The sequence below is a fragment of the Pteropus vampyrus genome, unplaced genomic scaffold, assembly GCF_000151845.1.
Source record: "Pteropus vampyrus isolate Shadow unplaced genomic scaffold, Pvam_2.0 Scaffold461, whole genome shotgun sequence".
NCBI lineage: Eukaryota > Metazoa > Chordata > Mammalia > Chiroptera > Pteropodidae > Pteropus > Pteropus vampyrus.
The window spans coordinates 202,094-274,182 of NW_011889242.1; the positions used below are offsets into that span (position 1 = coordinate 202,094).

Consider the following 72,089-nt stretch of genomic DNA (forward strand, 5'->3'; position numbering starts at 1 on the left):
TTTTTAGTTTTTAACACTTGAAAGTCAATACATTTCACATAAAACTCCAGATTTTGTCTTTTCTTAAAAATTAAAAAAATTGGCAATATGCTGGGCCCACATTCTCAGTGGTTATCATCAGCTAAAGATGAAAAATAGCGGACTCTGAGGAGAAACATCACTGTTCCCATCTTCCCCTATTGTGTCCCCAACTTTTCCTATTGGTCTGGCCTGCTCATTTAAGTTACCATCTAGTCTCTAACAGGCATTTGTGTTTGCACCCCTGTCATTTTACAAATGACTAAATAATAACTGCCATAAATATAAGAAGTACATATAAAATGTTACAATGGAATCGTTAATTATTAGTCTAAAAGTTGAACAAGTAATTAAGTACTGTCAATATGATTAGAGATATGTGCAAGGCATAATGGAGAGCATAGGTCTAGAGAGGGGCTTCTGTTCTTATAGAGTCACTGAAGCATCTGACCTGTTTCTTTATAATATATGTTAGACTGTGTGAGAGTGCACATCACTTAGTATTCTAAATGAATCTTGACAAACAGGTGAGTGTTTCACACAAAGCAAAGTCAAAGAAAGCCTTAAAACAGAAAATAACCAAATATCAGAATTTGAGGTTCTATGTGAGCATGAGAGGCAGGTTGGGGAGAGATTGATGTGGTCTGCTTAGGACTGTGGAGTATAGACTGAGCCAGAGATGGGATGGCAGCATTGTAAGACAGTGAAGGTGGCAGCCGATGTTGGAGGCCAGAAGTGCTCAGACCGAACCCCATGCTCAACTGTTAGGCAATGTCCTGGAAGCGAAAAAGGAAGTTTTGAAGATTTCTGAGTGAGAAGTGACAGAATGAAAGAGGCATTTTAGGGAGGTTTTAAGGATGATTCTCTCCCTTGAGGTTGTTATGTAAATAGGTTAGAGGGAAAGACTAGAGAAATAGGGAAACTAATGAACTGGTAGCATTCGTCCAGTTACTAACTGGATGAATTTAAAAAACGTTTGCAAACTGACATTGTTGAAATAATTTAGGTCAAAGCGTAGTAATGGAAATTAAAATGAACAGAGAGGCAAGTTGAGAGAGCAAAGCAAAGCTATCCAAGTTCAATTAAATCTAAAGGATGAAGTACAATACTGAGAAAACAGCCAAGGAAACTAAGAAATACCGAGGTAGGGATGAGAGAGCAATCTAAAAGATTTGTAAATCGACTGGATAATAAAAAGAGCCCATGTCACTGCAAGATTATCAATCTCCCTATACTTCAGGAAGTATCAAGCATGTTTAGGTCCCATTAACACAGCAACTCTATACAGTGGTTTTTTGTTTGTTTTTTAATGGATAAACATCCTTACGGTTAAACAAGCAAAGGATGTAATTAAGTAAACAATCTGCTTAGGCACACAGTACGAAGTTGTAGAACTGGGCTTGTCAGACTCAGTTACTGTCCCACAGAAATGTTGCCGATCGTTAAGCCTTTCTTTTTTTGCAACAACATTGCGAGTGCCTGTAAATGGAGTCGTTTAACAGACCAGGTGGGGCTAATCATCGTCCCTCCTGGGGAGGCCAGATGCCTGTCCTTCCCACACCAACGCTGAGCCACCTTTCTCTTCCTGGAGCTGAGTCCTGGGCACCATACAGGAAACCCAAACACAGATTAGGGGTCCAGGCCCCTGGCCGCGAAAGCTCGGCAGTAGGCCCGGAGCCTGCAGGCAAGTGATACTCTGTCACTGCCGCGCCCCACGACACCCTCTGTTGCGGATCCCTGAGGCTCATGTTCCCGAGAATTCCACCCAGGGACAAGTGGCCAACGTTCCTTAGTCCTTTACCGGAGGAGATAGCCCAGGACCAAAGACCAGGCATTCACTTGGCCTGCACAAGTCCGGGACGAGCCCCGCCCCCAAGCCCGCCCCTTCCGCTTTTGCCGGGGTGGGGTCTGTGCGGCCGCCGGGAGCTGCTCCGACGCGGCCACGTTGTCTCAGGGCTCTTCCGCGCGCGAGTCCCACCGGGCCCCCAGGGTCGCGTAGCCGCTGTTCTTAGTGGGGCTGCATTATTCCCAAGCTCACGCGTCCCGGCACCGCGGCGCGGGGCCACTCCGCGGTTCCTGTGCACGGGCGCGTCTGCGATCGGGGCCCGGTAGGCGCCGCCCTCCGTAAGCCAAGCTCGCTTCCCCACGTCGCCCCAAAGCAGCGAACCAGAGGGAACGCAGTAGAGTTAGGCTCTGCGCAGAGCTGGGCGCTGGGGCCCATGCCCGTGCGCCCCTGCAGGCCCGAGCCATGGCCTCCGGGAGCGTGGCCGAGTGTTTACAGCAAGAGACCACCTGTCCCGTGTGCCTGCAGTACTTTGCCGAGCCCATGATGCTCGACTGCGGTCACAACATCTGTTGCGCTTGCCTCACCCGCTGCTGGGGTGCGGCAGAGACCAACGTGTCGTGTCCGCAGTGCCGGGAGACCTTCCCGCAGCGGCATATGCGGCCCAACCGGCACCTGGCCAACGTGACCCAGCTGGTGAAGCAGTTGCGCACCGAGCGGCCGTCGGGGCCCGGAGGAGAGATGGGTGTGTGCGAGAAACACCGTGAGCCCCTGAAGCTGTACTGCGAGGAGGACCAGATGCCCATCTGCGTGGTGTGCGACCGCTCTCGTGAGCACCGCGGCCACAGCGTGCTGCCGCTGGAAGAGGCGGTGGAGGGTTTCAAGGTGAGGGCCTCGTGCGTGAAGCGGGAAGGGGTTGGGAGCGCGAGTCGGACAAAGGGAGGAGAGAGCCAAAGAGGCTTCCTTTTTTCCGCCTAGAAAATGGCTGAGCCGGACGTGTGGTTCACAGCCGTCATTTCCTCTCTGTCCGCTCCAGAGCCTCGACACTCAGATTTGGGAGGAAAACCTGTAGATGGTGAGGAAGCCAGAAATCTCCCCGCCCCCTCTCTCCTTTCCTTATTTGCCCCTGTGTTTACCGGCTTACCAGCACGTTATACATCAAGACGGCCCACGGAGACCCACGCCCTTGACCTAAAAAATGCGCGTAAAACCACGTACACATCGGCGGGCCTCAGAGACTCTCGTACTCCTCTTTGCTACTAGTTGATCTGAGGCAAAGCACGTTAACTGGATGTATACACATCAAGTAGATTAGATGCCCACCACCTAGTCTGTAAGCATTTCCCCAGCACTTCCCTGTGCTCTGTTCAATTCTAGAAGCTCATGGAAAAGAACCCCACTCTTACTGCTTAAGTTATTAACCACTCTGAGACAGGAGGTAACACAGTTATTATGAAGATTAAGTTAGATGATCTGTGGAGCCCTTTGTGAACTGTTGAACCAACGGACTAGCACAGCTAAACAATAACATGGAAACAAAGTCGTTTCCTCAGTATGCTTCTTGGGAAAAGCTACAAATTAATTTAAGCCTCCTAATCCAATTACCTTTCCAATAGGCCATGCAATTAGTATCTTTCCAGGGGCAAGAAATTGACAATTTAAGATAAACGCAAACTGCCAAAGAAGTGTGGTGACCCCCTGTGTCCTGGTGATGACAGTGTAGTCCAAGGACAGACTCTAACCCAGGACTTGGCATCAGGAACTGTGGGTTGCATGTGTGATAAGCAGAATAGCCATGCTGATGCTAAGGTCTGCCTAATCCTGAACTGCCCAACTGTTTTTGCTTTTCTTAGGAGCAAATTCAGAACCAGCTGGACCACTTAAAAAGAGTGAAAGACTTAAAGAAGAGGCGTCGGGCACAAGGGGAGCAGGCACGAGCTGAACTCTTGGTAAGGATCTTTGGAACTCACAGATAATAGCACTTCTGCTGGTTACTCCCTCTTTTGTAAGGCTTAACCTTGTCAAGTCACCCAGAACTTCCTGGTGAAGTTGGAACAATGTCATATGGAAGTTGAGAACTCACCTGGAGAACCAAAGGATTCCCACATTTTTTAGAAAAGAATGGAGGAGCCAAGGTTAGAACCCCTGGAGATCTGACCTATCAGAAATTTAACCTGCTAACTTTGTGTGGATCAGGGTTGACCTTTGACAAAGCTGACATAGGTGAAATTCTTGGGCACAGTCAGCCTCCTATAGTACCTACCATTCTATAGACAGATGCTGAGAGTGGCTTTGCATAAGCTCCACTTTTGCTTCTTGCTGGAGTGTCCCTTTCTTGACAACACTTCATTTCTGAACTTTTCATTTTATTTCCTTCCCCCAAACTCCTAAAGCTTTAGCAAGTGGTCGATGTGCTAATTTGTGATAAGAATATTTGGGGGTTTTGTTTTGAAAACCAAAACAAAAGGTACAGAGGCTTTTTATAACGTATATATCCAACATCTAGGTTTTAAAGCATTTTTTGAACAATAAATAAAATGTTAAAAATTCCCACCATTAGAGGTATTTGCATGTGAACTTAGACTAGTAGTCTCTAACATCATCTTGTGAGAAATTTTGTCCTGGCCAGACTGTAGCAGAGAACTTTTAAACAGAAAACTTATTCCCATGATGCCCTCTGATGCCACCACAGTCTGTTGAGACCTCAGATTCCCTTGCTTGAAAGTAGGTATGATGGTTGGAGAATCTTCTAGTGAGCTTGAGTGGAGTCGAATCATTATGCACATAATCTTGTACTCTGGAGTCGAATCATTATGCACGTAATCTTGTCCTCTGTCGGAGGATTGTCAAGGAGGGGAGACAGCTTTTCTCCAATAATCAAAGCACCTGGACATACTTCTTGGTTCTGACACTAGCCAGTTGGATAAATACAACCTCTCTAGGCCACTGTTTACTCATCTGTGAAATGGGTAGGTTGTTCTAGACTTGATCTTCAGCTAATACTGCCCTTTTCTTTCCTCCAATGGTGTGTGGGTTTCTTTGGTTGTCACTTGAGGAATCGATTAGGGACAGTGGGACAGGTGCTAGATGTCCTGCAATGAAGAAACAGCCCATGCCAGGCAGAATTGTCCCCCCCACCAGGTCCGCCTATAGTATCCTCTTTGAGAAGCATTGTATTACTTGATCTTTAAAGCCTCTTTCTTGATTATAATGTGTCTTTTATGTCTTTGAGAGACTTATCCAGCTAAGGAGAGGTATAATCTTATCAAAAGGATTTGTAAACAAAAGCATTTGTGCATCACTGTGTTGCACAGTAAGTTCTTCAGAAGGGTGGTTAGAGGGATGGTTAGTGAGGAAAGGTTCTCAGGAGTTCAGTTTAAATAGGTCAACAAACTCTCGGTAAAGGACCAGATAGTAAATATTTTTGGCTTTGTGGGCCACATCATCTCTGTTGCCAGGGGTCCCCAACCCCCAGGCTGTGAACTGGTACCTGTCCATGGCCTGTTAGGAACCGGGCTGCACAGCAGGAGGTGAGTAGCAGGTAAGCCAGCAAAGCTTCGTCTGTATTTGTGGAGCTCCCCAGAACTAGCATCACAGCTTCAGTTCCACCTCAGATCATCAGGCATTATATTCTCATAGGAGCACTGGTCCCTGGAGCCAAAAAGGTTGGAGGCTGCTGTCTCCTTCAACTACTTAACTCTGCTGTTAGAGGTCAAAAGCCACTGAAGACAATATGTAAATGATGGGTGTGACGATGGTCTAATAAAATTTACTTCTAGGGAGTAAACAAAGGGAGTTTCCCTACCCTTTGTTTAAAACAAAGTGTTAGAGCCCTGTCAGTGGGGGGTAGGGTAGAGAAGCAAGGACAGAGAAACTTTGACAAATAAATCTGCACCAGTGAATATCCTTGAAGGCCAGATAGAGGGTACAGATTGCACAGGAAGGGCCTAAGAGAACCCATCAAGGTTATTATGCGAAGATTGTTATAGAAATTGTGCTTGAGTGTTCCAAACTGTCCTCCACAGGGCATGTATCTGACCATGTCACTTCCCTGATAGTTTTTCATGGCTCCCAGTTGCAATAAAGTCATTGCCTCTTAGTTTGCCAGGCAAAGTATGTTCTGGCCTGTTACCTTTTCTGGCTTCTTCCCTCAGCACTCAAGTTGCTCCAGCCAGATAGAACTGATTGCCTTCTCTCTCCACTTCTTTGTCTGTACCATTTCTTGTGCCTGGAAAACTCTCCTGGTCTTTGAACACACAGTAAACTCCTGTTCATTTTACAAGATTCTGTGTGAACACTGCTTTTGTGAAGACTGTACCAACTTCTCCCACTGCAGCCTGTCACCCTGCCTTTACTTATCCATCCATGGTTACATGTATCATATGAACCTAACTCTCACTTGACTGAGTTCCTGAGGCAGGGACTGTGTCTTAATTATCACTGGGGTAATTCAGTTCTCAGCCATTACGTACTAATCAGTAAGAAACAAAAAATGAGTGAGCAGACAAGATGTTTGTTTTAATATAACAGATGAAACGATGAGGTTCTGGGGTGAGTAGCTGGGGAAGAAATGTGAAGAGCCCGAGAAGTAAACCTTTTCTCTCTTCACTGCCCTTCCCTGTTATCTGCAAAGAGCCTGACCCAGATGGAGAGAGAGAAGATAATTTGGGAGTTTGAGCAGCTGTATCACTCCTTGAAGGAGCATGAATATCGCCTCCTTGCCCGCCTTGAGGAGCTAGACTTGGCCATCTACAACAGCATCAATGGTGCCATCACCCAGTTCTCTTGCAATATCTCCCACCTCAGTAGCCTGATTGCCCAGCTGGAAGAAAAGCAGCAGCAGCCTACTAGAGAGCTTCTACAGGTAAGGCTTAGAGCACCCTTCCAAGGTGGCTCCTGCTAAAAAGTCTCCCTTTCTTTGCCAAGCAGTATCCAGGGCCCCCCTTCTCACTTGTGAGTTCTGTGGGAGTAGCAATGGCTTGCCAATCTCTGTTGGGCATGTCAGTGGGAAAACATGTACAGTAATAGAAGCTCTGGTTGACACGACTTGTATCATGGAAAAGCACTGAGGGAAGGTCTAATGCCCAGGCTTGTCTTGCACTGACAAGTGGACTGATCTCAGGCAAGGCTTTTGACCTCTCTGGGCCTCAGTGACCTCATTTACTCATTACCTAATGATGGTTTTGGTCCACATGCCATTTAAAGACTCTCTTTACTCCAGTATCTTGTAATTTTAACATACATGTCCATTACCATAGCCACAAAATAACAGGCACTTGAGCAGTAGTGGTCAGCCTGAGTAGCCCTGTGATTTAACCTTTACAGTGCAGATAATAAACCTGCAGCAGACCTAACCCAGCAAGGCCATGGGAAATGAGCTAATACCTCTCTGTTATTTGTACAACGTATATGAATTGTCTGCCTGTGTCAGGCACTATTCTAGGCACTGGGATTAAGTGGTGATTAAACTCTCCTGAAATTTATATTCTAATATTGAGATCAGACAATAAAGACGCAAACAGACAAGTATCATAGGTGTTGATAAATGTCATTAAAAAACTTGGCCCACTACCTGCTTTTGTATGTCCTGTGCACTAAGTAGGGTTTTTACATATTTAAGTGGTTGGAAAAATCAGAAGAATATTATTTTGTGTACATGAAATTATATAAAATTTAAATTTCATTATCCAAACATTTGATTGGAACATACTCATGTTTATTTATTACGTAGCAACTATTGTTACTTTTCCACTACAACAGCAGAATTGAATAGTTGCGACAGAGACCGTATGGCCTTTTATTAAAAAAGCTTACCAACTCCTGTGTTAGAATAATAAGGCTTGGCTTTGATCCTTAATGAACACCAGTATTTCATTGCCAGGGAGAGAAGGAAGAGCTTGCAAAAAGAGCAAGTGACCAGAGAGGCAGATTGTAATCAGGAAGGAAGAATATTTCAGGAAGATGGGAGTAGACAACAGAGTTGAGAAATAATATGAGGGCTTGATATCCATTGGGTTTCAAAACATGGCCATCATTGATAACCTCAAGTAGAACTGCCACAGTGGAACGATTTGGGCAGGAGCCACATTAGGGAGAGTTTAGAGACTGGGTAGGGTGAATGGAGACTGTAAGAGTAGATGACTATTTCAAGAAGTAAGACTGAAGGAGATGCAAGAAACTACTCAGAGATGAGATAGGATTGTGGGGCTTCATGGAAAGGGATGTTTAAAGAAACTAGTTAAACATTTTAAAAGAATGTGCAAAGAAGAGAGTCTGTGTTATAAGGAACAAGGTGAGAAAATCACTGAAGCTATAAAAATGGGCTATTCACCAACTTGTTGTTCTTGAGAAGGCAAATGGGAATGAGAAATAAAGCATGTGTGTGGGAGTTAGTCTGGAAGATAGTATGGGAAGAAAGGAGGGTTTGGGGGAGGTAGGTGCAGGCAGGTTTGAGGTTTGCGAAAACGTGGTGGCTTTTATTCTCTTGAAGTTGGAAAGCAAGATGATCTGTTCAGCAGGAGTTAGAGAAAATACGAGTTTTGAAGAATGTGGGGAAGTTCTGAAATTATTGTTTTAGAGTATGGGAAAGCCAGTTGGTTTGTGAGACATAGTACTTCGTTAGTGAACTTCAGTTTACACTGGAAGCAGTCTGCCCTGTTGTCTGCTTTGCTTTTTCAGACCATGACTGCTCTGATACAGGCATAGGTAAAGCAGGTAGTTGGGCTCATCCAGGATTAGGGCTTTGCAAGATGGACTTGAGGTTTTTGTTTTGTTTTGTCTTATTGTGATAATATACTTAACATAAATCCGCTATTGCAACCATTTCAAAGTGCATAACTCAGTAGCATTTAGTAAACTCACAGTGTTGTGCAATCTTTACAACTATGTAGTTCCAGAATGCCTTTATCACCTCAAAAGGAAACCTGTACCCATTTCTCATACCTTTCTATACACTGGCAACCACTACTCTGCTATGTGTGTCTATGGGTTTGCCTGTAAGTAGACTCATACAGTAGGGGCCTTTTGTGTCTTCTTTAAGCATATTTTTTTCAAGGTTCATCCATATTGTAGCATTTACTGGTACTTCATTTTTTATAACTGAATAATCCATATGGATTATTACCAAATTTTGTATGTGTGAATATATACTAAATTTTGTTTATGCGTTCATGAGTTGATGGACATTTTGTTACCACATTTTAGCTATTGTGAATAGTGCTGCTATAAACATGAAAAATATGAAATACTTCACAAATTTGAGTGTTATCTCTGTGCAGGGGCCACGTTAAACTTTTGTTCACAGTTCCAATTTCAGAATTTGTGCTGCCAAAGTGAGCCATAGAAGTTTAAAAAAATTTTTTTTTAAGGTAGAAGTTATTTGTGAGAATGTTTTTAACTGGTGGACTATGAAATCAAAACTGGATGATAAGGAAAGTAGAGAAAGTAAGAGGAGCCATGGACTCCATTGGGGAGGGCGTCTTGATTATCAGAGTGGTCATGGTGGAAGTCGTTGGAAAAGCAAGCTGTATCTTACTTAATGGGGAAATTAGAGGTATTCCCAGGGAGGTCAGAAACAGGACAAGATGCCCATTATTGTCTGCCTCTATTTAACATTGTACTGTAGTTTTTAACCAATTTAGTTAGATAGGAGAAGACAATGACAACTACCAGAATTGGAAAAGAGGTTAAACTATCTTATTTGGAGATAATATAATACACAATGGTAAATTAAAGAATATTGAAACTGAAGAATTCAGCAAGGCAGCAGGATATAAGATTAACCTATAGTAATCAACAGCCTTCATATGCACAGATAACAGCCACTAGAAAACATAATAGAAGAGAAAGTCCCATTTCTAACTGGGGGGAAAAAAAAAAGAGCCTGGGAATAAACTTGTAAGAAATGTGCAAAAACCTGTGTGGAGAACATTATAAAACACTCCTGAAAAACAAAATAAACTTGAGCTAATAAAAAGATATTATTCTTAGATAAGACATCTCAAAGTCATCAAGTTGTCAGTTTTTCATGAGCTAATTTATAAATTTAATGCAATCTCAATAAAAATACAACACTTTTCTAGAGCTAGACAAAGTGATAGAAAAGTTCAGATAGAAAAATTAGCACACAAAAATTGCTAGGAAATACTGAAAGAGAAGAGCTACAAGGTGGGAACTGGCCCTATTAGATATCAAAACATACAACAAAGCCTATATAATTAAAGCAATTGGTAAAACATAAGGAATACACACACACACACTGTAACCAGTCAAAAGACCAGTGTCAAATTGAAAGAGAATATTTGCGACAAATATCACAAATAGAAGTGATAAAGAACTTTTTAAAATTGAAGGTGGGAGACAAATTATATAGAAAAATGAGCTATTGACATGAATAGGCAAATTGCAAAAGAAACACAAACTTGGACCAGAACTTGTGAAAAAATGTTCTACTGTATTTTTTTAAATAAGAGATGCAAATTAAAGCAGTACTAAAATGCCCTTTCTACCTGTTTGAATAGGAAAATTTTCCTTTTTTTTTTTTTTTCTCTAATTTTTCTAATTCAGTACACTATTAGTAAAGATAATCTCATATGCTGGTGGCAATGCAAATCATTTTGGCAGTATTTAACCAAACTATATATGCAGTTAGACTTTAACCAAGAATTCTAGGAATTTACCTTCAAGATATACCTACATATGAAGATACAAAGGTAGAAATGCATAAGGTTACTTGATGTAACATTGTTTGTAATTGCAAAATATTGGCAACAACTCAACTCCCAAACCTAGTGAGTCGATTATTTGAGCACACATACACACACACATACACAACGGAATACCGTGCTGTTGTAAAGAAGAATAAGGAAGATACCTATGAACTCATATAAAGTGTTTTCCAAGATATAATCTTAAGTAAAAAAAATCAAAGTGCAAAATACAAAGTGTATTACTTTTTGTGTAAAAAAAGAGAAGGTAATTGGAAAATACATGTATCTGGCTTATTTTTGCAAAGGAAACACTGGAAGGATAAACCAGAAAACATTGGGATTCCGGGGAGAATGGAATGGGAGGGGATAGAAGAATGAGTGACAGAGACTTTCTCCAGCCAGGTCTCAGATGTTATAAGCATACAAATAAATAAGAATAGTGATGGATTGTAACTCATTAAATAATGTAAGAATCTATGAGTCCACACTAATAAATAAGAAGGTAAAATTCTTCCTTCCAGTAGAATGTCGACTAATGTAAAAGGAATTTTGGAATTAGCAAATTACCAATTGACAGTCATCATAAGTCTGATAATAATTATTGATGGATGCTAAATCTGAGGATGGAAAGTTTAATAAAAATTGAAATATTAACATAATTTTAAAGTATCACTTTTAGGTTACTTATTAATTACAAAAGGAAAAATAATAGCTATGTAGTGATCAAAATGTCACCCAATAAGGGACAAGCAGATATTGTGTACCTTTAAAAGGACACAACATTTGTCAAAGATGGTACAACCTGAATTTAATCATGAGGGGAAAATCTGACAAATTCAAATGGAGGGACATTCTATAATTACTACCCTATATTAAACCAGTGTCAATGACATGGAAGATAAATCAATGCTGAGGAACTGTTTGAGATTAAAGACACATGTTATGACAACTAAATGCAGCAAATGATCCTGGATTACCTGGAGGGTAGGGGGAGGAATAGCCACAAAGAACATTATTAAGACAGTTGGTTAAATTAGAATATGGACTATGGATTAATATAGATAAACATATTGTGTCAGTGTTCAATTTCCTGAGTTTGATAACTATACTGTAGTTATATAAGAAAATGTACTTAGGAAATACACACAGAAGCATAAAGGAATGAAGGGATATAATGTAAACAGTGATCTCTAAAATGATCCTGAGGATATAAATATGGTTATAATAATCTGGTTAAGTCTGGGAAGAGTATACAGGAACTCTTTGTACTAGCAGCTTTTCTGTGTATTTGAAATTATTTCACAAAGAAAATTAAAGGAAGCAAGCTGGACAGCTGTGGCCCAAGCATAGAATGCTTGAATTAGTAAATTTAAATCTTGAGGTCCTTGACTAGTGTTGCAGGAGGACACCAGCCCATAGCTGGGTTTTCAGCAAACGTCTATAAAAAAAAACTGAAGTTATGAATGACTTCTCATGGTTATCCTTTTCCTTTCTCTTATAGGACATCGGGGACACATTGAGCAGGTACAGTTTTCTCTCTCCCCAGTATTAAATCTAACATAGGAAAACAGTCTCCCTTATAAATCCCAAAAGGAACGCAGACCCTGAGATGGACATCTTACCAGATGGACACATACCCTGTCTATCCTTGAACAGAATCACTAGTGTGCAAAGAAATTAGATGGACCACAGCTCTTCTCATTAAAACTCAGGAATTATTGACAGATTATAAGAGTGAGGGGGTGGAGTAGGGGGCTCACTTGGCAAGGTGCTGGTGGTTTGTGAGGACTCTTCCATAGGGAGGGTGGAGACTTACAGGGACTTGGGCAAAGGGCACTAGTATCTTATGGGTGCTACTTCCTAAGCATTTCAGAATCTTTTCTCTCTTATTCGGACCCCCGCCCCTCGCCCGCCACCCACCTTTGTTTTCCTCTAATAGGGAAAACATGGCTTAAGAAAGGTATGACAGGCTTAGTTATGTAATTAGTGATAACTACTTGGATTCTGGCTCTTACTCATTATTTCTTTGCTGTATCATTAGATGGAAAGTGAAGAAGAAAGAGCTCCCTGGGTGTTGGGACATGACTGAGCAGGGAGAGCTGAGTGGGCAAGAAGCCAAGGCGAAGTTGTGTTTGCAGGCAGATGGTGACGGCAAACCAGATAGGCCTTGGGAATGTAAATGTTTGGTGGAGTACCTATAGGGGTGGAAACTGACTCTGAGGGAGCAGAACTTTGAATCTGATTAAAATCCTGAATGGTGAAAACCTCCAGAGGAAATGTAGCTTGATTATGTGAAAGCATTTGAGGAGATGGGGGAGGGCCTCATAGATTCAGTAGGTTGGCTCAGAGAGCTATGTGGATAGAATCATGCTGATAAAATTGAGTTTCTCAAAGGCCCCTAGGATAGAGATAAGTCGGTACTCGGTAACTGTCCCAGACAGATGACCAGAGCAAATACTGCCTTTCTTGTTACTTTTACTTTTTGATGCCAGTTTAGTTCTGACCTAAGATAGAGAGAGAGATCCCTTAGATCCTAGCACTTTGTGACATTAAAGTTTGAGTTTGGCTATATGAGCTAGGAAACCCAAAATTTCATTGGCTTAAGGCCTAAACATAATAAAATATTGTGTCACCATGTACGCTATGTGCCCAGGGCTGGTATGGTGCTTCCAGTGATCATCAGACTCAGGTTTCTTTCTATTCACTCTTCTGCCATCCCTAAGGTATGATCCTCATTCTTATAGTCCAAGATAGTTACTAGAATGCCAACCAGCAGGAGGGAGATATGTCACATCACATTTCTTTTTAAGTAGACATCTTAAATTACCACAAGATACTTCTTATCTTTCGTTGGCCAGAACTCTTGTCGCAGGGTCACTCCTAGACTGGGTAACCATGAATCTAGTAAAGTTTGGAAGATAAGAGAAGGGATAATTGTGGGTATCCCTGCAACTAGCAATCTGTCTTTGCTATAGACCCCTTGAAGGGCGTGGGTGATTGGGTATTGTCCTGAGAGTACTATCTGTCTGAAGATGTCGTTCTCACCATGTTTGTGAACCTGAGGATTCTAGGTCATTGCCCACCATGAAATTAAGGACTTTGTTATGGAATCTAGTGCTTTCTGGCTTTAAATTCAATTTTAATTAAGTAAACTTTTTTGAGAACATGCCATTTGAAAAGCCATGAGCTATGTGCTTTGAGGGATAAAAAAATGAGTAAAGTGTTTCCCCTTTTCTGGTCTGGAGGATCATAGTCTAGGAAGAAAATATGGGAAAGGCTGTAGTGATTGCTTTTAAAGACTTTTGATTTCTGTTAGCCAATTTAGCCCAGACCCTGTCCTGTCCCTTGAAAGTCATAGAGTTGGGGAAAGGGTTCATTTTTTTTTTTTTTTAAACTTAGGGCTGAAAGAATCAGGATCCCTGAACCTTGGATTACACCTCCAGATCTGCAAGAGAAAATACATATTTTTGCCCAAAAATGTCTGTTCATGACTGAAAGTCTGAAGCAGTTCACAGGTAATGTGAAAAGAGGGCTCTGAGGGGAAAGGGATTTATGTTCTAAATACCTGCATATTGCCTGGATACATTTTCCAACCAGATAGTGGGATGCAAACTGAATATCTTCTTTTCTCCCCTTAGAAAAAATGCAGTCAGATATGGAGAAAATCCAAGGTAAATTTATCTACTTTTAATGGGCTTTCGAAGTTGAAGTTTCCTGGGAAGATGAACATCTGCATTAAAAGTGTGGGAAAATGGGAAAGGGGTGGCACCCATTTGCTAGCCTTCCCTGGTATTTTACACCTTCCTTTTGCTTTGTTCATTTTTTTCAATTCATAGCCTCTTGTTTTAATTTGAAGTCTTAACTCTGTGCACTCAGTTCTCAATCTAAATTGATGGAGAAGAATAGTCAATTCAAAAATTAATCCAGAATTAGTGTGATTGTTTTTATTTTTTAATTGGGAAAGAGTGAACAGAAACTATCCTAGCTGTGTTTCACTTGGATCAGTATTTATAGTTATAATTCACTGAGTTCCTACAGCTCGTGGGCATAGTGCTGATCAGTACAGGAGAAATTGAGCAGCACTGACTGAGGTGGAACCTTGGGGGAAGTGGTTAGGAGCAGAGATTCGGGAATGAGAATGTCTGGGTCCTGGGCCTACCTCTGCCTTAATAAGGATTCTGCACCATACAGGCATAGCTTAGAGATATTGAAGGTTTGATTCCAGACCACCACAGTAAAGTGAATTTTGTAGTAAAGCGAGTCACATGAATTTTTTAGTTCCCCAGTGCATATAAAAGTTGTGTTTACAGTATAATGTAGTTATTAAGTGTGCAATAACATTATGTCTAAGAAAAACAATGTATATACCTTAATTTAAAAATACTTTATTCCTAAAAGATACTAACCATCATCTGAGCTTTCAATGAGTCATAATCTTTTTCCTGGTATAGGGTCTTGCCTTCAGTTAGTAAAAAAAAACAGTGTCTACAAAAAAAAAAAAAAAAAAAAGAGGTACATCTGTAATTTCTTCATCTGTAAAATGAGGAAAATGATAGTTCTTACCTCACAAAGTTATAAGTATTAGGTGTCATTTCTAAAGTCTTTAAAATGGAGCCTGACTCATAATAAACCTAATATTTATGTTTATTAAATAAAGTGTTCTAGGTATTAAAGGAAATCTTTTTCAATTATAAATTTTCTCCACAGTCAATTGAGAGCCAGCTATATACTAAATGCTAAAATTCCTAGGTAGTCTTGTGGAATCTGAAATCGTTTCATGTAGGTAAACCCTTTTCTTATTTATTGCAAATTATATTTCCTTATAATCTCTGATAATTTCCCATGTTATGTATGCTGAATCCTCATTAGCATCGTACTATTCAAATACATACTTTTTTTTGTATCTACTAACATAGGTATAGGGGACACTCACACGTCCATAAGCAAAACAAATGAGAAATTCCACTTAATACAATGGATAATACCAGAAGCCATTAGTTCAGATATGACCTTCATTCTGTTCTTTTCTTGCCATTTAAAAGGCTTACCGTGAACATATCTGTGTAAATGCTTTGTCAACTCTAAAGTGCCTTTTAAGTGAATGGTCTTGTTTGCCCCACCATGGTAGTGGATGTCACTCGAACCACCTAGACCCTAGAACAGAGGTGGCTTATGAAAGCTAAAAGTTGTGTGTGATATGAACTTACAACCATGTTTCCCCCTAGCAGAACCAGCTTGCACATTGGAGGGTGGAGTACTTGATCTTGGCTCGGTTTGACCCAATAGGCTACCAATACCAGGCATGTGGTTATTCTTCTACCCAAAGTTCCCAGTCTCTCTTCCTTCAAAGCTTTTGGTTGGGTGATAGAGTCATATATTGTATGAAGAAATCGGTGCATGACCGACAACCAGGGTTCTGGTGTTTCTAATGGAGACCACTGCCTTATGATGTCTCTAACCAAAGCTCCCTCAGTTGAGTATTTCCTGGAAATACTTATATGACTTCCATAACTTCTTTTCTCTTTTGATTTTTCAGAATTAAGAGAGGCTCAATTATATTCAGGTAGGTGATAGGAGAAAAACTATACAGAGAAAGTAGTAAAACTCTTTTTGGACTTAACCACTATTATGAATGATTTAAGAAACTGCCTAATTTGGGATCTTTTAGGTTACATGTGTAAAAATGATAAACAACAATCATTAAAAAGCTATTGTTTGTTTCTATATGTGTACAATATTTTTGCCCCCTAAAATGCTTCAAGAGCTAAAGCCATGGGCCTTTGAAATAGGAAGAAGTCAAGCTCAGGAGCTGTGAAGAATTGTGGAGTGGAAACTACTGTTCCCAAAAAGTAGAACACTGTTAGTACACTGGTATACTGCTCTGCCTGTCCATCCTCTGGTCAATGTATGGTTTGTAAAAAGCAGCCATCTTTCAAGAAAGAGTGATTGACTTCAACTCATTCTGAGTGCTAGGAAAAGTTTAGGAATCTTGTGTCATCCTGTCTCTGTGCCTTGGGGCAGGAGTCGAAATTCTCCCTCTCCTTGATCATCTCCTTTACCTAAGGTTCAGAGAGACTGGGTAAATCTCTGTTCCCAGAGGTTAACAAATCTTAGATGTGTACTTTCCATAGTCACATGGCCACCTTCTACACATGACATAGGACTCCACAAACGACAGGTCTTTCATTGGTGTTCACTGGCTATGATCCATATTCTTTCAACAGAGATTAATACCTTGTTTATGTCCTACGGTAACATTGTGCAGAGTACTATAGAGGGAATAAAAGAGCATAAGATACTTTCCTGTCCTTGGGTTTTAGTGTCTGGTTAGAGGTGTGAGGTATACCTGTGACATGAGAAAGAGGTGGGTGACCTTTGTGGACAGATTGTTGAACCAAGAACTGACCATCTGGGGTTCTTGGTCACTTCTACTAGTTGCCTTTCATAAACTTTTATGGGATTCCTGTAGCCCCCACCTGAGCTTTGGTTTAGAGGGATGTTTGGGAATCTTCCTAAACAAGATGTGAAGAGCAAATAAGAGAATATGTATCAGTGCTTTTAAAGCAGGAAAGATCCACATGATTGCAAAATGCTGTAATACTAAATACCAGAATGTGTTACACAGGCAATACACAGTTTTAGATTTAAGAGAGGGGAAGTGAATGTGAATGGCCTGGCCTGCTTAAAGTCAACTTTTTGAGGAAGATGTGGATTGTACATTGAGCATTAGAAGATGAATAGGATTTAATGTGCTGAGTAAAGATCTCATGAAATGGAGGATATAAAAGAGTGAATTGGAAGGTGGGCAGATTGTTACAGGTTCCCAGTCTCTCTCCACAATTCCAAAATTCTGAATTTATGTGGCAAATTCAGATGGATATTGTGGTTTAAGGTGTGAAAGAAGGGAATGGAGGTAAAATCTCAGTATTTTCAATATATCCTGATTTAAAAAGGTAATCAGCTAATCCAAACTGATTTTATTGAATGTTAAATTCAGGATATATTTCATCATAAGATAAATGCAGCCTATACTGGGGAGCTCTTACTCTCTTCTCAGGTAGGTAGGAAAAAAAGCTGGGTATTCTATAGTGGGCTCTCCTGGCCTTCAGCTGACTGTCACCTTGCCCTCTGTCTCTGCAGTGGATGTGACTCTGGACCCAGACACAGCCTACCCCAGCCTAATCCTCTCCGATAATCTGCGGCAAGTGCGGTACAGTTACCTCCAGCAGGACCTGCCTGACAACCCTGAGCGGTTCAATCTGTTTCCCTGTGTCTTGGGCTCTCCATGCTTCATTGCTGGGAGACATTACTGGGAGGTAGAGGTGGGTGATAAAGCCAAGTGGACCATAGGTGTCTGTGAAGACTCAGTATGCAGAAAAGGTGGAGTAACCTCAGCTCCCCAGAATGGATTCTGGGCAGTGTCTTTGTGGTATGGGAAAGAATACTGGGCTCTTACCTCCCCGATGACTGCCCTCCCCCTGCGGACCCCTCTTCAGCGGGTGGGGATTTTCTTGGACTATGATGCTGGCGAGGTCTCCTTCTACAATGTAACAGAGAGGTGTCACACATTTACTTTCTCTCATGCTACCTTCTGTGGGCCTGTCCGGCCCTACTTCAGTCTGAGTTACTCGGGAGGGAAGAGCGCAGCTCCTCTAATCATCTGCCCTATGAGTGGGATCGATGGGTTTTCTGGCCATGTTGGGAATCATGGTCATTCCATGGAAACCTCCCCTTGAGGAGGCGAACACAGGCCAGAAGGGCTGTTGGCCATAATCCTATCCTAGGCATAAGGTATCTTGTTGCCTGACCATCACAGCTGGATATCCTTACCACTTTCCATGCCCCTGCAATTGGAGACAAAATGTCATGTTCTCTCATCCTTTCCCTTCCCATGAAAATTATGAGATGTAATGAGAAGCATCAGCTTGCTCAGAAATAAAAATCAGATGTCTACCTTTAATGTGTCACATTTTTTGGTTTAGTACATTGTTGGAGGGGATTAAGAATATGGATAACCTTTGGAATTGGAAAGCCGTTCAAGATACACCTTGGTTCAGCCTGGTTTCCTCTGGTTGAGTCCCACATAGTGATTGTATTTGTTGTCATTTCTGGATTAGAGCTCTTTTCTTAGAACCTAAAATGGAACTAGAAGGCCCTGTTGGCATGGGCCTTCCTCTGGAAATGGTTCCTCTATCCCTCCTGTAGTTATATGAATTCCATTAAAGAGGCCTATATGTGTTTTGATTGTTAACAGTTATTTTACAATAGTGGTGGGAAATGGCCCTACCTTTGTTATAAGATGATGTTCTAATTAATTTACCTTTATCTTTTCTGAGGCCTTTGCTCACTTCATTCTAATGAAGAGTGTATCCCAGTGCTGGATGCACATCCAGGATAATTTTCTGCCCAACACCATCCATTGTTTCTAGATTTCCTCCCTATCATATTTGTGGACTGACAGTCATACACCATTCCTGGAAGGATTCTTGGGCAGTATTTCAGGGATTCATTAACCTTTTGCCTCTTATTCTCTGTCTTCTTTTGGGAGATGGAGGAGTTGACCAATCTAGAATGTGTGTACCATCATAGGGGCAATTCCATCCCCATAGCAATTGTATCACAAGGTATTCTAGGGTCAGAAGGCCAAGACAGATCATTTTGAGCCAAGCCCCTAAGCATTTTTAGTTCTAATTCTCTGGTTACCTGCCCATCTGTTTGAAAATAGAGTGTGGATGCTATTTACATTGTTTTTGTTTTTTGGGGCTTGGTAGGTTTGGGTGCATAGATATTGGAGAAAAGTTGGGAATGGTCAATGGTGTTGATTTCCCTTATAAGTCCAGAATCCTGGCCAATATTTTACTTCTAGCTGGATGATAAAACTTGCTCAATGCCATGTCGCTACTTTCTAATGGTTCTGAGAAAGTAGTGCGGGACGTCCACGGCCTATAGCTCTGTATTGGTTAATCCTGTAACTACAGTAAAAACGTATTCTTTCAAATCGTTTTGATAACCAATAGGGTATGCGGGAGGCAGTGGGGTAATGTAGCAATGCTTGGCATATATCAAAGGGCCCAGAACTTGCTTCCCAAACCAGAACCATCAAATTAAGTCCTTGGAGTCATGGAGGTTGCCAGAGGCTGAGGAGGAAGAATCAGGCTGAGAGAATATCTCTATTCCTGGGGATTTGGATCTTTTCTGCTTTTGGATATGGCCTCATAAGACAAGATTCTGTGGTCTTTACTTAGTCCTATAACAGGCATTGGGGTTCCCTGGCTAAAGATCATGAGTTGGTGATGTGTTGGAATGAATTCATTTATTCACTAGGTTTTAAGGGAAATAATATAATCAGGCACTATAGAGAGGGACTTCCATGAGGCTAGGTTAGCTTTGCTGAATGTTCTCAAATATAAAAAATACACGATACCATACATATATGTGTTGTGCCTGTGTGTGTGTGTGTACTGTATGTAAAATACTAACAGACATATAGCAGTGCTTGGCACATAGTATGAAGTACTTTATGCACAATAACTTATTTAATGTCCATAATCCTACAAAGTGGGTACTGTTGCCCTTATTTTACAGCTGAGGAAATTGAAGTACACAGAGTGTAAGTGACTTATCCAAGATGCGCAGCTTAGGAAGCAGCAGAGCCAGGATTCAAATTGAGATGGAACACATGATTACATACATCATATCTTGCCCCGCTATATATATGGATTATGCTTTTCTGCATGGGAAGGCAGAGTGGAAACTGAGAGACTTGGAGTGCCAGTGTTATCTCTAGGGTGATGTGAAATCCGGCGTCACCCCAGCAGCATGGGGAGGGCGTCCTCGGTTCTTCCCCACTGATTCAGCAAAGAATTACAGGTTGGCAAGATTTAGAAAAAGTAAGATTTGTTGAAAGTACAGTTTCAAAAGGAGACGGGCTACACTAAGGAAGACTGATAGCCTGTGGAATTTGGGACGTGAAAAAATAAAAGAGTACACTCCAAGGGAGGAGCGGGTTTTCGGCAAAGAGGGCTGTCACAACACAGAAATGAGAAGGTCTGTTTGGGCCGTGATGGGAAGTCCTAGATGATCCATGTGTGACGTCACCTTGACTGACTGTTGGCTGCTATATAACACTGCCTACTGTGCATGTGCTTACCCAGAATTCAGTCTGTTATAATTAGATTAATGAACCTGCAGAGGTAGGCATGATATTATAATGATGGTATAATGAGGCTGAAGTTATGGGCAGGTTAGGGTAGTACTTCCTGCGCACATATTTATGGCTGGTTAAGCAGTAGCTTTTATGGCCTTTGTGCTCTAGGATTTGGGGTAATTTGTAACCCTAAAGGGGAAGGTGTTTCTGGGAGGTCCTTTAGGAAGGTCTTTAAGGGAGGTTTCTATAGGTATAGAGCTGGGCCTTTGCTCCTTTCCGGTCATGCCTCCCTAACTACCTAACACCAGTACTTGGGATTTCTACCTTTAACAATAACTGTCTACTCTAGACTTAAGGATCTGCAACTGGAAAATTGGGTGGAGTACCAATAAAAATTGCATTCCACTTTCACTTAACCCATTTCCTGTTTAGAAAAAAACAGTGCAGCTTGCTTCCAGCGTTAATTTAATTTTATATAAACGCGCTCTTTGAGAATGAAGCAAATATGACTGGTTTTCAATGTGAAAAAATAAAAACTTCTTGGAGTTATTTCTAAACAGAACTTGTCTCTAATCCTAGTGTAACAGATGTATACATAAATCGGATTCATCAAATGAATCTTCGGCTAACGACAGTTTGAGAACGATGTTAACATCACTCATAGGAATGCTGTGTTTTTTAGGATTTGACATTTTCAACGATCTAGAATTACTATATTTTGTAAATGGAAATACTACTAAAAAAAAAATGCTATAAATAGAATGATGTCACTTGTTTCCAAAGACTATCAATATACTAGAGCGATGCGAAAATAATAAAGTGAGATATTTTATGGCAAACTTTGGGGGTAATGTTAGCACTAATCCACGAGTTATCTCGGGGTAAATGCTGTAGCCGCAAGCTCCACCGAAAAATATTCTTTGGACAAACGGGAAATGAGTTAATTCAGTCCATTGTGGTACTTACAAAGAGAGCACCTTGCTTGTAACAGTCCAAGAAAGTGTGCGCCTGGGATGGACTCTTGGTCATTGTGGAAGAGATGGAGCTGTCTCTAGGCTAACTTAGAGAGTTCACATACTGGATCTACTTTATCTCCAGTGCTTCAGGAGCAGCATCTTAATGCATTTTTATTAGCAGCAGCAGCAGCAGCTGGAGCAGGGATATATAACGTTATGAATTCAACAAAGCTATTTCCAGTTTAAATGGAGATGTACTACAAGAATGAGTGTTATTAAAAATACTGAGTGAAAAGAGCCTCAGTGTTGTATATACCTTACAATACTCTTTTTATAATATAGACAAAAGGATTGTGGTTGCCAATGGGGTATGCGGGAGGCAAAGGAGGACACAGGTTATTGTATGTTGTTTATCTTATGGTTCTTGTGATGGGTTCATAGGTGTTAAAATTTTTAACTTTAAAACTCTGCTATTTGGATAAATCCAAATGAGCTTGTAAATGATTCTAAGTTTACTCATCTGCAGAAAGGTAAGCAACATTTGAATTCATTGAATCAGGATTTGAGATCCTAAAGCAGAGGTGGGGCCCAGTAGCATTCTTTTGGCTACTCTTTGGTTCTTTCCTCAACATCTGAAGTTGTTAATTATACATTAGGACTTCAAAAACAACTTTTTAGTTCTTTCGCTCCCCAGGAATATTGTGTATTTTCAGTTGCTCTTGTTTGTCTAATTCTGGATGGGTAGGCAGAGAAGAGCATCTTCCACAAGAGCTGATAAGACCCAGAAGGGACAAATTCAGAGAGTAAAAGAAAACTGTACATGGCCCCTGCCATCCATAATGTACAAATGAGAAGATGAGAGAATACATATGATAACTGCCTAACACTTTAAAGGCACCCTGAAATTAAGAGCAAATAACTGTGATATGGTAAATGAGAACCATTGTTTATGCCTTCAGTTTTCTGTGATCCCAACCAAAGAGTGTAGATGGAAAGCACACATCTCTTCCCAGCAAAATAAAAAACAAAACTCAAAAGGTAGTGTACCAATGGTGGGTGAGTTGCCTCTTCACAAATGAAAGACAATGGTTCTTTGACTCAGATATAGAATTAACCAGTGTTAGGTGAACTTGACTCCTGGGGAGAACAAGAGAACATGGCTTCTGTTTCTGGAAAAGTTAAAGTCAATTATGAGGAGAAAAAGTAACATGAAAAGTGGAGAGCAACAAAAGATGATTTATGGATAAATGAAGCATTGTATACTGCTGAAGACATGGATGACAGTGGTCTGATAGGAAGCTGAAATCCTAGGTCTACATTTCTTCATTAGTGCCCTTCTTCTTGAGGCTGAGAGGCCAGTGTTGGTTCTGCAATAAAGTGTACTCCTTTATGTAATTAAATCACTAAATCCCTGCCCCTTCTTCAACCCAGAAATTCCTCCTGTGTGAAGATTCTTTGAAGCATAATGAGAAAGCCCAACCAAACTAGTGGAGATTGTTGTAGGGGAATTGGCTTTGCTAGGATGTAAATGTAGTAGCTTAGATTTCAAACTGCAAACAATACAGTAAGTCCTCACTTATCGAAGTTGACTTTGAGTAAGCTAAATGACACAGAATGAAACCAATTTTATTACGGGTTTAAGATATAAACAAGAGTTAAGTTCCTATGCCATCTCATCAATGTTATAATGAAATTACATTATTCAAGGATCTGTACTTAAATTTGACAGTAATGCTCTGGTTACATTTCCTTTTTCTGTTTGGAGAATGTTAAAAAATAATAATAAATGCAACCACTTTAAAATAGAGTTGGAGCTGCCATCCCAGAGCAACTGCTTTGCAAGTCGTATGCTTCAAACATTTGAAATGTTAAAATGGCAAAAGAACCTTTGGACTGGGCCTAAAGCAATCTTGTGCTCTGAAGAAATGCAAAGATAACAAGAAAGCAGTTAATGACTACTGGACTGAAAATTAAAAACATTGTTTTGAATTAACATCACTGTTAGCTTTTCTGCACTATGGAGATAGCTTTCTTCTATTGATGTAATTGTTCTCTTTCCCTTTCTCATAAATACCCCTTTGTCGCCTAATGGGAACATTATTTCGGATTCTGCCTAAATTAGTGCTTCCCGGAATAGTTATTCTTTTCGATATCAAAGAAATACTTGTTGCCCCTCACTCTGGAAAGGCCTTTTATCTTAATTATAAATTTCTCAGATCTGGTTGGTTGGCTTTAATTTTGCATTTTAAGTTTGAAATGTTACCAGGGCATTTGAGGGTAACATTTTGAGGTACACTCATCTCTTTCCCAGATTCCTCATTCAGAGCACATATAGAATTTATCTTGATAATAGTAAGGGATGTAATTGCCAGACCCATTTTGGGGTTTGTGATACACAAAAGAATGCAATAGAGAAAGAAAAGACATTAATTTTTTGTGTGTAGAGAGATTTCATATTTTTCAACTAAAACATTTTTTAAAAAACTAAAGAAATATATCAAAATATCAACATGCTTTCGATGAGATTCCTCCCACTCCGTATTGAACTCTTCACTATGGAAGAGTTCATACCATCTCCCCCATACCATCTCCCAACTTCAATATATGGTCAATCCCATTTTGAATATAGCCTCATCTGAATTTCACCCCCATCCCTGTAGTTTAAAATAATTTTTGGAGCTTTTCAAAATTCCTCTTGTAGAAATGTTAGGTGGTCAGGCAAGAATGACAGGAGCGAAGGCCCAGCTCTGTAACCACAGAAACTTTCCTTGAAGACCTTCCATAAGTACCTCTCAGAAATACTTCCCTTTTGGGGTTACAAATTACCCTAAATCCTAGAGCTCAAAGGCCATAAAAGTTGCTGGCTGGCTAAACCAGCCAAAACCGCATGTGCAGAAAGTACTGCCTTTAACTTCAGCCTCATTCTATCATCATTATAATCTCATGACTATGCCTGGAAGTTCATGAATCTAATTATAACAGATTGACTTCTGGGTAAGTATGTGCTCAACAGGCAACTGTCAGTCAAAGTGACCTCACATAATATCATCTAGGACCTCCCATCATGGCCCAAATATAAACAAACTTTCCCATTTCTGCGTTGTTACAGTTCCCACTCCTCCGTTTGGGGCCTACTGTCTTATCTCTTCACCTCTTAAATTCCACAGGGCTTCAGCCTTCCCTAGTGTGGCCCATTTCCTTCTAAAATGTACTTTCAATATATCTTACTTTTTCTAAATCTCACCAAACTGTAATTTTTTCTGCGTCAGTGGGGAAGAACCGAGGGACAACACTCAACACCACTGTCCTCTTCCTTCTCCCCAATGCCGCTAGGGCGATGCTGGATTTCACATCACCCCAGCAGTAACAGAAGGTGTTTCCATAAAAATGTAGGATGACCTCTGGCAAGTCCTACTGCACAATAAATATTTTTAGCAAATAGTAAAAATATTTATGTAATTGTATCTCACCTTATTCCAGAAAGGACTTCAAGCCATTTAAGACAAAAAGCAAAATCAAGGTGTCAGCAGGAGGTTAACATGCATACAGGGAGAAAGACATAAGGACAGGACAGAAAATGACCAGGAATAAAAGAATATGTATAGCAGCATAACATTGCAAGGACACTAAATGTGGGCCACGGGTTGGATTTTAAAGATTTACATGGGAACCTTGTTAATTTTATATCTCATAGTTTCTGTGAGATGGGAATTGACTAAATGATTAAAAGACTTAATGGGATTCTTGTTAATAAAAGGAATTTCCTGCATGAGTTCTTGGTAAATAGAAACTATCACAAGGGTTTATCTCTCATTAATGAGTTTTACAAATCAATAAGGAATAATGAACACCTCAAACATTTGGTATGTACGGAGGTAGAAACAAAAATCCTTTTTTTTTTTTTTTTTGTATCCAAAATGTGTTTATTGGGATGGTTCCTCACTCATCTTAATTCATGATGCTTTTAGTGCTGTTTCCTTCTGAAGGAGCATCCTTCTGTAAACCTTGCTTTTCCTCCACAGGACAGTGGAGCAGCCAACACGCAACACTACCGTTTGTGTATGGCTGAGGACAGTGGTGATTTTATCGCATCCTGGGCACTTCATCTCTATGAAATAGGAGTTGGGGGGTCTCCACCAGGCGCTTCTTCTTGTGTTTCCTCTTCTCTTCTGAAGAGGGATTGATGAGGTCCTTTGCGAGAGGCATATTCTCCTGGGGAGGTCATCACCGCTGGAAAGGCGAAACAAAAATCCTTTTAATATGAATGTTGAATCTCACTAATAAAGCCATATAACAATGCCTTATCATTTTTCACCTATTAAACTTTTGTTATTGTTTAAATATAGACTTCTATGTTGGTCAGGTTTGGGGGATCGAAATTGTTTCAAATTTTTTGGTAAGCAGTTGGACAGTATGCATGAAAAGCTTTTAAAACTGGATAAACTTTGATGTAGTAATTTCATTTCTAGAAATTTAAGGAAATAATTATGGGTATTTGAAAATATCTAAACAAGAATGTTCTTTAGAATATTGCTCATGAAAACGAAAGCTTAGAAATAATCCAGAGTTTAATACCATTTTAATGTGGAATGTCAGCAGGAAAAAACCCACAAATTTTAAATTTTGAAGAGGTTACTAGTGCCATGTTGGGAATCACTTAAGGTACTACAATAGAATTATAGCTTATGAAAGAAAATATAGTAAATCAATCATTTCTCTCATGCAGAAGAGGGACCTAACCTTTACCTTATTAAAAGAAAAATGAAAACCTTGTGTATACCTATCTGTACAAAACCTATTAAAAAATCTCTAAATCTGTCCAAGGGCTGTCTGGGCACAGCTGGAAGAGTCTGAGTAAGGAGATGTGGCACGTTCCCTATATTCTCACCTCACCACGCCCCTTAAAAATCGCCATTGTTATCACCGACCTGGCAATGGACGCCATATAGACTTTTAATTAGGAATATCTGAGAGTGACCAGGAAGGTCAGGACGGGAGCATGTCGCTCCAGGAGTTGCTCTGGACCCGGGACAGGTCAGCCCCTCGTGGCAGAGACCGGCCTTGTCCCACCTGCACGTGTGGGAGATGTCGCGTCTTGCACGGACTTTCTTAGGCTGTTCGCCGCTTCACTTTCGGAGCCCTAAGAAACTCCTCAATGAGAGGCAAGGCAGTTCTAGGGACAACAGGAACCTAAATAGAAGAGAGAAAAGAGGGCCATGCCATAGAATCGGAGTTGTTTTTTAAAATTTTTTTCTTTGTTTCTCACTATCTTCAAAATAAAGAAACCCTAAGGCGAGGCTAAACACACTTAAGATTTCAGTAAGATTTCGAGGCCGGAAAGCCGACCAAGCGACTTGGGCAAATTGTTATTTCTTCCTTACCGAAATAAGGGCTGTCTGGGCACACTAAATGTTTGTACTCCTTTCTTGAGATTGGGATGAGAATGCTAAGGATCATAAGAGACCTACGCCTAGTTTTATGCCTCAACATTTTTATTACTCCCGCAGTAATAACCTGCCTGTGGCTTTTTTCTTTTTGAGCCTGTTACCCAGCGACCCTGAAATCAACGCTTTGACTTACGTCACAGAAACGCTGCGCCTCTGTATATATTTTAGTGAAAAATCTAGAGCTGCTTTACAGGGTGTCAGGATGGCCGAGTGGTCTAAGGCGCCAGACTCAAGCTCTGCTTCCCGTTGGGGATTCTGGTCTCCGAATGGAGGCGTGGGTTCGAATCCCACTTCTGACACATCGTTTTCTTTTTATCCCCTCTATTGTACAAAACAAATATTTATATTGATCGGAGCAGTAACATAAACAACTTGCTCACAGAGTTAAAAATCGACTTAAAAAATTTTTCTCACAGAGACTTAACACCGAAAAGATTAAAAGCGGAAGCATCGCGGTATTTTTTGGAAGCCGAGAGATTTGGTGTAGACTCCTGATAAAGAGCGGATTACTAGAGGGTTACTTCTCTGAGGCATCGCGAGATTATCTGGAAACTGCGAGAAATGGAAACGCCTGTTTTTCTCTCCCGTTGTGCCGGAGGAGAAAGGGACGATGACCACGTTCCTCGCGGCTTCTCTGCTTGGCTCACTCACTGTGTCCCAGACCCAGGCCCTTCCCTGAACATTTCCTGTATCAGTCCCACTAATCCCACTCCCTTCTGTTTTATAGCAGTGCCGTCTTTAAAGAAATCCTACATTGATCTTGTGCTTTATTCTCCATGTTCAAACGTCTTGAAACTAGTTTTTAACACTTCCTCTGTAAATTGTGCACATTTGCACATTGGCATTTGATAATTATTGTTTCTTCTCCTCATTCAAAATTGAGTACCATTTCAACTTCTGAATAAAATGTAAAAGCTATACCTTCCTCCTCCAAATGTAGCCACCATCAAAATTTTATTGTATAGCATACTGTTTCATTTTTTCTGCATTCTCATTTATATATTTATAATGATTTTATTTGTTTGTTTGTTTTTCTACAGAAATGCGATCACACCAAACACGCCGTTCTCCGACAAATTTTTCACTTAATATATCTCAGGTCCTTTTCATGGGAACACGTTCTTTTTCCTTACAAATGGAGTATCGCAAATCATTCCACAGGATAAATATATCTACTTCATTTATCCACTTTTTTTTTTTTTGCAGTATTTCTAATTGTTATTCATCCAATAAATATTTAATTAATGCTTATCATGTGCCAGGGGATGCAACCCTGGGGGGTGTGGCAGTAAAAATATGAAATAAGATAGGATAGGATGGGATGGGATAGGATAGAATAAAAAATTAAACTAAATTTAAAAAGTATTAAAATAAGTTTCTGCCCTTTTGTTGCTTATATTCCAGTTAAATGACTTGGGTTCTGCCTTAGGAACACCACATTCCAAAATTTCCTTATATATCAGGAGAAGAATATAAATCCTGTATCTTGAGACTAAGTGTTTAAAGCCAGCTATTGAAGATTCATATATGCATGACCATATATTTCTCTATCATTATGGCCATTTATGACTGTAGTCATTTGATTACTGATTTTATCCTAATAGTTAAAGTGTAAGAGACTGGGTAGGTGAAAGAAAGTTGGCTTATTTGACAATAAAATTCTCAGGAAGCATTCGTCATGGACAAGATCCAATTGTTCCATTTGAGAGGTCACATTCTGAATTCAGATGGCTGGAACCAAATGGTTTCAAGTACTACCAAACAGGTTCAACTCCCTGGAGTTCCTAACTGTGGTTAAGTAAAATATGAAATGAAATATAAAAGCTTTAGGAGGGGAAATGATACCAATTCTCACAAGATTTTTATTATATTATTAAATACACAAATGTACAGTGCAATATATCATATGCATGCATATCCACTGCCCTCATAAACTCAATTTCAGGGTATAGACAAGTGTGTCTCTGAAGACTCTGGAAGAATTTGTAGTTTCTGCTGGGGAACTGGGTGAGTTGGAAAAAGACAGGAAGGTAGTATAAGGGAGAGGAGATAGCAGCTATTTTCCCAGAAGTTTCTAGAAGAAAAGGAAGCATGGATGCTATCATAAATGACTTTTCATGTAACTATCATATTGGAATTCAAAAGCTTAATTTTAAACATAATTACAAAATTTTTATAAAACTATTTTTAAGAGGAAATTTCCCCTTCTTGTTTCACTCACAAGTGCCTCTTGGAATTATTGAGAAGGTTATTCAGCCCTTCATCCACTCTCTTCTTTGCCATGTGAGTAAAAGTCTACAGGAGTTTACTTTCTTTGATCCACATTTCTTGTTTGGATGGCATTAATGTCGAACTTCACTTTTGTGGTATCCCTTAGCCCTTTGCACTGGTGGTTTTTAGGGGTATCTAGCAGCTTTACAGAGTTGCTAGGTGAGTATGTATACTGGGTTTTAGGTCTAGACATGGGGAAAAGGAGCAGAGAAAGCTCATTCTAGCTTCAGATCCAAACTGAGGTTCTTGTGCTATTCCACAAGAAAGAATTAAAGGGTAAGATAAACGGCTGGATGGTGCCAGGGTCCAGTGACCAGATTCTTGTCCTATTCCACAAGAAAGAATATGAGGGCAAGGAAAACAGCAAACAGGAAAATGCAAAATTTACTAAAGCGAAAGTACACACTCAAGATTGGGGGTGGCGGGGGGCAGTGCAAGCTTGAGAGATAAAGAGAGTGAATGCGTGTTTCTGAGAGTTTTTCCCAAGATGGCTGGTTATAAAAATTTTGTTTTTCCCAGAGGCAGAACCCAGGAAAACATAGTGCTGATGTAACCTCCTTGTTTCCTCCCAGTAGGCAGGCAGCTCGGTTCTTGTGTTTTCTTCCTCATATGGTGTTTCCGGAACTGTCATGGTTTCAGGTGCATGATGGGAGCTGAAATATTTGCGCTGGAGATGAGATCATAATGATATTATAATTAGCCAAAGGTCATGCCTTAGCCAAAGATGGCATCTAGGCTGGAAAAGATGGATCTTGGCTTATTTACTCCCTGCCAGGGCTAAAACTGGGGGAGGTCTGAAGAAAGGAAATATTTTCAGAGCCATATCCTGGAATGGGTGGGGGTTTCCCTTCACTGCCTGTCCTGCCTCAAAACTGACACAGGACAGGGCAAATTTCCCCAAGTTGCGGGGAGACCAAGCCCTGTGCCAAGAGAAGAAGAGTGTCCTTTGGCGGAGAGTGTGGAAAGAATTCAACACACACGCCAAAGTTAGAGTCAAAGGAAGGTTTATTAGAAAAGGGGTAACATTCCCCAGAGAGCATGGTCTCCTCTCAGAGGCAGAGAGTGAGAGAGACAGTGCGAGAGACAGAGAGAGAGAGACAGAGTAAAGGCACTGAGAGGAACTAAGAGGGACATGGAAAGACAGTCAGTAGGGCCGAGTGTTCAGGGAATTCAGTTTATATATCATTCTTTAGTTCCTGTGAGTTATACTTTAAAAGACTTTGTTAACACATTTCCCTTGATATAGATAAACAGTGAGGAAGGTGTATAGTATCTAGCATGAAAAGGTAAGAATGTGTAGACTGAAAGGCCTGCTGTCAGTTCCCAGCCTTTAATCCATGGGTTCCCTATGGTTTTAGCCATAGAGAATGAGTCTATTGGTTCTTGTTTCCCCTTCATAGGTGTGGGGAATGGGTTGTTAGCAATCCAAGCAGAAATCTTCCTTTGTTCTGCAGGTGTCCTCCTGGCCTGGCTGCAGCGCTGATCAGCATATTGCAGTCTGTGATTGTGGTTTGATTAACATTTTAATTCTCTTGCCTCCTCCCTACATTAAAACCATGTTCGGCAATTTACATATACCAGCTACAAAGCTGATATTTTTTTCTGCCACTGGTGTATATTCCTTAATTGTTACCAAATTGATAAAGGATTCTTGAAAAGTAAAATTATGACTTTCATATAAAAATAGAAATGAATGTGTCAAAGACTATTTAATTCATGAAATAATGTAACAACCAGAAAGACATTACAATTGGTTAAAAAAAAAAAAATCAAAGTACTACATATTTATAGACAATCTGGAATGCTGAAATAAATTTAGAAATAGATTTTTTTAAGTTGTCAATTTTCAGGACAACGATTGATTCCATTTTACTGGACACGATTTCTTTGTATTTCTGTGGATGAAAATGATTTGCATTGTTATAAGTTTCCTACAACTTAAAAAGTCATAAGATACCTCAAAATCAACGGAAGTTGCTCTATGGACTGAATATTTGTCACTTCCCCCCCCCAATTAACATGTTCAAACCTTAACCCTTAATGTGATGGCATTAGGAGATGGTGTCACCACTGGGGTGATGTGAAATCCGGGTAGGCCCAGTAGCATGGGCGAGGATGAGGAGGTGGATAGTGGAATATGGTGGATGGTGGCATGTGTTATTGTTCCTTGGTTCTGCTCCACCAACGCAGTAAAGAATTACAGGTTGGTGAGATTGAGAAAAAGTAAGATTTATTGAAAGTACATTTTGGAAGGAGACAGGCCCTGCTAAGGAAGGCTGCAGCCCTATGGAATTTAGGAGGTGATGTTGCAGGAAGCGACACCCAATGGAAGAAATTGGACACTCAGACAACTTTGTTGGGGGAAGGATAATTTATTGCCGGCAGAGTGTGTGAGGCTTTAACAGTACCAAAGCATGAGCTCTCTCTCCTTAGATTTCTTACAGCTTATATACCTCTGCAGTGTCATGCAAGGGGAACGTGATTCCTTTGTCTGAGGTTCTATGTGCACTTCATGACTCAGGATGGAGAGGGAGAGTTTCAGGTGGGGGTTGCAAGGAGGAAGGAATTCCTGGACCACCAGTCCTATCTATTTATCGATCGTTTTGTCTTGTAGGTATAACAAGAGTTTCCAGAAGACCATTCAGAGATCTACAGGATGTGGTTAATCTATAACCGGCTGAGTTAGTCATTTCTGCAAGCCCTTCCCTTTGCATTTCTCAGATGCTTCCTCTCTTAGTGAACATATAAGACAGTATACTCCAAAGGAAGGGGCGGGTTTCCAGCCAGGAACGCTGTAACAATGCAGAAATGAGAAAGTCTGGGCCGTGATGGGAGGTCCTAGATGACCTGTATGTGAAGTCACCTTGACTGACAGTTGGCTGCTATATGGCTCTTTGCCTACTGCGCATGTGCTTGCCCAGAAATCAGTCTGTTATAATTAGATTCATGAACTTCCAGGCAAGTCATGATGATAGAATGAGGCTGAAGTTAAAGGCAGTACTTTCTGCACATGCGGTTTTGGCTGGTTTAGCCAGCCAGCAACTTTTATGGCCTTTGAGCTCTAGGATTTAGGGTAATTTGTAACCCCAAAAGGGAGGTATTTCTGAGAGGTACTTATGGAAGGTCTTCAAGGAAAGTTTCTGTGGTTACAGAGCTGGGCCTTCGCTCCTGTCATTCTTGCCTGACCACCTAACATTTCTACAAGAGGAATTTTGAAAAGCTCCAAAAATTATTTTAAACTACAGGGATGGGGGTGAAATTCAGATGAGGCTATATTCAAAATGGGATTGACCATATATTGAAGTTGGGAGATGGTATGGGGGGGTAGGGTTCACTGTATATTTTCTTCATTTTTGTGTGCTTAAAAGTTTCCATAGTGAAGAGTTCAATATGGGGTGGGAGGAATCTCATCGAAAGCATGTTAATATTTTATATTATTATAAAATATTATATTAACATACCATGATATATTTTAGTTTTTTAAAAAACTGAAAAACATGAAGTTGAAAAATATGAAATCTCCCTACACAAAAAATTAATGTCTTTTTTTTCTCTATTACATTCTTTTGTGTATCATAAAGGTGGCTCCTGTGACTCATGTCTAACTAACTACCTAACAATAGGGTCTTTGTAATGTAGGAGGAAGAAAGAGAACTAAAATGTTAATTCAAGCTATATTCAGAGACTACAATATGCTGATCAGCGCTGCAGCCAGAACACCTGCAGAACAAAGGAAAATTTCTGCTAGAATTGCTAATAATCCATTCCCCACACTGTGAAGGAAGAACAGGAAAAACAGAGCCTTTAAGTGGCTGCCCTACACAAAATAAAATTGTTTATTCCCTATGGCTAAAACCATGGGGAACCTATGTATTAAAGTCTGGGAACTGCTGGCAGGCCTTTCACGCTAAATATTCTTACCTTTTCATCTATGTACTCTTCCCCTTCCCCTTCTTCACTGTAAGTCCATATCAAAAGAAATGGGTAAAAAAAGTCTTTAAACTGTAACTCACAGGAACTAAAGAATGATATGTAAACTGAATTCCCCAAAAACTCTCAGTGCCTTTACTCTGTCTCTGTTCCTCTAAGTCTCTCTTAGGCTCTTACTCTCTGCCTCTGAGAGGAGAACACACTCTGTCTGTGGAGTGTTACCCCTTCTCTAATAAACTTTCCTTTTGACTAACTTTGGCATGTGTTTGAATTCTTTCTACACTCTCTGCCAAAAGACCTTCTTCTCTTGGTGCAGGGCTTCGTCTCTGTGCCTCCCAGAGGAAATTCACCTTGTTCTGCATCATTTGGAAGGTAATTGGGATTAGATAAGGTTATAAGGGTAAAACCCTCATGAATGGGATTAGTGTCCTTATAGGAATTCTGAGATAGCTTGCTTCCTCACTCTGCTTTCTTCTACTTGAGGACACAGTAAAGACAGCCTTTGCAACCAGATAGACAGCCTTCTGCATCCAGCCTCCTTCTTCTTCACAAGAGCCCAAAGAGAACTTTCCAATTTCCAGAACAATAAGAAACAAATTTTTATTTTTTAAGCCATCCAGTTTACGATATTTTTGTTATAGCATACCAGTCTACTATCTACTAGGCCAGTTGCCCTAGACAAGGTACGCAGGATTTATTTTTTATTTTTTATTTTTTTTGCCTATCTTAAACTCACATCTTTTTCTGACAAAATTCACATGGAAGAAAGATGTGATTATAACCTTCAAAACTAAACACATGCTTTCTGATAAGGAGAAAATTCTGAGATGTTTTAAATTAAATTACAGCAGCCAGAGAATGAGGAAAAGAGACAGAACTGCTTGTCTGTTAATAGCTACTGACCTGTTAACAAAGGATTTCTCACATCCGTGTTTTGCCATTTGGAATTTTGGATTAATTTCCAGGTGACCATTTCCACAGATTACTTTAGCCAGGCACCATCTAACTCCAGGAGTCTCCATGTGTTTACACATGGGCTTTCTGGACTGCTGTCCCAGCTAATCTGCAATAGCAGACATTTCTTCATGTGGATTCTGCTAGCTCAGAACTTATGCCACTTCACCTCCCTCCACTCCTTTGCCTATAGCCCATGTAAATTCAGAATTCCTTCTTCCTCCTTCTCCCTGCTTGATGTATAAAAACAACTGCAAAACTCTGGGACAATGAACATGTTGTCTTCTTTTCGTAGGCATGCCCAAACTGGGTCTTTTAGCTAGTATTTTTGGCTCAATAAAACCTTCCTTACAAAGAGACTTTTAGCTGTGGAAGTTAAATTTTTTTAGTTTAACATTCCCTTTTAGTATTTAGTTAATATAATCACATAGAATTGATTTTTAGAGTTGAATTTATTAAAAAGTGGAGAATTTGGGTATCTCACCACATCTCAGCAAGCACTCTCCAATTTGAAATAATTCTACAGCCAGTGTCCTTTTTGTATGTAATAATAGCAAACATTTATTGAGCAAATCTATGAAATTTGCATTGTTACATGCAAGTTCTTCACATCTAAGTATTTCAGGGTTTTAAAATTTTCATTAACATCAAGGTCGTGATCACAAGAAAAAAATAAGAAAGAGGAGGGAAAATGACTTAAATTTCTATCTAATACAATCATTTATGGTTTGAAATATTATCCACCAAACTAAATGATCCTTGACATTGACCTAATAATCTCCGCTGTGAAAGCTTCCTCTTTGTTTCTTACTTCCTTTCTACCTTTTTTCATTTTCTTTCTCCTCTTCCTGCCAGTCCCCTGTTAACTCTGGAATCCTGCACTCTCCTGCACATTTCATCTCCACAAAATTATTTCCTCTAAGAAAAATAAACTACAGATTATTTAAAGAAAAGAGATTATAAATGCCTTTCAAAATTCTCTAAGAAAATTGTGGGTTCTTATCCAAAATCCATCTTGTATGTCTGGATTTACCCTACTTCTCCCTGCAATGTTCACATTTCTGATTCTTTGATGAAATAAAAGATAATAACCTCTGAAAAGCTTTCACAAAATTAATTCTTACCCACTCCATTTTCAAATGGCAATTATATGTGAGGTGCCTGTTAAATCCTCTTTTTTTGAAACTTCCAAGGAGACCCCAACCTCTCAATGTTACTTAACTGTCTGAAAAAACATAAGATGAACTCCTTGAAGAAAGCATCCCACTACACTTGCAGTTCAGTGTAATAAGTGTTAAAGAAGAGAAACCTTCCTTGAAGTGCCAAGTTAAGGTATCAGTATAAGGAGGAGAAAGTGTGGAGGTCCAGAACCAGTCACCCCAAGATGTACTTAATGGTATACAGCCTCTTTTGAGCTAAAGGGAACTTTGGCCACAGGCTCAAGAGAAACTTCTGCCCCCCTCTGTCCCTTCCCTTAACTACCTAGAAAAATTTGAATTAGAGACCTTGCCCATATAAGATTATCAGAGGTAACTTTTCACCTATCTATAAGGCAGGGCAAACTTCTATTTACTAAAGATCTGCTCTTCTTATCTTCCTGCAATCAATCAACTTTTGAAGCTCCCAAAGCACCTTACCTCATCCCTAACTGAGGATGTCTTTCTTATATACCTCAATCCCCCTTTCTATCTCTAACACTCTCATTCATGTGGGGGTCTCTGACTCTCTCAAGTACATAGGTTTCCATCCATGTGTATGTATTTAATTTGGTTATTTTCTCTTGCTAATCTATCTCATGCCTATTTGATTATTAGACCCAGTCAGAAGAACCTTGAGGATAGAGGAAAGTTTATTTTTCCCCTACAAAAGCCAGAAAAGAAGCCCTGATGATGGGGAGTCTGATATAAGCAGAAGGAGCAGTATGTGCAAAGGCCTAAAGGGTCCTAAACTTATTCAAAATATTTGTGAAGAGTTTGCTACAAGGATGTGGTAGGGGAAGAAAGCTAGGGAGATTAGAAATGACTAGATCACAGAAAGCTTGACTTTATAATCCTTTTTTTTTTTATCTTGTAATCTTGACTTTGTAATACTAAGGATCTCAATCTCTATGCTGGAACTGGGTGAGGTCTTATATATCTATAGCCCATATCAGTTGAAATATCTAAGAGGAGAATTAGAGATAAAATATACAATGTAGTTCTTGACCTGGAGAAACTTCTTGGAGAGGGGAATTTGATCTGGACAGCTCAAGGAAATTGGAAAATGTCCTTACATGCAATGGAGGGAAAGATTATAAGATTTTTATTCTTTTCAAAATCTGGTCACAATCAAGAGATTACAATAGGAAAGTAGATCACAATAAGGCATGAGTTTGAAGGGTGGCCAAATATGACACCCCAAAATTAGTTTCTTTGGCATAAAGATTATTTTGAGAAACAACAAAGGAGAAGCTCTGAAAACAGAGTAGAAATTACCCTTCGTAAGGTGTCTACCTTTTGGTACCAGGAAGAGAAGGATGACTGATTCACAGGAAATTGTAACAATGGAAAAAGCACAATCTGTGTAAAATACCTTACTCTTTTTCTTTGAAAAATTTCAGTTACCATTGACATACAATATCGTATTAGTTTCAGGTGTACAACATAGCGATTAGACATTTATATAACTTATGAAATGGTTATCCCGATAAGTCTAGTACCCATTTGACACCATACAATTATAATATTATTGACTATATTCCCTGTGCTGTACTTTACATCCCTGTAACTGTTTTTATAATAAGCAATTTGTATATCTTAATCCCTTTTATTTTTTTACTCTTCTTTCCAAACTCCCTCCCATCTGGCAACCATCAATTTGTTCTCTGTATATATGAGTTTATTTCTGTCTTTTTTTCCCATTTATTTATTTGTTTTTAGATTCCACATATAAGTGAACTCAAGGGTATTTGTCTTTCTCTGTCTGACTTATTTCACATAACATAATACTTTTTAGGTCAATCCATGTTTTGCAAATGGCAAGATTTCATTCTGTTTTATGGCTGATTAATATTTCATTGTATATATGTACCACCTTTTCTTTATACTTTTGTCTATTGATGGACAGTTAGGTTGCTTCCATATCTTGGCTATTGTAATTAATGCTGCAATGAACATAGGGCTGCATGTATCTTTTTGAGTTGTGTTTTGAATTTCTTTGGAAAAATACCCAGAACTGGAATTACTGGGTCATATGGTAGTTCTATTTTTAATTTTCAAAGAAACCTCCATACTATTTTCCGAGCGACTACAGCAATTTACAATCCCACCAAAAAGGCATGAGGGTTCCCTTTTCTTCACGTCCTTACCAACACTTGTTATTTGTTGAGTTATTTTTTTAAATTTTATTTTATTATTAGTTTCAAGTACATTGATTAGACATTTACATAGTTTATAAAATGATCCTCCTAATTGCTTTTTCTCTCCTCTTGCTCTCCACCTAGCCATTACATTAATGCTAACTACATTCTCTATGCCATTGTTCTGCAATTTCAGGGTACCAAAGCTTGGGGTGCAGAGTTCTGGCAGCTGGAAGAATATGCGAGGAGCCATGGGTAGATGTGACATAGCTTTATTCAGGCATAGCTTCAGCTCCCCTCAGCCTGCACAGGCAGGGCTGTTCTTATAACAAGGGGCATAATAGTGGCTTAAGGCCAGATACTATAATCAATCACAATCTACAGGTTGAATAGGATGCTGTATCTAAGGCCACCTGGGACATTGTAGCTAAGGCCACTAGGGAAGATGTAGCTAAGGCTTCCCAGAAACTGCATGGCTTGCTGGAAGGGAGACTGACTGCATCCATCTTGTTCGTCAGTCTCCTCACCCAACAGCTGTGCTCCTCATCCCCGTGACCATCTATCAACTACTAATTTGTACTTCTCTAACCCTTCACCCCATTCTCCCAGCCCACTAAATCCCCTCCCCTCTGGCCATCACCAGATTGTCCTCTATATTTGATTAGTTTGTTCTTTTTGCTTCTTAGATTCCACATATAAGTAAAATCATGCGATATTTATCTTTCTCTGTCTGACTTATTTCACTCAGCATAATAACCTCTAGGTCCATCCATGTCATTGCAAATGGTAGGGTTTCATTTTTTTAATGGCTGAGTAATATTCCATTGTATATATGAACCATAATTTCTTTATCCAATCGTCTGTTTAGGTTGCTTCGATATCTTGGCTATTGTAAATTGATTTTATGAATTATTGTCTTGGTTTTCTTTGCATAAATGCCCAGAAGTGCAATTGCTGGGTCAAAAGGTAGATCTATTTTTAATTATTTGAGAAACCTTCCTACTGTTTTCCATTGTGGCTGTACCAATTTGCAATCTCACAGTGTATGAGAATTCCCTTTAATCCACATCCTCGGCAACCCTTGTTGTTCTTTGATTTATTGATGATAGCCATTCTGATAGGTGTGAGTTAATATCTCATTGTGGTTTTAATTTGCATTTCTCTGATGATTAGTGACCATCTCATAAGTCTATTTCACATGTCTATTGGCCATCTGTATTTCCTCTTCGGAGAAATATCTGTTCAGGTCTTCTGCCTAGTTTTTAATTGGATTGTTTTTTTTTTTCTTGTTGAGTTGTATGAGTTCTTTATATATTTTGGATATTAACCTCTTATCAGATGTATCATAAGTGAATATCTTCTCCCATTCAGTTGGTTGTCTTTTTGTTTTCCTGATGGTTTCCTTTGCTGTACAAAACCTTTTTAGTTTGATGTAGTCCCATTTGTTTATTTTTAATTTTGTTTCCCTTGCTGGAGGAGATACATCCAAAAAGAAATTACTGTTTGCAATATCAGAGAGTATAATGCCTATGTTTTCTTCTAGAATTTTTATGGTTTTGGGTCTTACGTTTAAGACTTTAATCTATTGTGAGACTATTTTTGTATATTTTTTTGCATGTATCTGTCCAATTTTCCCCACACCATTTATTCAAGAGACTATCTTTACCTCATTGTATATTCTTGCCTCCTTTGTCATATATTAAGTGAGCATATAGGCATGGATTTATTTCTGGGCTCTCTATTCTATTCTATTGATCAATGTATCTATTTTTATGCCAGTACCATGATGTTTTGATTACTGTAGCCTTGTAGTATAGTTTAATATTAGGTAGTGTAACACCTCCAATTTCTTTCTTCTTTCTCAAGATTGCCATGGCTTTTATGGTTTCATATAAATTTTAAGATTATTTGTTTTAACTCTCTGAAAAATGGCATTGGCATTTTGATAGAGATTGCATTGAATCTATAGATTGCTTTGAGTAGTATGGCCATTTTAATGATGTGAATTCTTCCTATCCATGAGCACGGTATATGCTTCCATTCATTTGTATCTTCTTCAATTTCTTTTTTCAATGAGTTATAATTGTCTGAGAACAGGTCTTTTACCTTGGTTAATTCGATTCCCAGGTATTTTGTTGTTTTTGATGTAATTGTAAATAAGATTGTTGTCTTAATTTCTCATTCTGAAAGTTTATCATTGGTGTATAAAAATGCCACTGATTTCTAAATATTAATTTTGTATCCTGCTACTTTATTGAATTCATCGATCAGTTCTAACAGTTTTTTTTGGTGGAATCTTTGGGGTTCTATATGTATATAGTATCATGTCATCGGCAAATAACGAGTTTTACTTCTTCCTCTCCAATTCAGATAGCTTTATTTCTCTTTCTTGTCTTATTGCTGTGGGCAAGACTTCTAACACAATGTTGAAGAGGAGTGGTGAAAGTGAGCATCCTTGTCTTGTTCCTGATCTTAAGGAAAATGCTTTTAGCCTTTCCCCATTGAGTATGATGTTTGCTGTAGGTTTGTCATATATGGCCTTTATTATGTTGAAGTATGTTTCCTTTATTTCCACTTTGCTGAGAGTTTTTATCATAAATGGATGCTGGATTTTGTCAAATGCTTTTTCTACATCTATTGATATGATCATATGGTTTTTATCTTTTGATTTGTTAGTGCAGTGTATCACATTAATTGATTTGTGGATCTTGTACCAACTTTGCATCCCAGGAATAAATCCAACTTGATCATGGTATATGTTATTTTTAATGTATTGCTGAATTCAGTTTGCTAATATTTCATTGAGGATTTTTGCATCAATGTGCATAAGAGATATTGGCCTATAATTTTTTTGGTAACATCTTTGTCTAGTTTTGGAATCAAGGTAATGGTGGCCTCACAAAGGAGTTAAGGATCCTTCCCTCTTCTTGAATTTTTTGGAATAGTTTGAAAAGAATAGGCATTAATTCTTCTTTGAATTTTTGATAAAATTCACCTATGAAGCCATCTGGTCCAGGACTTTTGTTTTTTGGGAGGTTTTTGATTACTGATTTGATTTTATTGGTGATAATTGGTCAGTTCAGATTTTCTGTTTCTTTTTTACTCAGTCTTAGGAGACTGTATGTTCCTAGGAATGTATCTATTTCTTCAAGATTGTCCAATTTGTTGGTGTATAATTGCTTGTAGTATTTTCTTATGACCCTTTGTATTTCTGTGGAGTCCATAGTTATTTCTCCTCTTTTATTTCTGATTTTATTTATTTGAGTCCTCTCTCCTTTTTTTCTTTTTGATGAGTCTGCTTAAGGGTTTGTCAATTTTGTTTATCCTTTCAAAGAACCAGCCCTTAATTTCATTAATCTTTTATATTGTTTTTCTAGACTCTATTTCATTTATTTCTACTCTGATCTTTATTATTTCTTTCCTTCTCTTCACTTTGGGCTTTGTATGCTGTTCTTTTTCTAGTTCTTTTAAGTGTAAGGTTAGATTGAACTTTTTCTTGTTCTTTGAGGTAGGCCTGTATTCCTATGAATTTCCCTCTTAGGACTGCTTTCGCTGTATCTCATAGATTTTGAGTTGCTATGTTTTCATTTCCATTTGTCTGTAGGTATCTTTTGATTTCTTCCTTGCTCTCATTGATAACTCATACACTGTTTAGTAGCATGTTATTTAGCCTCCATGTGTTCGTGTATTTCCAGTGTTTTTCTTGATTTCTAGTTTCATTCCATTGTGATCGGAGAAGACGGTTGATATCATTTCACTCTTAAGTTTATTGAGACTTGTTTTGTGTCCTAACATGTGGTCTATCCTGGAAAATGTTCCATGTACACTTGAGAAGAATGTATATTTTGCTGCTTTGGGGTAAAATGCTCTGAAAAGATCTATTAAATCCATCTGGTCTAGTGTGCCTTTTAGGCCCATTGTTTCCTTGTTTATTTTTTGTTTGGAAGATCTGCCCATTGGTGTCAGTGGGGTGTTAAAGTCTCCTAGTCTGAGTGTATTACTTTTGATCTCTCTTTTTATGTCAGTCACTAATTTCCTTATATATGCTCCTATGTTGAGTGCATATATGTTTATTAGGGTTATGTCCTCTTGATTATTGATATCTTTATGTAATGTCCTTCTTTGTCTCTTGTTGTAGACTTTGTTTTAAAGTCTATTTTATCTAATCTAACTATCGCTACCTTGGCTTTTTATTTTATTTTTTTATTTTCATTTGTGTGAAATATCTTTTTTCCACCTCTTTACTGTCAGCCTGTGAGTGTCATTTGATCTGAAGTGGGTCTCTTGTAGACAGCATATGTATGAGTCTTGTTTTCTTATCCATTTGGCTACCCGTGTCTTTTGATTGGAGCATTAATCTATTTATATTTAAAGTGATTACTGATAGGTACATAGTTACTGCCATTCTATTATTCATAGTTGTTTTTCTCTTTTTCTTTTTTAGCCCTCCCCCCCCCCTTTTTTTTTTTTACATAATTCTCTTTAACATTTCTTGTAATACTGGCTTGTTGATGAATTCCTTAAGATTTTCCTTGTCTGGGATGCCCTTTATCTCACCTTTTATTTTAATAGAAAGCTTTGCTGGGTAGAGTATTTGTGGTTGCAGATTCTTGTTTTTCATAACTTTGGATATTTTTGCCAGTCCCTTCTGGCCTGCAATGTTTCCATTGACAAATCAATAGACATTCTTATGGCGGTATCCTTGTAAGTAACTAGCTGCCTTTCTCTTTGTCTTTAACCTTTGGCATTTTAATTATGATGTGTCTTGGTGTGGATTTACTGTCTGAATTCCTCTTTTTGGGACTCTTTGTGCTTCCTGAACTTGTAGTCTAATTTCTTTGCCAGGTTAGGGAAGTTTTCTGTCACTATTTCTTCAAATATATTCAAATATATTCTCAATGCCTTGCTCACTCTCTTCTCCTTTGGATTCTCCTATGATACAGATATTGTTATACTTCATGTTGTCCCAGAGGTCTCTTAAACTATCTTCATTGTTTAAAATTCTTTTTTCTTTTTGTTGTTCTGATCGGGTGTATTCTGCTACTTTGTCTTCCAGTTCACTGATTCGATCTTCTGCTTCATCCAATCTACTGTTGAATCCTTCTAGTGCATTCTTCATTTTAGTTATTGTGTTCTTCATTTCTGTCTGGTTCTTTTTTATGGTTTCTATGTCCTTTTTTAATGTTTACTATCTCTCTGTTGAAGTTCTCATTGTGCTCATGCATTCTCCTCCTAAGTTCATTGAGCATCCTTATAACTATTATTTTGAACTCTGTCTCTGATAGGTTGCTTGCTTCCATTTCGTTTAGCTTATTTTTTTGGAGCTTTCTTCTATTGTTTCCTTTGTGGAATGTTTCTTTGTTTTCTCAATTTATTAGCCTCTCTGTGTTCATAAAAATGTGTTAGGAATATTTGTTTCATCTCTCAGCCTTTGCCAGATGGTCTTATGTAGAAGGTGTCCTGTGTGGCCCTGTGGCATACTCTCCCTGATCATCTGTGCCAGGTGCTCTGGACGTGATCTTTGTGTGGGTTGTGAGTGATCTTCTGTTGTAGTCAATCCTTTATTGGTGTTAGGACATCAGTGAATGGAATTAACGTTCAGGCTGACTAACTGTGGGAATTGGCTGCGCCCACAGGGTATGAGTTGCTATACGGTGGCTGACCCCAATGAATGTGATTTGCCCTAGCAAGCTTGTGTACTTGTTGAGACCACCCTTTGTGTGTACCACTTATGGGACTAGTCAGAACTTGTTCTGCTGTAGTCTAGTGCTAGCCTCCAGGTACACTGGTTTTATGGCCCCTTGGGAGGGGCTCCCCAGTAGGCCTAGGTCAGCCACTGCATTTGATTGCTCAGGGCTACCTGGTGGGAGCTACAAAGCAAACCACAGATGGTTGTTGCCTATGCTGGATCTATAGGCAGCGGTTCGTTTATGCCCCATACATGGCCTAGGGCAGTTTAGCAGAAGGACCAGTGCTCCTCAAGGCCTGACGCTGTCTGTCAGTTGCCCCTAAGTCTCTGAAATTGTAAGAACCTCTGGGTGATATGTGTGTTGGGTGGTACATGGACCTTGAGAGTCTCCTAGATCTATTGAGTAAATTTCCCCCTGCCATTGCAATGTCAGTTTACATGCCAGTGTTGTCTCTGTGATTCCAAGTCACTGCAAGTTTCCAGTTGTAGCAAGGTCAGCTGCTCCCCTCCTCGAGTCTGCAAACACCCAAGCTCTGTTTAAGAATTACTGAAACTTGTGGGTATGAGTTTGTGGCTCACCATCGAATAGTTCTCCTGGATGAACAGGCTTTGTGTGGGCCACACGAACTGAGTGCCATTATTTGCTATTGAATTTTGGACCCAAGGAAAGCACAAGATGGGACTGAGTTGCCTGCGAGCAGGCTTGCTACAGGTAATTTGTGGGTTAGGTGAGGGTGTCATTTCAGTGAGACACGGGGGCTGTCAGGCCTACATAGCACCAGATTTGTTGCCAGTTCTGGGACTGTGGGCTCCCATCAAAGTCAGATATCACTGCATGACCTACTGTCATTTGTGATGGGCCCACAAAACCCCTGAGACCTCCACAAGTGATACTGTGTTTGTACTGGCAGCATGATCTTCCTGTCACTGTATTCTCTGAACTTTACTCACTTTGCTGGCTAATTTGTTGACTGTGCAGAATGTGCTACCCCAGGGCAGGGTCAGTTACCTGTCAACGTGTGGCGGGCACTTTGTGTATTGGATGGGGCAGGATCTCAGGGAGTCAAGGGCTGTCAGGTCAATAGCCTCAGTTTTCTTCAGTTTCTGTGTCTTCACGTTCCCGCAGTGGTCACATATTACAGGAAGATTAATTACTGTCTGGGGCAGTCTCACAGACCCTTGCAATCCCCTCAAGAGATGTTGCAGCTCGTACAGGCAGCAGTGGTCTGCCTACAACTGTTTTCTCTGAAATGCACTCACTGTGTTAGCCAAGGTCTATTGCCTGCACAGAATGCGTAACCCCAGAGAAAAGCAAGGCAGTGGAGGCTGCCTGTCAATGGGCTGCAGGCACGTGTGGCTTTGGTGAAGTGGTTATATCGGGGAGTCAGGGGCCATTAGGCCAATACAGCCTGTTTTGCTGCAATTTCTGTGCCTGGGTGTTCCTGAAGAGGAATTTCCCACTTAAATGTCCAACATTTCTAATCAGTCCTTTGTTCTGCTTCTGTAAACATGCTTGCTGCATAGGCCAAAGATCTCAGGGTCAACTGAAAACTCACCCTCCCCTTAAGATATATTGCTTTTAGTGTTTAGACAGATGTATCCCCTTCCTTTAAGAAGTAATGCTTTAGTACTTGTTAGAAAATCCTGTGCTCTGTAACTGCTCGCAGCCCATAGCAATTTCAGGGGTCTGTAAATCAGCTCATGCCAACTGTAACAATGTGGGTATAAAAGCGAAATTGCCCCTAAGCTCTGCGCCCAGATTTTCAGAGCACTAGCTCTTCTGGGACCGCTGGCGTAATAAAACTGAGTTCTCTTTCTCTCTGGGTTACTGCTTGGATTTTTGCTGGTCTGAGTTTTGGAGCTTTGGAGATTTTTCCATAACATTCCCACTGTAGTCCTAGATCACAGTGAGACCAGTTGCCATCTGGGGCGGTCCCACAGACCCTTGTGATCCCCCACACGATATTGCAGCTCTTGTAGGGAGCAGAGGTCTGCCTGCAACTGCCTTCCCAGTAGTATCCACCCTGTACTAGCCTGAGTGGATTAGAAGACTGAGGAAGAGGGACAGGGTGGTGGTGGGTGACTGTTAATGGGCTTCCTGGAGCAATTTGTGGGTTGGTGGGGCGGGTCTCCGGAGACTCTGGCTATCAGATCAATACAGCCTCAATCTTGCTGCAACTTTGTAACCATTTGCCTGTTCCCACAAAAGTCACAGATCACAGCAAGACAAAATGCTATCTGGGACTGGCCCACAGATCCCTGAGATCCATCCATGTTCATGTTGGCAGCAGTGATATGCTTGAAACTGTCTCGGAAATGCATGCTCACCGTGCTGGTTGCCAGCTGCGAATTTGACCCTGAACTGGTGCAGGGCGTGGCAGCTATCCAGTAATGAAAGCCCCAGGCAAACTGCAGGTTGGGTGGGGCAGGCTGATCCCCTTAGGCCAGTGCTTCCTAATGGCCTTGTGGGAGGGGTCTGCACCGGCAAGCTAGAGTGGTCCGTAGATTGCCCTGTAGGGGGACCGGACAAAGGCACAATGGTGGCTACCCTTCCAGCCCTTGTTCTGGTGCCAAGAAAGGCAGTCTTTTCCAGTATGAATCTTGTGCGAGCATCTGACCCACCACTGGTGCCCCAGGTGAGTATCCGCAGGTGAAGGAGCCTGTGCCTGGGCATTTCAAAGGGACATCTAGGGTTTCAGCCTTCTTCTGTCTCACTGAGACAGCCAGAATCCCCTCTGGTTTTTACCGTCAAGAGTTTTTGTAAACTCCTCTTCCCTGCCCTGGGACCCTGGGTTGGAGAGCCCCTGAACGAGACCAGGATCCCCCTCTCCTTCAGGGGAGCCACTTTAGCATCGCTCTCCCTCCCGGTGTTCCTCAACCACCTGTGAGTGCGGATCTAGCTCGATTCATGACTTTGTCCCTCCTACTCGGCTTCAATGTGGCTCCTTCTTATTATCATACATACATGTTATCAGCTTGACTTCAGGTGATTCTCCACATTGATTATACTTTGGTTGTAATTTCAGTGCAGACCTGGGAGGAGGCAAACTCTACTTTTACTCTGCTTTTACCCTGCAATCTTCCTCTAGAGTCCTGTTTGTTATGTTATTGATGATGGCCCTTCTGACAGGTATGAGGTAATATCTCATTGTGGTTTTAATTTGCATTTCTTTGATGGTCAGTTATGTTGAGCATCTTTTCATATGTCTTTGGGCATCTGTATGTCTTCTTTGGAAAAATGTCTATTCAGGTTCTTTGCCCACTTTTTAATTGGATTTTTTTTTTTTGGTATTAAGTTGTATGAATTCCTTTGTATTTTGGATATTAACCCCTTAGCAGATGTATCATTACAAATATCTTCTCTCATTCAGGAGGTCCTCTTTGCATTTTGTTGATGATTATCTTTGTTATACAAAACCTTGTTTGATGTAGTACCATTTGTTTACTTTTCCTTTTGTTTCCCTTGCCCCAGGAGACATATCCAAAAAAAGATGACTAAGAGTGGTGTCAAAGAGTTTACTGTCTATATTTTCTTCTAGGAGTTTTATGATTCTAGGTCTTACATTTAAGTCTTTAATTCATTTTGAGTTTATTTTTGGTTATGGCATGAGAAAGTTATCCAGTTTCATTCTTTTTCATGTGTCTGTCCAGTTTTCCCAACACCATTATAGAAGAGACTACATCTTCATCACATTGTATATTCTTGCCTCCTTTGTTATAGATTGATTGACTATATAGGTGGGGGTTTATTTCTGGGCTCTCGATTCTGTACCATTGACCTATGTGTCTTTTTATGCCAGTACCATGCTGTTTTGATTACCATAGTTTTGTAGTATAGTTTGATATCAGGTAGTGGGATACCTCTAACTTTGTTCTTCTTTCTCAAGATTGCTATTTGGGGCCTTTTGTGATTCCATATAAATTTTAGAATTATTTGTTCAAATTCTGTGAAAAATGCCATTAGTATTTTGATGAGGATTGATTTGGATAATATGAACAGTTTAACTATGTTAATTCTTCCTATCCGTGAACACAGTATATGCTTTCATTTATTTGTATCTTCAGTTCATTTCTTCAATGGCTTATGGTTTTCAGAAGAGAGGTCTTTTATATCCTTGGTTTAATTCATTCCTAGGTATTTTATTATTTTTGATGCAGTTGTAAATGGGATTGTTTTCTTAATTTCTCTTTCTGATAGTTTGTTATTGAGTATAAAAATGCAACCGATGAATGTTAATTTGTATCTTGTTACTTAACTCAATTCATTTATTAGCTTTTTTGGTGGATTCTTTAGGGTTCTCTCTATATAGTGTCATGTCATATGCAAAGTTTTACTTCTTCCTTTCTAAATTGGATGCCTTTTATTTCTTCTCCTGTCCTCCCCTTCCTCCTCCTCCTACTCTTTTCTCTTCTTCTTCTTCTCCTTCTCCTTCTCTTCTCTTCCTTCTCTTTCTTCTCCTTCCTATCATCCTCCCCCTCTCCTACTCCCTACTTCTCCCTCTCCTTCTGCTTAATTGCTGTGGCTGGACTTCCAATACTCTGTTGAATAAAACTGGTGATGTGGACATCATCGTCTTGTCCAAGATCATAAATAATAAGCTTTCAGCTTTTTACCATTGAGTATGATGTTAGTTGTGGGTTTGTCATATATAGCCTTTATTATATAGAGGTATGTTTCCTTTATCCCTATTTTGCTATGAGTTTTTATCATAAAGGAATGTTGGACTTTGTTAAATAATTTTTCTGCATTTATTAATACGATTATATGATTTCCATCCTTCATTTACTTTATGTGGTGTGTCATGTTTAATTGATTTGTGGATATTGAACCAGCTTTGCCTCCCATAAATAAATCTCATTTGATCATAGTGTATGACCTTTTTAGTGTATTGCTAAATTCATTTGCTAATATTTTGTTGAGGATTTTTGCATTCATGTTCATCAGGTACATTGGCCAAGTACTTTGGGCATTGTTCTTTCTGTTTTTGAATCGTCTTTGTCTCGCTTTGGAAGCAGAGTAATGGTGGCCTCGCAAAATGAATTTGAGAGCCTTCCCTCATCTTGAATTTTTTGGAATAGATTGAGAAGAATAAATGTTAATTTTCTTTGAATGTTTGGTAAAATTCACCTGTGAAGCCATCTAATCTAAGACTTTTGTTGTTGTTGGGAGGTTTTTGATTACTGATTTGATTTTATTAGTAGTTATTGGTTTGTTTAGATTTTCTGTTTTTGCTTGAGTCAGTCTTGAAAATTTGCATGTTTCTCGGAATTTATCCATTTCTTCCAGGTTGCCCAATTTGTTGGCATATAATTGTTTGTAGTAGTTTCTTATAATCATTTACATTTCAATGGTGTCAGTTGCCACTTCTGATTTTATTTATTTTGGCCATTTTCTTTTTTTCTTCATGAATCTGGCTAAAGGTTTATCGATTTTGTCTATCTTTTCAAAGAATCACCTCCTGGTTTTATTGATCTTTTGTATTGTGCTTTTAGACTCAATATCATTTATTTCCACATTGATCTTTATTATTTTCTTCCTTCTACTCACTTTGGGCATTGTTCTTCGTTTCTAGTTCCTTTTAGTGTAAGGTTAGATTGTTCATTCAAATTTTTCTTATTTCTTAAGGTAGGCCTGTATTGCTATAAATTTCTCTCTGAACTGCTTTAGCTGTGTCCCATAGATTTTGGGTCATTGTATTCTCATTTTCATTTGTCCAAAGATATCTTTTAATTTTTTTCTTGATCTCATTGCTAACCCATTCATTGTTTAGTAGCATATTATTAAGCCTCCATATGTTTGTGCGTTTTTCAGTTTTCTGTTATAATTAATTTCTAGTTTCATACCATTGTGACTGGAGAATATGCTTGATATGATTTCAAATTTATTGAGACTCGTTTTGTGGTCTAACATGTGGTCTATCCTGAAAAATGTTTCATTTACACTTGAGAAAAATGTATATTCTGATGTTTTTGGGTGAAATGTCTTAAAAATATAAATTAAATCCAGCTAGTCTAATGTGCATTTAAGGTTACTGTTTCCTTGTTGATTTTCTATCTAGATGACCTACCCATTGATATTAATGGATTGTTAAAATCTCTTACTATGACTGTATTACTACTGTTCTCTCTATTTCCATCAACATTTGCTTTGTATATTTAGATGATCCTATGTTGGGTTCATAGATATTTACAACTGTTATATTCTCTTGTTGGATTGATCCCTATATCATTATGAAATGCCCTTCTTTGTCTCTTGTTACAGCCCTTGTCTATTTGGTCTAATATAAGTGTTGCTATCCAAGATTGCTTTCATTTCCATTTCATAAAATATCTTTCTTATCACTTTATTTTCAGTCTGTATGTGTCTTTCAATCTGAAGTGGGTCTCTTGTAAGCAGCATATGTATGGGTCTTATTTGCTATCCATTCAGTCACCTTATATGTTTTGATTGGAGCTAATGATTGACAAGACAGAGGGACAATGAATGCAGTAGTGCCAGGGGCCATACTTCCTGGTAGTCTTGTGATAAATGATTTCTTCAAATTGATACTATTACCAGTTTGATATTTTTCTCAGTTGTCATGACATTCTGGCTATTGCTGACAAAAAATATTTATGGTTACATTTTAAAGAACACAGATAATCATCAACTAGAAAGCTTTGATATGCTTGCTAAGGACAGTGAAGTTGGTCAAAGGTTATAGCACAAAACTTAAAAATGAAATGAAATCTGGGACAGAGATGAAGTTGGTTTTGTTTATATTACATCGATACATTATCCCTTTATTTATTGTTGTAATTACACATGATCTTCCTACTTTTCCCTTTCATCCTTTGTATTAGCTTTGTAATTAGTTGATCCACCATTTTTTTGTGCTTGCATTTTGTCCATGAGAAGTATTTGATTTTTTATTTTCTTATTCATGTTTTTGGTCTTTTCTTTTTTCTTAATGAAGTCTCTTTAACATTTCTTATAATGCTGATTTAGTGGTGATGAATTCCTTTAGTTTTATATTACCTGGGAAATTATCTCTCATTTGATTCTAAATGATATCCTTGCTGGGTAATCTTGGTTGTAAGTCCTTGTTTTTCATTACTTTAAATCCCTTCTGGCCTGCAAATTCCCTGTTGAGAAATCAGCTTACAGTCTTATGAGAGCTCCTTTGTATGTTACTATCTTCTTTTCTCTTGCCACTTTCAAGATTCTCACTTTGGCTTTTTAATTACGATGAGTCTTGGTGTGGGCTTCTCTGGGATCATCTTGTTTGGGACTCTATTTCTTTCACCAGGTTAGGGAATTTTTCAGGCATCATTTTTTAAATAGGTTTTCAATTCCTTGCTCTCTCTCTTTTCCTTCCTGTACCCCTATGATGTGAATGTTAGCATGTTTGATGTAAGGGGTTCCTTAAACTATCCTCATTTTTAAAAATTCTTTTTCCTGTTCTGAATGGGTGTTTTCTGCTATCTTGTCTTCCAAATCACGGATTTGATCCTTTGCTTCATCTAGTCTAATGCTGATACCATTTTATGTGTTCTCATTTCAATTATTGTATTTTTCTTTTCTGACTGATTCTTTTTATGGTTTCTATCTCTTTGTTTAGGTTCTCACTGAGTTCATCTACTAGTCTCTAAATTTATTTGAGTGTCCTTAGAACCAGTATTCTGAATTCTGCATCTAGTAGATTGCTTGTCTCCATTTCATTTAGTTTATTTTCTGAAGTTTTGTCTTCTTTCATTTGAGACATGTTTCTTTGTTTCCTCATTCTGGCTGCCTCCCTGGTGTTTGTTTCTATGTATCAAGTAGATCTGTTGTGTCTCCCAGTCTTGGTAGAGTGACCTAGTATAGTAGGTGTCTTGTGAGGCCCTGTGGTGCAGTCATCCTGGTCATCTGAGCTGGGTGCTCCAGCAGTGTTCTTTGTTGTGGATTGTGTGTGCCCCCTTATTGTAGTTGAGCCTTGATTGCTGTTGGCATGTCAGTGGGTGATATTGATCCTCAGGTACACTGGCTTTGAGAGTTGTCCTTGACAACTGTGAATGAGCTGTTGGCTGGGGGTTGATGCCACACTGAAGATTCTCTTTACTGAGGCTCTGGTACCTGCTGAATCTGCCCTTTGGGTATGTCATTTGTGGAGCTGGTTGTGTGATTGTCTGGTATGGTCTGAAATTAGCCACTAGGTGTGTTGGTTCTTGAGCCTCTTGTGAGGGACTCCACTGCAGGCCAAGGTCACCCACTGCTTGTGCCTGGTCTGGGGCCACCTAGTAAAAGCAATATAATCTGCTTTTGGTAGCTCCTTGTTGCAAGCCTGAAGGCACCTGGGAGAGGCTATGTTGAGAATTGAGCCCAGCTGCCACTAGTGCCAGTCTTGGGTCCATTTAGCAAGAGGTATAGGGCACACCAAGGCGAGCTGCTTCTTGCTTTGGGTTTGTGGAACTTGAAGAGTTTTTAGAAAATTCTACAGCATGAGCTGAGGCAGGGAGTTTGTTTGGAAAGGTCGTTGAAAGAGGTTTGAACTGGGCAAGATAGTTGGGTGGTGCATGGTCTTAGGAAATCACCAGGGTGAGGTGATGGGTGTTAGCCAGGTTAATGAGGATTCAGATTTAGAGCCCACCTGAGCCTACCAGCTGGGTGAAAGGAGGTCTCAACAAAAAAAACAATCATGCCTGGCTGGGTGAGAGAGGGCTGAATAAAGGAAAAATGCTACCTGTTAGCACTTCCATCCTGGAGAGAGCTGCCCTGGCCCCTGGCCCTTTAGCTCTTGCTCTAAAGCTAGTTAATTCAGTTCCTCCCCTGTATGTTCCAGGCACTTTTTAAGTTGCTGCCCCTGTGCTGGAGCTCTGAGTGAGTTTGTGAGGAAATGAGTCTGTGCATAGGCCCCTAAAGACCTGCAGTGCCTAGGTATCTGGCAACCTGTTGTCTTTTTCAGACCTCAACCCTGCTGGTTTTCACAGCCATATGTTATGGAGACTTCTTTTTTCCTGAACTGGTGTCCTGTGCTGCGGATCCTGGTGTGGGGATAGGACTCTTTTTTCCTCAGGGGGTAACTCCGCAGATAAGATTTCTCTCTTGAATCTTATCCATCACACTGTAGGTGTGAAACCTTCTCATTCCATGTCTTCGTCCCTCCTGGCAGTCTTGGCATGACTTCTTTATATCTTTAGTTATAGGAATTTTGTTTATTTAGTCTTCAGGTGGTTATCAATGTTATATCGTTCAGTAATTTAGTTATAAATTATTTTGATGTGGTCACGGGCAGAGGCGAGTACAGCATCTACATACTCTGCCATCTTGACCAGAAGTCAACAAACTTTACTGTTGTTTATCATATGTTTTCTTGTAGCCTACCCATAACTGGTCCCTCCCCTACCCTCTTTCCTTTGTCTTTAGCTGAAGATGGTTTTTAAGCCTGATTTCCAAGCCAGCTCTGAGAGTCACACATTTTCCCTTGAGTATCTCCCATGTATATATGTAAATGTTAAAAACCTTTTTGTGTTTCTCTTGTTAATCTGTCATTTGCTACAGGGTCCCATCTGAAAATTTAGAAAGGCAAAGGGAATATTGTTTTTTTTCCCTACAAGTTTTAAAATTCTACAAGCCTTTCCTGGGAGAGTTTAATTCACTGCTTCATCCACAGAAGAAGTAGAATATGAAAATTAGACTGTGACCTGGTTATATTGAAAGTTAGAGAAAGCAATGAACATTTGTTATAGATTTTAGAGGCCAAGTGTTAAAAACAAAACAAGAGACCCAAAATTAAGTCAAATTCTTTGGGAAACAGAAAAATAAAAAATCTTTCATCATCTGGGAATTCAGATTTGTGATCTATTGTCTCTTACAAGTTTTATTGCTTATGGACAACTACTCTGGTAATTGTCTTTTGGTGGTATTTAAATAACTTTAACATCTTTTTTTTCTAATCATGATTTCCTAAGTCAGAATGTATTTGGCATCTAGGTTGTCTTGTTCATTAAAGTTGTTTCCTACTTCTTTACCGCAGTAGGAGGAACCTCAAGGGGAATATCTCTCAACAGGGAGAGTGTGTGGGGGTTATTTCAACTCAGCAGACTATGAAGCCAATCGAAGCTGGTGCTTGGTTCCTCCAACTTTCACAGGACCCTGTGGGGCTTCTAATCCTGAAGGTAGAGAAAGATGAATATATTTGGAAATAGGAATCCAGCAATCAAAAGAAGAAACCCTATGCCAGGGAGATCTTTTGCCAGTGTTTCAGACAGTTTTGCCATTAAGAGATACCTGGTCCTCATCAGGCTCTGAGCTGGCTCCAGGCTCTGGGCTCTAGGATCGCTGTCACTAGTAGCTGAAGCCTGAGATATACAAAGGAGCAGATCCTGGAGCCGCTGGTGCTGGAGCACTTCCTGATCATCCTTCCCAAGATGCTCTAAGCCTGGGTGTGGGAGCACTGCCTTGTGAGTAGGAGAGAGGTGACTGTGCTGGAGGATTTAGAGAAAAAGCTGGATGAGCCATGAGAACAGGTGGGAGAGAGAGTGTGAACTATTCTCAGGGAAGGGGTTTAGATCTCTAACCTGGTGGGATGCATCTACCTAGCGATTGGTGAGTGGGCAAATTTCAGTTTTCTCTAAATAAGTATATAGTGACTTCCTTCTGATTCTGTCTTTATCTTTGGGATTGAAAAGTTTGCCCTCTCTCTTCTCACCTAGAGTTGGAACTAAAAATGAGGCTGGGCATGAATACATACCAGGCAGCTAGTATCACCATGGGTACTGCAGTCCCACCCATCTCCTAACTCTCTCATTTGTCTTCCTAGTGGAACTGGCACATTGCCTCCTATTGTTACCACCATCATCTATATTTTTACAGCATTAATCATTTTAAGAAGATTTGGAGTCCATTTTATGATTGATGTATCCAATCCTTCTGTATGAAATCATTTCACACCGGATATGATAGACAGTTTGAACATTTGTCCACCCTTTCTGTACCCATACCCTTTACAGTATGATGTGACCAGGTCTTCCTATCAAGTCTAGCTTCCTGCTCTAGGCCAACCTTTGGACATACTTTGGCCAATAGAATGTAGAAGTAACAGTGTGCCAGTTCTAGGTACACTAGGACTCTCAAGAGGCCTTGCACACTTCTACCTTCTCTCAGGGAACCCTGCCCATTCACCTTTGTGAACAAACCCAGGATTGTCTACTGGAGGAGAGATCACTTGGACCAGAGATGAGCCATCCATCTGAGACCATCCTAGGCTACCACCAGTCTACAGATGACAATCGGCTGACTAGTGGAGGCCAGAATAATTGCCCAGTTGAACTCAAACAAGTATTGCTAACCTACAGAATTACAAATTAAATAGTGATTGTTTAAACAGCAACAACAAAAAAGTTTGTCCTCTCCCTGTTAGAATTTTCATGGATTTTCTCTTATGTCTAAGATTTTTCACTCTAGTTTTCATACTGAAGCCCATATGAGTCCATCTCCGCCCAGTTTTTCCTAGATTCCTGTTAGTACACAGGAAATGGCCTGGAAGTAGGTGGAACCCATGGAAATAGCACAGGGGTCACTATGTTTCAAGTTCTTGTCCTCAGCAACCCATTTAAGAAGTAAATCTCCACAGTCAAATTATTCCTTACAAGAGAAGGGTAAGGTGAAGGATTCAACCCAGTATGAAGGGAGAGAATGGGAGGAAAATAGAGATTTTCTTTCATTTGACCTTGTTAGCAAGAGCAACATTTAGAATTGTGATTTCTTAGGGGTTTAGGAACTCTGGATTTCTGACTCTTGTTTTAGGTGCTTTGGGTGTTTCACAGTAGCATATGAACCTATACTCTCCTTTTCACCCAGGTTTATAAGACAGTAGGAGTCACAGTAGTATATGAACCTACCTACTTTAACTGGAAGGTCTTCAAGTACATGATTCACATCTACCACTAAGAAGCCAGGCAGAAAGAATTTAATAGCTACGTTTCCTTCTCTGAAGACTTGCTTCTATTCAAAATTTCCATCTGATTTTGCCACTTGGCCAAGGATGTATTTCTGTTTATTCTATTTTTCTTTCTAGCCTATTTTCCACAGTCCTTCTGATAATAGCCAACTGGGCTCTGTACTGAGTTTTGATTCTTTGTCTTCAACCTTTCATGTTTTGTGCATTTTCAAGAGTCCAAGTACTAACCAGGACTGACACTGCCGAGATCCGATATCCAGCTTGTTCAGGGTGGCATAGCCGTAGCCCACAGACCGTGGCTCCACCAGGGATGCGAACCCAGGACCTTCTGTGTGTAAAACAGACGTACTAACTGCTACACTATGGAACTACATCCATTGATCACTGTTTATGAATACTAAGAAAAGTGAAGACTGAGGATAAACTCTATCGACATAATAAATGAGGGGTGCTTCATTAATATGAACTTTAAAGTGTCATCCTAAAAGAATAAGTGAGCAAAATAAAAGCCTTGTAATAATGGGTTGCAGAAGTATCTCCCATTGGAAATTTGAAGACTGGAAACTTAATTCTCCTAACTGGCTACCACATGGCTTCCTTCTTAGTGCCATATTCACCTTAGCATCTTCCTTATAAAGAATATCCAGTATTTTGTTGTTATTGTCATTGATTAGAAAGTTGTAGGTATGGTTAGCATGAGCAGTTAAATAAAGTTTTGCTCTACCACACAGATCTATGGTAGGCGAGATTTCTCTTAGCTCTATTTCTCAGAGATAGAGACAAGGGAAATGTTTCAACATCCTTATTAAAATTTATATTCCTTACCGTGGAGCTCAAGATTGTGGCTACTCCGTGCGTAGGAAGAAAGAAAAGGTCCTTAAAACAGGCCGAGTCTAGAGAGGCAGCAGCAGGGATTCTTTGAAAATGAAACCCGCAGGATTTTCTCGCAGGCGTGAGGTACCTGGGGTGAAGCCCGGACCTCAGAGACCGCAGGAACCTTGGGGCGGAGACGCCAAGAGTGCTGAATCCCGCGGTGACATAAGTCGCTCTCCTGCCCGAGCGATGGGGGCGGGGCGCGATTCCCTCCCGGTCCTGTGGGCACGCCCTGACGCTGGTGTCTGCAACCTCCGCCTTATGCTGCCACCTGCGCGAACCTGGGGCGAGTTAGATGAGGTAGTTATATGAGGTGGTTGGAGAAGGAGGGCGGGCCCATGCCTGGGGGCGGTCGCGGGACAAGGGCAGGTGTGGCTAGAACAGAGAGGAAAGCGGGTTGTATGGAGAGAGAACTAGATGAAACAACTCTGCGCAGGTTATTGGCGGGGAGGGGCAATCCCTCTCCGCCGCGGACTCAGCACCCGAGCTCCGCCAGCGGTCAGGAGGGGAGGAAAGCGTAGGATTCCTGTAAGGTCATCCAGGAGAAGCAACCTCTGGAAAGAGGCTTGCTGTATCTTCCCGTTTACTTTTTTGTAATATCTTAACTCTCTGCCACAGATCTCTTTCTCTAACCTAGCGGTTCTCACATTTTAGCTTGCGTTAGAATCTCCTAGAGAGCTCGCCAAAATTCAGAATGCCCAACTCCACTCTGAGTTTCACATTCAGGAGGTCTGGGGTGGGGGTCAATAATTTGCATTTCTACCAGGTTCTCTGCAGATGCTGGTTTTGGCCACACTTTGAGACAATGAAAGTTAGGACTCCAATATGTCTTTTTTGGCAGGATACAATTCACCCCATAACGCGTGTTAAGAGAGCTTCTCAAGATTGTGCAGTTAAGAGTGGCATCTGTTGTGGAACTGAGACTGGGTACTGGTACAGGGCACTGCTCCCACTCAGCTAATTATCACTGGGATGGTAGATTCAAGACTACTTTTAGTAGACTGTACTTGAGTCTAGCTACAAGACTTTTGTAGGGTGGGATTTCTGGATGAGCTGGTAACCTAACACGCGCATCAAGCTCACTACCCACCTCCTCCCCTATCTAGTCCCACTGAAATGTCCAACAATACGAAACATCAGGAGTAAATTTGAAATAACTCCAGAAACTAAGAAAGGGTTACATTCTCACTACAGAAGCTTAAAGGAATATCTACTAGATATAACACACATGGAATCAGACCAAAGGATTTGTTTACTTTCACTGTCATTTCTGTGAAGTAACTATGGTATAGACAGGGGAGGAGGCCCTAGCAGGACTCAATTTAGTAGGCTTGGGGCTGAAGGCAAATTAGGTCTATGGGGCATTTAAAAAGGGAGGCATCTGGATCCCACTAGCTCTGAGAAGCGTTTCTAGTGGCCATGGTTAATCAGGGAGACCTAACATCTGGACAGAAATTTGGACACTATGGCAACTGGATTTTTAGAGCACTACTTGAGCAAACACCTAGTTACCAAAGTGAATATAGAAAATGAACTTTTCAGCACAGAAATGAACTTCTCTCTCCATTACACTGTGTCATTTCACATTCTTAGGCTCAAGGTCAACTTTCTGAGTAGGATATTCTAATACCCAGTAACTCCTAGAATGTGTGTTAGGGCAGAGACTTGGTGCTGTTAGGAGGGATAAAGAGTCTTGCAAAGCCAGAAGATCAACCAGCTAGGACCTCCTACACAGGTAAATCTTAGGCATAGATGGCTGCCGCTGTCTTTTTTAAAAAAATTAACTTGATTGAGGTATGATTTACATGCAATAAAATTTTAAGAGTACAGTTTGATGAGTTTTGGCAAATTAATGGTCATAAAACTATCCCCATAATCACAGAATGTTTTCATACTCTGAAGGCCTCCACAACCACCAATTTGCTTTCTGTCACTACAGTTTATTATAGTGCACTTTTCTAGAATTTAATAGAATCGCACAGTATGCAGCTCTTTGAATCTGGCTTCTTTCACTCAGCAATAATGCTTTTGAGATGATTGTTCCACTTTTATTGATGAGTAGAATTTTGATGTATGAATATACCTCAATTTGTTTATTCATTCACCAGTTAATGGACATTTGAGTTGTTTCCAGTATTTGGTTATTAGGAATAAAGACTTTGTATGAAAATATGCTTTTATTTCTTTTGCATAAGTAGCTAGAAGTTGTTTTGCCAAATTGGATGGTAAGTATAGTTTAACTTTACAAAAAAACTGGTAAACTGTTTTCCAAACTGGCTGTGCCATTTTGCATTGCCATTGATATTTGCTTTTTAACAAGAAAACTTATAGCTCCAAATATTTATTAAGGTATCATGTAAGTATAGTGACATATTTGGTTCTTCAGTTCTAGAAAGTCAATCTGAATGATTTTATTTTACTTTAAAATGATTTTATTTTACTTATCCTTCCTTACATATTATAAGGAAGGGTAGATTGCTTTTCTAATTATAAAAATATCTATACAGTCTTAAGCTGATTGAGCTGATGCAGGACAAGGAGAATACTCCTAAGTGGGGACTCAAGTCCTACATTAAGAGGGAGGGTTCTTGACTGCATGCAGGAAAGAATTTAAGCGCATGCCAGAGTTTAGAGACAAAAGGAAAGTTTATTAGAGAAGGAATAATGCTCCATAGACAGAGCGTGGTCTCCTCTCAGAGACAGAGAATGAGAGAGACAAACCCTGAGTGCTCGAGGAATTCAATTTACATGTGATTTTTAGTTTCTATGAATTATAGTTTAAAGACTTTACCTATTTTCCTTTGATGGTATGGGCACGCAGCATGAAAGGCATGCTAGTAACCTCAGCCTTTGTCCTGTAGGTCTCCCATTGTCTGGCTATAGGTAATGAATGGTTGGGTTTATTTTGTGTAGGGTATGACTTATAAACTCTGCTTTCCTTTCATGGTGTGGGTAAATAGTTTGTTAGTAATCACAGCGGGAATCTTCCTTTGTTCCATAAGCTTCCTGTGGTCTGATAGCACATTGCAGGCTCTGAATACAACTTATCAATTTCTGTAGTTCTCACGACTCTTCCTTATATCAGAGTTATATAGAATTAAATCAGTGAGGTCTGATTTAAAATAGTGACTTTAATTATTCTTACACTAGGTGGGTCATATAATTTAAGGTAGACTAAACTGGTGTAATAAACACTAGACTCAAAATTAACACAGTCATGTAAAAGTCCAAGGTTATTCTGGGTAAGCAATGAGGAGTGGTGGGGAAGAATACTGAAGAAGTGCAGGTGGACTCCATTTCCTTCATTGGTCCATCTCTTCTCCAGTACTAGTATTCTTTAATCATTACAGCTTTAAAAAATATTTTTAATATCTAGTAGGGCTAGTTCTTTTCATTGCTCTCTTCCAATGCTTTTCTGATTATTATGTGTTTATTTTTCCAGATGAACGTTATGTTATCTCCCTCCCTTCACTATCCTTTTGTGTTTATATTTGAATTGCATTAAATTCATAGATGAAGAGCAAAGCATATATTTCTATTTTTTAAAGTTTTCTTTTTTTACATCCGCGGTGAAAAAACTCACTAGAGACCCTCCACATTTAAGTTTTTCTTTTTTAAAATAAGTTATTGTTATAAGAGGAATCCTTTTCCCATTACATGTTCTAAAATTTTTAAGCCCTATCAGCAGACTAAGTGGCTGTGCGAGTTTTGACTCCAGTGTGGATCATGAGTGATGTTACACAGAAAAATGCCAGAAAGGACTGACTACCCAATTAGCCATTATAGATGCACCACTGATATCAGAAAGATTTTCATAAATTGTATCCCATGGTTTATATTATGCCTGTGGCATAATAATTATATAAGTTCAGAGATTGTGAACTTTAAAGCTTCTTTTTTCAGTTTTTTTAAAGCCAGAATTTCAGAAAAGTGATTTTTCTGAATAAAATTTAGAAGCACAGGCAATACTAATCCTGAAGGGAATGAATGGGATTTCTAAATGTTTTTGGAATCCTTTAAATTTCAATGAGGGATCAAGATGATGTGTTTTCCTTTGATTTTATAGTTTTTAAATTCCCATGTAGAAGTGTGTCACACAGGAGAATTCTATTATGATTACAGTAAGTGTTCACTTAATGTCATTGACAGGTTCTTTGGAACTGTGGCAAAACGACTTATTAAGAAAACAATTGTATCATAAGCTGATTAATATAAACAAGAGTTAAGTTCCTATATCATCTCATCAATGTTATAGTAAAAAGACATTGAATGAAACAATATTATTCTGTACCTCGTATCTTGTATAGATAAAATAGCCTCCTCTCTTTAGGATCACCTATCATAGATACTGAATGTTTGATCATGGGACATCAAGTGACTGTGATATCCATGCTGCCCTTAGTGGTGATAGTGTATTCACCCAACCATAAAGTCAGGTATCTTCAGTGTTACTACAATATATGGTTGAAGTAGGACAATGCCTGCTCCAAGCAGAAAAGCACTCAATATGATCTTAATGCTGAATGGCTCTGTGCCTATAGCAGCCACTAGAATACATGATAGCTGTGATTTGCTCTAATAGAGGATCTAAAGAAAATCTAAGAGGATGGTGTCCTTGTAGGATTTGCATTCCTCTTGGATGGAATCCTATTGCTCTAAAAGGACTCTTCAAGAGGAACAGAAATTGTTCATATTTAATGACTTTAAAGAGAAAAACAGATCAGATTGGATTCCAGGTTTTGGTCATCTTGTTTGTTTAAAAAATGTATATAACTGTCTTTAGGATAAGGTTTCAAGTCAGTCACAGAATATTCATCATTCTGTTGAGTTATTCTGTCTTTACCTAAATTATATTGTATTAACTTCAGTTTGAGCTTCTTTTACTCTCTGTCTTTACTTCTTTCCCATTTCCACTAGCTTTCTCTGTGTTCTCTTTTACTCACACACACTTATATATGTCTGTTGCTTGTATAGGAAGCCTGACAGAATGCTTGTGTGCAAAATGAAAATTGAAAACATTAAAAAGGTATGCTAGATATGGGAATAAATAAAATTATTACATACAATAGAATGTAATGTCAGGTGAAGGAAGTCAGCTATACCTGTAGCTATAAACACGATAAAGCACCTTGTTGGATAAAAAAAGGAAGTTGCCAAAAATATGATATCATTCCTGTAAATTTTAAAAATGCACATCATTTTCTATTTGTTATTACTAGAGATGTGAACATATGGGTAAAGACAACAATGACCACAGCAACTAATTTATTTCCCTCCCAAACAAGAGTAAAAAGAGTTTTTACAAGATATATAAACCCACAGTGGCAAGGAAAATTGAAGGACAATAACACAGTTTTGGAAGCAGGTAAGTAAACGGACCTAAGGCTAATTAATTTTGCAAACTCCTTGTCAGTGAGAAAACTCAATTTGTATAGTGGAAGCACCAATAGAAATACCAGCTATCTCTGGGAATGAGTGCTGTGGGGTGCTAAAATAAAGGAAGTTATTTTTAAGTTGTTTAAGAAGCACTGAGATTCTGATGTCTCCAGACTATTCTGATAGGTATGATTGCTTCTTCATCACGGATGAATATTTTCTCAGGAGAGCATGCCTATACCGAGAGACATTAGAGGAGTGCCATACTGAAATTAGATGAAGTGAATTTATGCCTGATGAATGCTAAGACTGCCTCCCCTCTGTGTTATCGCCCAACCCTTTTCCCTTACTCAGCTTCTAAAATGCTGGTAGCCAGGCCTTTATTCTCTAGGCAGGCAATTGGAAGAGCCTTCTCTGTGGAATCTGACCGCATCAAGAGGAGAGACCTAGATACCAACAATAAAATAGCTCACCAGATCACCATTGTGATCTTATGCGCAAATCATAGTAAACAAGCCTCCTTCATATACTCAATTTCCAATTAGCTTTTATTCTTTTTAACTAGCAATCTTTAAATTTTAGAACAGTTTAAGGTTTACAGAAAAATCGAGTAGTTAATACAGAAAGTACTTTCTCTTCCCAGTACTGTTTCCCCTATTATTAACATCTGGCAGTGTGGTATGTTTGTTATAGTTGATGTCGATATGGATACATTATTAACAAAGTATGAACTTTGTGCTGCACAGTTCTATAGGTTTTGACTAATGTCATGTGCAAAATGATATGTATGCACCATTGCAGTATCATACAGGATAGTTTCACTGCCCTAAAAATCCCCTGGGGTCACTCTCTCCCTTTCTCATCTGAACCCAGGGCAACACTGATCTTTTAACTGCCTCTATAGTTTTGCATTTTTCCAGTATGTCATGTAGTTGGAATTGTATAGTATGTAGCCTTTTCAGTCTGGCTTTTTCACTTAGCGATATGCATTTAAGGTTTCTCCATATCTTTTCATGGCTTGATAGCTCTTTTTAAAATCTTATTTTATTAAGATATAGTTGGCATACAATATTATATTAGTTTTAGGTGTATAACAGTATTTCAACATGGCAAATTTAAATTATACAATGTTATTAATATAATCACCACGTTATACATTAGATCCTCTGGCCTCATTCATCTTATAACTGAAAGTACATTTTTACTAACTTTTCTTTATTTCTCCCACCCACTGGCCCCTAATAGCCGCTTGTCTACTCTGTTTATGTGATGAACAATACTTCTTTTCAAAAACATTTAGTGTCTCTCCTAGAGTTTGCAATTTGCAGTTACAACTAATCTGATTCCATTTTCAAATGATACTATACTGTTTCATGGGTAGGACAAGTACCTTATAACAAAGTATTTCCAATTCTTCCCTCTCAACCCTTATAACATTGCTGTCATTCATTTCACTTACCCATAAGCTCTAAATATCAAATACATTGTTGTTATTATTTTATCTTTTTAAAATAATTTTTTTAGGTTAAAGTATAGTTGGCATACAATATTATATTAGTTTCAGGTGTGCAACATAGTTATTCGACATTTATATGTCTTATAATATGAGCACCACACGAAGTCTAGTACCCATCTGTAACCATGCAAAGTTATCACAGTATTATTGACTATTCCCCTTCACCTTTTTTACCCATCTCTCCACAACCTCGCCTTTGGCAAACACCAGATTGTTAATTTTTAAAAATTTGTTTTAATTAGTTTTGAGTATACAAGACATCGGTTAGACATCTATATAGTTTGTAAAACGATCTCCTCAATTGATCCCTCCCTCCCCTGACCCTCCACCTAGCCAATGTATTAATGCTAACTGTATTCCCTATGCCGTACTCCCCATCCCAGAGATCATCCATCGGCTACTAATTTGTACTTCTTTAACCCTTCACCCCATTCTCCCAGCTCCCAAACCCCCTCCCCTCTGTCTTCAAACTGTCCACTATATTTGTGAGTCTGTTTTTGATCATTTTGTTCTTTTTATTCCTTAGATTCCGCATATAAGTGAAATCATATAGTGTTTATCTTTCTCTGTCTGATTTAAATACCTTCTAGGTCCATCAGAGTGAAATCTTTTTCCATCTCCTTCCTTTTAATCTGTGTGTGTCTTTTAATCTGAAGTGAGTCTTTCGTAGGCAGCATATGTCAGGGTCTTGTTTTCTTATCCTTTCAGCCACTCTATCTTTTGGTTGGAGCACTTAATTCTTTTCCATTTAAGATACTTATTGATAGGGATATAGTTGTTACCTTTCTTTAGTCCTGTTTTTGATACATGTTTTTTCTTCTTAAAGAAGTCCTTCTAACATTTCCTGTAATACTGGCTTGGTGACGATAAATTCCTTTAGCTTATTTTTGTCTGGGAAGCTCTTTCTCTGTCCTTCAACTCTAAATGATAACTTTGCTGGATAAATTATTCTTGGTTGTAGATCCTGGGCCTTCATCTTGTCAAACGTTTTGTGCCGAGCCCTTCTGTCCTGCATAGTTTCTTTTGAGAAATCAGCTGCCAGTCTTATGGGTGTTCCCTTATAAGTAACTATCTATTTTTCTCTTGTTGCTTTTAATATTCTTTCTTTGTATTTAACCTTTGGCATTTTAATTATGATATGTCTTGGTGTGGGCCTCTTTGGATCGCTGATTTTTGGAATTTTCTGAGCTTCCTGGAGTTTTATGTACATTTCCTTCCCAGGTTAGGGAAGTTTTTCATCGTTATTTCTTCAACCAGCTGTTCAACATCTTGATTTTCTTCAGTTACGCCGATCAGAAGGATATTTGGACCCTTAATAGTGTCCCACATTCTCCTTAAATTATTTCTATAGTCTTGGCATCTTATCTCTTGCCATTCTGATTTCGTGTCCTTGGCTTTCCTATCTTCTAGATAGAGCGTTTAATCCTTTTCTTTATTCACTTTGTTTATTTCTTCATTTATTCCATTTAATATACTTCTCAGATAATGTGTTCTTCATTTCAGACTGGTTCCCTTTTATAATTTCTATTTCTATTTTTATGTTTTTTATCTCTTTGTTGAAGTTCTCACTGAATTTATCTACACTCCCCCTAAGTTCATTGAGCATCTTTATAATCAGTGTTTTGAACTCTGCATCTGTTAGATTACTTGACTCCATTATATCTGGATCTCTGTTTAGTTCTCTCATATGGTTTCTGCTTCGTTTTCTTCCCATTTTGCCTGCCTTTCTGTGTCTGTTTCTATGTACTAAGTAAAGCTCCTAAATCTCCCGGTCTTATTAGTGTGGATTTGTGAAGTAGGTGTCCAGCGGCACAGTCCTGAGGGGTTCAGCTGCAGGCCAAATTTAGCCCAAGACCCAACCCCTCTGGGGCCACCTATTAAGATTCAGCAAGCAATCCACAGATACTGTGCTTATAGTTGCCTCAAAAGGACACAGCAGAAACAGAGGCCAGCTGCCTCTAATTTGAATCTAGGCGCTGATAAGCAAGGAGCACCTGACTCGCTGAGGATACACCTGATGTAGCTTGGGTTGGGCCGTGAGTTGTGGTAGGCGGGATCTCAGGGAATCCTCTGGGCAGAGTGACCTCTGTTATCTACTTTGATGATGTCTCGGCTATGGCAGTGCTGTGTTCGTGCACTGGGAAGTGGGGAGGGCTCAACAGGGAACAATGGATTCCGCCAGCACTTCTGTACAGAACGAGTCTTGCCTCGGCCCTCACTCTAACAATGTCTCCTTGTAAGTCCCCGGTGCCCCCTGCACATAGCAGAACTGGCACTGATGTTCAGAGCGAGTAGGTCTGTCGCTGCGAAAATCTGCTTGCGGACGTGGCCCCTCTAAGAGGCTTCTGTAGTAGCTGCTGCCTTTGACTCACTCAGTGGCTTGAGACCTGGGAGCCCCGTGTCCTCTCCCAGTCCTAAATTCTGCCGTTGCAAGGTGATTTCTAGGATATCTCCATAGTTGTATGGCTTGTTTATCTAGATCCCAGGCAATTTTTCCTTGCTGCTGCTCCTTGTTTCCATCACAACTTTGATTTTGTTGCCAGAGGGATGAACAGAGCCTCTATCATCTACGCCATTTATTTTTTTCCAGATTATTCTTTGTTTCTATGAGTCTCTTTCTTTGTTTATTTGTTTTGATTTTTTAAAAATTACACTCGTATGTAAAATCATATGGTATTTGTCTTTCTCTGACTTTTCACTTAGCATGCCCTCTAGGTTTATCCATGCTGTCTATATGGACCTATACTTTTCTTTTTTTGAAGTGTTTTTGTCTGGTTTTGGTAACAGGATAATTCTGGCCTCATAGAATAAGTTTAGAAGTGTTCCTTCCTCTTCAGTTTTTTGGAATACTTTGAGAAGGATAGGTATTAATGCTTCTTTAAATGTTTGGTAAAATTAACGTGTGAAGCTATCTTATTCTGGGTTTTTGTATGTTTAGAGTTTTTTTTTTTATTACTAGTTTAATTTCATTGCTAGTAATTTATCTGTTCAGATTTTCTGTTTCTTCCCAGTTCAGTCTTGGAGGTTGTATGTTTCTGGATTTCTTCTAGATTATCCACTTTGTTGGCATATAATTTTTCATAGTATTCTTTACTGATCTTGAGTATTTCATGGTATAGGTTGTAATCTCTCTTCTTTTTTCTTGACAAGCATAGCTAGAGGTTTGTCAATTTTATTTATTCATTCAAATAACTGTCTCTTAGTTTCATTGATTTCCCCCCACTCCCCAAGTTTTTAGTCTCTATTTCATTTATTTCTGTTCTGATCTTCATTTTTTTCCTTCCTTCTATTTACCTTGGGTTTTGTTTGTTCTTCTTTTTCTGGTTCTTTTTAAAATTTAGATTGTTTATTTGGGATTTTTCTTATTTATTGAGGTAGATTTATTTGCTATGAACTTCCTTTTTAGAACTTATTTTACTGCATCCCATAAATTTTATTGTGTTTTCATTTTCATTTGTCTGAAAGTAGTTTTTGATTTCCAATTTGATTTCTTCTTGGATCCATTGGTTGTTTAGTGGCCTGGTGTTTAATCTTCACATATTTCTCTTTACCTAGTTTTCTTTCTGTAGTTGATTTCTAGTTTTATGCCATTGTGCTCAGAAAATATACTTGATATAATTTCAATCTTCTTGAATTTATTGAAGCTTATTATATGGCCCAGTGTGTGGTCTTTCCTGAAAAATGTTTCATGTGCACTTGAGAAAAATGTGTATTCTGTAGTTTTGCGATAAAATGTTCTATAAATGTCTACTAAGTTGATTTGGTTTAATATACCATTTAAGGCCAAAATTTCCTTATTGATTTTCTGTCTGGATGATCTATCCATTGATGTAAGTGTAGTATGAAAGTCGCCCACAATGTTCATTAATATTTGCTTTATATACTTTGATGCTCCAATGTTGGATGCTTAGGTATTTATAGATTTTATATTCTCTTCTTGGGTTGACCCCTTTATAATTATGTAATTTCCTTCTTTGTTTCTTTTTGTATTATTTATTTTATTTTATTTTTTCACATTCTTAATTAATTTTTTTAATTGAAGAAATAATTTAAATTTTTTTCCCCATCTAACTCTCCCCTTCCCCCTCCCCTCTGATAACCACTAGTCCATTATCCATGTCCACGAGTCTATGTTTCTTTGTCCTGCTCATTTGTTGCTTTCAGGTTTATATCCCACATATAAATGATATCATGTGATTTTCAACTTTTTCTGTCTGGCTTATTTGGCTTAGTATGATTATTTCAAGGTCCATTCATGTTGCTGCAAATGGCAATATTTCATCTCTTCTTATGATGAGTAATATTCCATTGTATATATGTACCACAGCTTCTTTAGCCAATCATCTATCACAGGGCCCTTCAATACTTCCATGTCCTGGCCACTGTGAATAATGCTGCTATGAACATCGGTGTGCAATGGGTAAATAATAGTGTTGGAATACAAGTTTTTGGATATGAGTTTTGAAGCCTTTGGGGTAAATGCCCAGTAGAAAGCTTGGTGGATCATATGGTAGATCAATTCTTAGTTTTTTGAGAAAACTCCATACTGTTTTCCATAGTGGCTGCACCCATTTGCCGTCCCACCAGTAGTGTATGAGGGTTTCTATTTCTCCGCATCCTCTCCAACATTTGTTTTTACTAGTCCTGTTGATTATAGCTATTCTAACAGGTATCTCTTTGTGGTTTTGATTTGCATTTCCCTAATAGCTAGCGATGTTGGGCATCTTTACATATATTTGTTGGCCATTAGTATGTCCTGTAGGGAGAAGTATCTGTTCAGGTCCTCTGCCCATTTATTGATTGTTTGTTGTTGTTGTAGTTGTTATCGAGTCATATGAGTTCTTCATATATTTTGGATAGGCCCTTATTGGAGGTATTGCTTACAAATATATTTTCCCATTTGCATGGTTGTCTCTTTATCTTCTTGATGGTTTCTTTTCCTGAGCAGAAGCTTTTTAGTTTGACGTATTCCCATTCATTTATTTTAGCTTTTACTTCCCTTGCTTTTGAGGTTAAATTCATAAAACTCTCTTTAAGTCCAAGGTCCTTGAGTTTAGTTCCTATGTTTTCTTCTATGCAATTTATTGTTTCAGGTCTTATATTCAGGTCCTTAATCCATTTTGAGTTACTTTTGGTGTGTGGTGATAGACAATAGTCTAGTTTCATTCTTTTGCAGGTGGCTTTCCAGTTTTCCCAACACTATTTATTGAAGAGGCTTTCCTTTCTCCACTGTATGTTTTCGAATTTTTTTTGTCAAAAATTATTTACCCATATAAATATAGGTTTACTTCTGGACTCTTGATTAAGTTCCACTGGTATGTATGTCTGTTTTTCTGCCAATACAGTGCCGTTTTGATTACTGACACTTTGTAGTTGGGCAGAGTGATGCCTCCAGCCTCATTATTTTTTCTCAGGATGGCTTTGGCAATCGGGGTCTTTTGTGCTTCCATACAAATCTGATGATTTTTTGTTCAATTTCTTTAAAAAATGCCGAAGGGATGTTGATGGGGATTGCGTTAAATCTGTGTAATGCTTTAGGTAATAAGGTCATTTTAACTATGTTAATTATTCCGATCCAAGAACACGAAATCTCTTTCCATTTCTTTGTGTCTTCTTGGATTTCTTTTGACAAGGTCTTATAGTTTTCATTATATAGGTCCCTCACATGTTTCGTTAGATTTATTCCTAGGTATTTTATTCTTTTTGTTGCAATTGCAAAAGGAATTCTTTTTTCTACTTCTTTTTCTGACACTTCATTATTAGAGTATAGGAACACTATAGATTTTTGAACATTGATTTTGTGACCAGAAACTTTACTGTATTTGCTTATTGTTTCTAGTACTGTTCCTGTGGAGTCTTTATGGTTTTCTATGTAGAGAATCATGTCATTTGCAAATAGTGACATTTGACTTCCTTGTTTCCTATTTGGATGCCTTTTATATCTTTCTCTTGCCTGATTGCACTCATTAGGACTTCTAAGATTATATTGAATAACAGTGGTGATAGTGGATAGCTTTGCCATGTTCCTGATCTTAAAGGGAAGATTTTTAGTTTTTCACCATTAAGTATAATGGTCTTGTCAAATATAACTTTCATTATGCTAAGATACTGTCCTTCTATACCAATTTTGTTAAGTGTTTTGATCATAAATGGGTGCTGTACCTTGTTGAAAGCTTTTTCTGCATTTATTGATGTGATCATATGATTCTTATTTTTTAATTTTTTCATCTGGTGTATTAATTGATCGATTTAGCCGACTTGATCGTGGCGTATAATCTTTTTAATATGTTACTATATTTGGTTTGCTAGTATCTGGGATGAAGCTGACTTGATCATGGTGTATAATCTTTTTAATATGTTGCTGTATTTGGTTTGCTAGTATCTTATTTTGGATTTTTGCATCTATGTTCATGAGAGATATAGTTTTCTTTTTTTGTATTATTTTTACCAGGTTTTGGTGTCAGGGTGATATCAGCCTCATAAAATAATTTACGGGAAGTACTGCCTCCTCTTCGATTTTTTGGAAGAGTTTGAGGAGAATAGGTATTAAATCTTTGAATGTTTGGTAGAGTTCACTGGTGAGGCCATCTGGTCCTGGACTTTTACTTTTTGGTAGGTTTTCGATGATTGTTTCAATTTCCATACTGCTAATCAGTCTATTTAGATTTTCCAGTTCTTCTTGATTCAGTCTCGGAAGGTTGTATTTTTCTAAGTACTGGACCATTTCTTCTAGGTTGTTAAATTTGCTGTTATATACTTTTTCATAGTATTCCTGTATGATCCTTTGTATTTCTGCAATGTCAGTTGTAATTTCCCCTCTTTCATCCCTGATTTTGTTTGTGTCCTTTCTCTTTTTTCTTTAGTGAGTCTAGCCAGGGGTTTGTCAATTTTATTAACCTTCTCAAAGAACCAGCTCTTTGTTACACTGATTTTTTTCTATTGTTTTTTTTTCTTTTCCATTTCATTTATTTCTGCTCTAATTTTGATTATTTCTTACTTTCTGCTGACTTTAGGCTTCATTTGTTCTTACTTTTTTAGTTGTTTAAGATGAAGCATTAGGTTGTTTATTTGGGCTCGTTCTTGTTTTTGGCAGTAGGCTGTAATGATATGAACATTCCTTTTATGGCCGCTTTTGCCATGTCCCAAAAGTTTTGATATGTTGTACTATCATTATCATTCATTTCTATGTATCTCTTGATATCTCTTTTTATTTCTTCTCTGACCCAGTTATCCTTCAGTAGTATGTTGTTAACTCTCCCTGTATTTGTGGTTCTTTCCTCTTCCTTTTAACAGTTGATCTCTAGTTTTAAAGCATTATGATCAGAGAATATGGTTGGTATGATTTCAACCCTCTTGTATTTGTTGAAGCTATCTCTATGTCCCAGTATGTGGTCAATTCTTGAGAATGTTCCATGTGCAGTAGAGAAGAATGTATAAGCAGCTGTTTTGGGATGAAAGGCTCTGTAAATGTCATTTATGTCCAGTTGGTCGAATATGTCATTTAAGGATGTTATTTCCTTATTGATTTTCTGTTTGGATGATCTGTCCATATCTGACAGTGTGGTATTTAGGTCCCCCATTACGATAGTGTTTTGGTCTGTTTCTCCCTTTAGTTCTGTTAGTAATTGCTTTATATATTTGGGGGTTTCCTGATTGGGAGCATAGATATTAATAAGTGTATATGTTCTTCGTGCATGATTCCCTTTATTATTAAGAAGTGTCCCTCAGTGTCTTTCTTTACCTTTTTTATTTTGAAGTCTATTTCATCCAATGTTAGTACTGCTATTCCCACTTTTCTCTGAATGCCATGTGCTTGAAATATCATCTTCCATCTTTTCACTTTGAGTCTATATTTATCTTTGGAACTGAGATATGTCTCCTGGAGGCAGTATATGGTTGGATTTTGTTTTTTGATCCAATCTGCAGCTCCGTGCCTTTTTACTGGTGAGTTCAGTCCATTTATCTTTATGGTGATTATTAAAATATGAAGTCTTCTTATAGCCGTTTATCTTTTGCTTTTTGGTATCTCGGTGTTTCCATTGCTTCCTTGTCCTTGTGTTTCTGTTTTCTTCATTTTGGTTGTTTTTTGTGGGTTCCCTCTGGTTCTTCTTGTTTTATGTTATATATTTTAGTCTGAATCTTTGGCATGTGGTTATCATTACGAATATGTAAAGGATAGTTATATTTATATAGTAGTTCCTTTTCTTCTGCGAGTGCCTTATCTCCATTCTTCTTTGTAAATTTGGACCTTTGAACCCTCTCCTTTTCAGTCATTGTTGTCTCTATTCATTCCTATGTATGCTGAATGTTCATCACTATCTTGCTATAGCATATCTCTTATTTTTAAGCATATTATGCCCTGTTCCTAATATGCCTGCTAGTCACCTTCTTCCTAATTATGTATTTTTTTTTTGTCATTTTGTTTTAGGTGAGCTGACCCCTTTCAGTATTTCTTGCAGTGCAGGCCTCGTAGTGGAGAATTCCCTCAATTTTTGTATGTCTGGAAAGGTTTATTTCTCCTTCATATCTAAAGGAGAGCTTAGCTGGATACATTGTTCTTGCTGGTAGTTCCTCTCATTTAATAGTTTGAATATTTCATTATACTCCTTTCTGGCTTGTAAAGTTTGTGCTGAGAAGTCTGACAATAATCTAATGTGTTTTCTTTATAGGTTACCATCTTCTTTTCACTGGCTGCCCTGAGAATTCTGATTTTAAATTATCATTGATTTTTGATAACTTTAATATAATATGTCTTGGTGAAGGCCTTTTGGGGTTGAGATCATTGGGTGTTCTATTGACTTCTTGAATTCCAAGCTCCAGTTCATTCCTTAGATTTAGGAAATCCTGGTCATCTATTTGTCTGAAATTGCTTTCTAATCCTTGCCCCTTTTCCTACCCTTCAGTAATGCCATTATTCTTATGTTTCTTCTCCATATGGTATCAGTTAGTTTTTGTATTTCTCTTTCTTTATTTTTCATCCTTTGGTTTCTCTCTTCTTCCTTCTAATTTATTTCTAGGTTTCTGTCTTTGATATCACTGATCCTTTCCTCCATTTGGTCGATTCTATTTTCCAAGGTTGTTTTTTCATTGTTCAACTCTTGCAGTTTGTTTTTTATCTCCAGAAGGTCTATTCATTGTTTTTTTTTTTGAGAGTTTCAATCTC

General features: G+C 38.9%; 1 protein-coding gene, 2 non-coding genes and 1 pseudogene across 3 annotated transcripts; 2 read left to right on the forward strand and 2 right to left on the reverse strand.

The window, feature by feature from the left end:
- Positions 1 to 1,918: 1,918 nt before the first annotated feature.
- Positions 1,919 to 18,469, forward strand: TRIM27 (tripartite motif containing 27). The gene is made up of 8 exons (XM_011381952.2): positions 1,919 to 2,686; positions 3,655 to 3,750; positions 6,435 to 6,665; positions 12,011 to 12,033; positions 13,909 to 14,024; positions 14,148 to 14,180; positions 16,046 to 16,072; positions 17,650 to 18,469. Exons 1-8 carry the CDS (start codon positions 2,267 to 2,269, stop codon positions 18,243 to 18,245), a joined length of 1,542 nt encoding a protein of 513 aa, XP_011380254.1. The 5' UTR covers positions 1,919 to 2,266; the 3' UTR covers positions 18,246 to 18,469.
- LOC111732458 lies at positions 9,034 to 9,138 on the reverse strand. Its single transcript, XR_002777558.1, has one exon. It is a non-coding gene; the product is annotated as a U6 spliceosomal RNA (small nuclear RNA).
- Positions 18,470 to 25,503: 7,034 nt separating the features above from the next.
- On the reverse strand, positions 25,504 to 27,125 carry LOC105306769 (annotated as a pseudogene).
- A 130-nt stretch (positions 27,126 to 27,255) lies between these two features.
- TRNAL-CAA lies at positions 27,256 to 27,358 on the forward strand. Its single transcript is given in 2 exon segments — positions 27,256 to 27,293; positions 27,313 to 27,358. It is a non-coding gene; the product is annotated as a tRNA-Leu (tRNA).
- The last annotated feature ends 44,731 nt before the right edge of the window (positions 27,359 to 72,089 follow it).

What these genes read in the sequence shown, in the direction of transcription:
- TRIM27 (XM_011381952.2), top strand. Translation starts at nt 2,267, where the DNA reads ATGGCCTCCGGGAGCGTGGCCGAGTGTTTACAGCAAGAGACCACCTGT. An exon ending in AGGCACGAGCTGAACTCTTG is followed by an intron (nt 3,751 to 6,434) that starts GTAAGGATCTTT and finishes TTATCTGCAAAG; the next exon opens with AGCCTGACCCAGATGGAGAG. An exon ending in AGAGGCTCAATTATATTCAG is followed by an intron (nt 16,073 to 17,649) that starts GTAGGTGATAGG and finishes CTGTCTCTGCAG; the next exon opens with TGGATGTGACTCTGGACCCA.